This window comes from Bidens hawaiensis, unplaced genomic scaffold (assembly GCF_021521415.1).
Source record: "Bidens hawaiensis isolate Kalapana, Puna unplaced genomic scaffold, B.hawaiensis_p1.1 tig00037138_1, whole genome shotgun sequence".
NCBI lineage: Eukaryota > Viridiplantae > Streptophyta > Magnoliopsida > Asterales > Asteraceae > Bidens > Bidens hawaiensis.
The window spans coordinates 71,467-139,652 of NW_027496468.1; the positions used below are offsets into that span (position 1 = coordinate 71,467).

At 36.3% G+C, this 68,186-nt stretch overlaps 3 protein-coding genes across 4 annotated transcripts; 1 reads left to right on the top strand and 2 right to left on the bottom strand.

Moving 5' to 3' along the window:
* The first annotated feature begins 25,165 nt into the window (after nt 1–25,165).
* Nucleotides 25,166–26,917, top strand: LOC143589003 (putative E3 ubiquitin-protein ligase RHG1A). Its single transcript, XM_077069871.1, has 4 exons — nt 25,166–25,348; nt 25,712–25,807; nt 25,922–26,065; nt 26,765–26,917. The coding sequence occupies exons 1-4, from the start codon at nt 25,223–25,225 to the stop codon at nt 26,900–26,902; spliced, it is 504 nt and encodes a 167-aa protein (XP_076925986.1). The 5' UTR covers nt 25,166–25,222; the 3' UTR covers nt 26,903–26,917.
* A 10,598-nt stretch (nt 26,918–37,515) lies between these two features.
* Nucleotides 37,516–44,615, bottom strand: LOC143588999 (uncharacterized). 2 transcript variants are annotated; one of them, XR_013145197.1, is made up of 9 exons: nt 44,368–44,615; nt 43,919–43,996; nt 41,076–41,388; nt 40,763–40,989; nt 40,577–40,679; nt 39,932–40,032; nt 39,644–39,818; nt 39,189–39,556; nt 37,516–38,216 (listed from the first exon to the last, which is right to left on the bottom strand). XR_013145197.1 is itself a non-coding variant. In XM_077069867.1 (9 exons), exons 1-9 carry the CDS (start codon nt 44,605–44,607, stop codon nt 39,000–39,002), a joined length of 1,698 nt encoding a protein of 565 aa, XP_076925982.1. In that variant the 5' UTR covers nt 44,608–44,615; the 3' UTR covers nt 38,895–38,999. The 2 variants fall into 2 exon arrangements, 1 of the variants encoding a protein (XP_076925982.1); XM_077069867.1 differs by lacking the exon at nt 37,516–38,216 and having other exon boundaries at nt 38,895–39,289; nt 39,386–39,556.
* A 9,279-nt stretch (nt 44,616–53,894) lies between these two features.
* Nucleotides 53,895–57,984, bottom strand: LOC143589002 (uncharacterized). The gene is made up of 7 exons (XM_077069870.1): nt 57,880–57,984; nt 55,225–55,466; nt 55,067–55,163; nt 54,813–54,996; nt 54,174–54,255; nt 54,045–54,093; nt 53,895–53,954 (listed from the first exon to the last, which is right to left on the bottom strand). The coding sequence occupies exons 1-7, from the start codon at nt 57,982–57,984 to the stop codon at nt 53,895–53,897; spliced, it is 819 nt and encodes a 272-aa protein (XP_076925985.1).
* Nucleotides 57,985–68,186: the final 10,202 nt, after the last annotated feature.

Genomic DNA, 68,186 nt, shown 5'->3' on the forward strand with positions numbered 1-68,186 from the left:
TGTCATTAACTACTTACCTTATGAATCATGTGCTAAATAATTCCTAAAGTGATAACGTTTGTGTATCCTTAGAGATAAGATAAATGATTGTTACGAAGATACCAGCACGAGGAGGTCGTACTGACGCTGTGATAAGACACATGTCAACCAGACACCTTTTGAAGAAATATGTGATAGAACGATATACAAAAGCGGTAGGACTTCGACTGTAGAAAGTAATGGAGAAGGATTGCACTTGGAGCTTGTAGTCAAATACACTAGGGAGTTACTCAATGGTCGCTGAAGCATCAAAGGCAACCCAAACTAGGAAATCCAAGTAGAAGCAACATGAAAGAAACGGAAATAAGCCAACTAGAATGTGTCAAGACATATAGTATGCCTGCAATAGTTAACTCCATAAGGGAACTTGCTGGGATCGTGAGTACTGAAGCGAATGATGAGAAAGCAGAGATGAGCTAGAAGGACAGATCATTGCCAAGGTATCCTAATTGAAAAGGCATGAAAATATGAGGCTACATAGTGTAGCAAATATGAAAGGAAGACGTTAAGAATAACGTAGTTGTGTACCCGAGACTTAATGGAAGAGACCACTAGCGATACTTTCGTTAAAGTATGAGAATGATTAAGAATTGTAAGGCAGAGCTAGAGGAACGTGAGTTCTTTGTAACTCTTATTGTTTGACCTTAAGAGAATTCGATATCATTTGGGAATGGATTTGTTGTTGAGTTTGAGGCTCATATGGCATGTAAGATTAAATTGATAAGGTTGAAGTCTTTGGATGGCGGTACATTGATGGCACATGGTATCAAGGAAAGTTCAGGGCTTAACGCCATTTCAACGATAAAAGCTGAGGGAGTAGTGCCTACCTGGTGTATGTTGTCAAAGCTACGACCAAGACGAAAGAAGTGAAAGATGTTCCTGTAGTGTGTGACTATCCAGAAGTGTTCCCAGAGGACCTTCTAGGGTTACCACCGGAACGAGGAGTATAATTCTAGATAGAAGTAATACCAGGAGCACAACCCGTCGTGAAAGCACATTATCGCTTGGCGCCGTCTGAGATGAAAGAGTTAATGTTCCAACTGCAAGAACTCCTCGACAAAGGTGTTTTAATGCCAAGTGTTTCCATGCAAGGTGTACCGATGTATTCGTGAAGAAGAAAGACAGAAGTATGAGAATATGTATATATTACCGCAAATTGGTTAAGCTTATGGAGAAGAATATATATCCATGGCCACATATTAACGATTTATGTAACATCGTGTAAAATTCGAGTTCAAAATATCAAATTTCCAAAGTCTAGGGACCAAACTTGTCAAATTCCAAACCTGAGGGTTTAAACTGAAATTCTGATTTTATGTCTCATTGCGATGCGCGATGGGATAAAAGGACAAGCCATCGCGTATCGCGATGAGCTTGGTCAAAACCTTCTAGAAGGGTCAACGGCGATACGCGATCGCTGGTTGAACCAACGTCATCGCGATACGCGATGACGTGGTCTGACACCATGTTACACGTGTGCCACATGGCAGACGGTGGCACAATAAGTCTCCACGTGTCACCATGTGGCAACACTTCAGCCACGTGTCGCCACACGGCACAACGCCTGCCACGTGTTGCCACGTGGCAGGTCTACGTGGTGACACAGATGGCCTACGTCGCGATACGCGACTGGCTTGGCCAGGAGGCCATCGCGTATCGCGATGGGCTCCGATTTTTGCCTATAAATAGAAGGCCACGGGTTTAAGCTCAACTCACACCAAAACACACATTTAATTCTCTCTCTGGAATATATAAACCATACCCTTGATCTGTCTCAATAAGCGTGCCCGATTTCATCGTTTTCCGTTCCAACGTTTCCTCGAAATTCGTGCCACCCTCCACCCACATACCAAGGAGGCGTTTCTTATAAGATGGCAATGGGACTTGAAAGGCGTGACGACAAGTATTGAAGTTTGGTGTCTATTCGTTTAGCGTGTCGAAAGAAAGGTGACGAGAAGGGAAACTCGATCAAAAAAGCAAAGAAGGTATAGTGGCGTTGGAGTGCTGCTCGAATCATTAGGGTTTCCATAAGCCTTTAAAGGTAAGGCATAATGCCAACGAATATAATAATAAAATATTATAAAGGCCTAAACCTTAAAGTCGACGTTATACTCGATACCTCAAATAAAAGAAAAGAAAAGAAAAACATAACAAACAAAGAATAAAAGATAGAAATGTAAATATGTATATATGTGTGTAAGTATATACGTATATTCTTTATTATGAATATTATTTAAGGAATAAATAACTATTCTTAAATAATAAAATAAAAGAATACGTTTCTTTAAGAAGAAGAAACGTCGGGTTTTTATAAATAAACTAAAGGTTTATAAATTACTTTTATACTAAAGGTTGTCAAGAGATTTGAACTAAAGGTTCATCGAGGTAAAGAATATAAAATAAGACTAAAGGTCTTAAGCCGGATTGTATATCCGACGAACAAATGGTTACACTCGTACTATAGGTGCGAGATAGCAAGGGAAAGACCCTCGGACGGTGTTGAAGCCGATCCCAAAGAGAAAAGGTGAATACGCCCCCAAACTATTACAAACTCATTTTTAAACGAGTCAAACATGTTATATGAAAATTGTTTACAAGGTACTACTTGTTCCTAAAACCGTTATAAATAAGAGTATAAGCCTAGCCCTCAGGCTGTAGTATACATTTGTCTGGATCCTTACATATGTGGTAGTACGCGATGGGCAAATCGCACCACGCCTGGTCGTAGGACGCTTTCCCGCGGGAAGCACGACCATGTGTATACATACGGGTACTTAACTAAGTCGCATGATGCGGTGTTTGCTGAGGTGGCCTAGTGTAGAGACTCGAATTTATAAATGTGTTCTTTTAACTTTGTTATTCCTAAGCCACGATGGGCCGAGGCAGGCGTAGTCTCGAGGGGTAATAAAGTAAAAGAAAATATTTTAGCGTCAGTGTGCTCACCAGCATTCGTTGCTAACGTATTTTATTTACATTTTGCAGGTGACCACGATTAGCGCTTGGAGTGTCGAAGTGCTACTTATATATCCGATGGCTCGGATTTGTTTTGTATAAACTTAATATACTAAAATGGTGGTTTGTAATTAAAACAAGTAATCTTTTAAACTTAAACGGGAATCTTTTATAATCCCGTCTTTTGTAATATTACAACTTTAATCCTCAAGTTATAAAGTCTTCCGCTAATTAAACGTAACTCTGATTTATTTACAATTGTGGTACCAACTATTGTTCGCACTCCTAGGTCTAAGATAGGGGTGTGACAGGTTGGTATCAGAGCCATCGATCTTAGCGAATTTGGTATCATAAAACAATACCCAAGCTTCGATCCAATTATAGGAATCTATTTGTTTATTTGAAATAGGGATAAGATAGGCTGGTAACCTTTTCTTCCCCTCCTCATTCTAAACCACCCAAATGTTAGATGTCATTCAAGGCTTATATGGAGAACTTTGTGCGCAAGGCTAAAGAGGCTGGAATCGCCGAACTTTGTGCGCAAGGCTAAAGAGGCTGGAATCGCTGAACACTTGAGAGAAGTGTTGGAAACGCTGAAGAAAGAGTAAACGTATGATAGGTTTTCAAGGTGTACCATTGATACAGGTCATAAGAGTTCGGATATCTCTTTAAGACGAAAGAACGGAATATGAGACAAGAAGATGGTAGGATGATAAAGGATTATGCTTGTGAAATCATGTATTATCCTAGTGAGGCTAATGTGGTCGCTGACACACTAGGCCGTAAATGTGAAGAGGTTATCTCGACAATGAAGTACCGACGTACCATCCATCGGAGATCCCCACTTACCACCCATCAGAGATACCACAGTACTACCCAACTGGATACCTACCACCAAATCCTCACCCGTCCTATGCGTTCCTTTCCAACTTACCCGTCAAGGAAGAACCGAGATCCCCATCCTCTGACTGGATGCAATGCCACTCTGATCAATGACAATGGCATACTGGAAGTTCCACCGTCAATGAAGTGAGCTCTCAACCCAACAAAGGAGAAGGGCAGTCCCGTAAGCCCAAAATGAGGGTAATGATGTCTTATGAAAGTTTTCGAATGCCTTCGATGGTGAATGAAACTGCTCAACCCATGGAAGAAGAGGAACCAGAAAAGGAGGAGGACCCCGAAGGAGAGGAGGATCCTGAGGAAGAATATGAGGAAGAACCGGAAGAAGAGCATCCCAATAATCCCAATGAGATATCAACATCAATGGATGGATCACTCACTTCCCAAAACCCGAGCTACGGTTCTGTGGATCCATATGTCCAATATCTCGAAACTCTCAAGAACCAAGCATCATCAAGCTTCCCATCATTCCAAGGAGAGATTCCATCAATAGAAGAGCAAGAAAATGATATCCGAGATCAGAACAAAGCTGCTGAAGATTTCTTCTACCTTTTATCCGACATGACTGACATTCCGTATCCAGAACCGATGAATCACTATGAAATGGTGACATTGGGTTACCGCGACCCACCTCCACAATATGGATACCCCAACCGAGGTCCCATAGTTGTATGAAAAACACTTGGACCGCGCACTGCACGAAACAGGCGATTGGAGAAAGAAGATGGCTTATGAAGGAAAGAAAAAGAAGAAGATGGGAGAAAAGCTTCTTCACAAGTGCAACAAGTTGACAAAGGTTGTGAGAAATTTTTTGAAGGATTGAGACGGTGTTGATGAGGGATGTGAAGAAGAAGTCATGTGTACTATAGTCTTGTATGTTATGTGATATATATGTGTGTAACAAGAATGTTGAAACGTTCTTGAAATAAGTGAATGTATGTATTGTGAAACAAATATATATATATATATTCCTTTGTGATATATATATATATGAATGTGTAATAAAATATATGAATAATAAAGGAAACGTTGTTAAAATTTCAGATATACAAAAAGATATATTAAAAGAAAAATGTCTAAACAAAGTAATAACAACGAGAATGCACGAAAAGAAGATGAGATAAGAAAGGGAAAGGGGAAAGACCCCGTAAATAAACAAGATGAACCAATCCCCGATAAATATATGAGCCAAATAAAAAAGATGATTAAGGATGCAGTTAGAGAAGAATCTATGGCTAGGTCTCAATCGAAAAATTCGAAACATTCTCATTCCGTTAATCCATCCCGAAAATCTGTGAAATCCCATCCGAAACCGTCTCATGTTGAGGAAAGTGTTCATGAGTCTAACGCTGATGGTGGGGTTAGGCAAGACTTCAAGAAACTCAAGATTAGTGGGTGTTCGTTCAAAGATTTTAAATACTATGGACCGAAGGTGTTCCATGGTGATAAAGGAGCCATCACAACCGTGAGGTGGCTTGAGGAAATGGAAACAATTGTAATAACAAGCAAGTGTTCCGATGAGGAGAAGATCCAATATGTTGCCCTGATGTTCAAGGGAGAAGCGCTTGAGTGGTGGAATACAATGATTATGAGCAAAGGGAAAGAGGTGATGTACAAGTTGAGTTGGGATGAGTTCAAAGCAATGTTAATGGGAAAATTTTGTCCCATGCATGAAACCGACCAAATCCAAACTAAATTTCTCAATCTTAGGGTCGTAGGGACGAACCTTCGTGAATACAACAACAAGTTTCACGAATATTGTCGTCTGGTTCCCCAGCTGGTAAATCCTGAATCCAGCAAAGTTACCCAATACATTTGGGGACTGCCGAGGGAAATGCGTGACATGGTGAGGTCACACTTACCACAAACGGCCAACTCTGCAATAGAATTGGCTGGTTATTTGATGGGTGGAATGGTCCGCAACAAAGAAGAGGACAGGAAGGTTACAACAACAACCGCTCAAAGGAGGACAGGAGGAGGCACCAACTTCAAACGCAAAGGCGTAAATCAACACCAAAGTCGATTCAACTCCAACACCACGCCATGCAAAACATGCAGAAGATATCAGAAGGGTCGATGTAACTTCGCTCCGCCTCCTAAAGTTTGTGAGTCATGCAATCGTACGGGCCATGCTGCAGCTGATTGTTGGAAGAAAAAGATGACATGCTACAATTGCAAAGAGATGGTCCATCTTAGTTTCGAGTGCCTAAAGAACAAGCCCGCGACTGGTGGTGCGGGTGGAAGTAGCAAAAACAAGAAAGGAAACGCACGAGTCTTTGTACTTGATACCAAGAAAGCCGCTGACATGCCGGAAACCATTACCGGTACGTTTCTAGTCAATGACACCTATGCTAGAGTTTTGTTTGATTCAGGTGCCAATTTAAGTTTTATAGATTATAGCTTTTGTAGTCAATTAAACGAACCTTTAACAAAGTTAAATAAAACTCTAAGCGTCGAGACTGCTAGTGGCGAAATCGTTAAGATCTCCGAAGCCCTTGAAAACGGAAAAATTCATTTAGCTGGTTATATTCTGCCTATCCAACTCTTACTAATGGCACTTGCTGGTTTTGTTATTGTACTTGGTATGGCATGGTTATCTGATAACCATGCTCATATCATCTGTAATAGCAAAACCGTTGAAATTCAAGCCCCCGATAAATGAACCATTCTAATTGAAGGGGATAAAGACGCTGGCCAAGTTAGCATAATTTCCATGATTAGGGCCAACAAATGTTTAAATCAAGGATGCTTAGCATTCATGGCCTACGTCACTAAAGAATCAAAGCCAAAGGAGATAAAGGACGTACCTATAGTCTCCAACTTTTCTGATATCTTTCCTGATGAACTTCCCGGAATCCCTCCCGATCGTGAAGTAGAATTTAGGATCGATCTTATTCCCGGTACCGCTCCGATTGCCAAAGCTCCATATCGCTTAGCGCCAACTGAGATGAAGGAGTTAAAGAAACAACTCGATGAGCTTCTTGAGAAAGGTTTCATCCGACCAAGTTCGTCACCTTGGAGAGCGCCAATCCTATTTGTCAAAAAGAAAGATGGATCCATGCGTATGTGTATCGATTATCGTGCATTGAACAAAGTCATAATCAAAAACCGATATCCACCTCCTCGAATCGATGATCTTTTTGACCAACTTCAAGGTGCTAGCTTCTTTTCTAAAATTGATATTCGTTCCGGCTATCATCAACTCAAATTCCAATCCGAGAATATTCTGAAAACCGCTTTTCGAATAAGGTATGGACATTATGAGTTCACGGTCATGCCGTTTGGACATACTAATGCACCTGCCGCGTTCATGGACATGATGAATCGTATCTGCAAGCCTTACTTGGATAAATTTGTGATCGTGTTCATTGACGACATACTTATTTATTCTAAGTCTAAGGTTGATCATGAAGTCCACCTCCGAACGTTGCTTGAAATTCTTAGAACCGAGAAGTTGTATGCTAAATTCTCAAAATGAGAGTTCTGGTTACATGAGGTACAATTTCTTGGTCACATCATTAACGTCAACGGTATTCAAGTCGATCCCACTAAGATTGAAGCTATCTCTAAGTGAGAGATCCCAAAATCGCCAACCGAGATTCGAAGTTTCTTAGGTTTGGCCAGCTATTACCGTAGGTTCATTGAAAACTTTTCCCGAATCGTTGTTCCCCTAACTTCTTTGAAACGCAAGAATATCAAGTATGAATAGGGAGCGAAACAACAAGAGACGTTCGATATACTTAAACAAAAACTCACCCAAGCACCTATACTGGCCTTGCCATAAGGTACTGAGGATTTTGTTGTCTTTAGTGACGCATCCCATTCTTGTTTGGGATGTGTACTAATGCAACGCAAGAAAGTACTCGCTTACGCCTCTCGTCAACTCAAAGTACACGAAAAGAACTATACGACTCACGATCTAGAGTTAGGCGCCATAATCTTTGCGCTTAAGATATGGAGGCACTATCTCTATGGAGTAAAATTTACCGTGTACACTGATCATAAAAGCTTAAAGTATATCTTTGATCAAAAAGAGCTTAATATGCGCCAACAACGCTGGATGGAAACCCTCAACGACTACGACTGCGAGATAGTCTATCATGAAGGAAAATCCAACATTGTGGTTGATTCCTTAAGTCGTAAAGACCACGAAAATCCAAAAAGAGTCCGAGCGTTGAGGCTAGAACTCCAAGTCGACCTTCTCGGGCAAATCAAATCTGCCCAAACTCAAGCGATCAATGAAAACCAAATCTCCAACGAAAAACGTAACGACACCATTGGCTCAGTAGTCAAGGGTGACATTGGTATCCTCAGACTTGGCAATAGAATTTGGGTACCAGTCGTTGGGGACTTGCGCGAAAAAATTTGAACGAGGCTCACAAATCCAAATATATGATGCATCCCGGAAGCGACAAAATGTATCATAATCTCAAATCTAATTATTGGTGGAATGGGATGAAAAGGGATGTCGCTCCGCATGTTGCGAAATGTCTAACGTGTTTAAAAGTCAAGGCTGAACACCAAAAGCCATCGGGATTGCTCCAGGAACCCGAACTTCCCGTATGGAAGTGGGAGTTAATCACTATGGATTTCATTACCAAACACACTAAAACGACTCGACAACACAATGCAATATGGGTAATTGTGGACCGCTTAACAAAGTTCGCACACTTCATACCCATCAATGAATCATATTCGATGGATAGATTAGGGCGTATTTATGTAAACAACATCGTTGCTTTGCATGGAGTACCACTGTCTATAATCTCTGATCGAGACAGTCATTTTACGTCTCATTTCTGGAAAAACTTCCAACAAGCGTTAGGCACAAAACTCAACCTTAGCACCGCCTATCATCCTCAAACTGATGGGCAAAGCGAGAGGACAATTCAAACATTGGAAGACAAGCTTCGGGCTTGTGTGATTGACTTAGTTGGAAGTTGGGATGACCACTTACCCCAAATGGAATTCTCGTATAATAATAGCTATCACACAAGTATTCAAGCCGCACCATTCGAGGCATTGTATGGTCGAAAATGTAGAACGCCGGTGTGTTGGTCTGAAGCCGGAGACAATCAATTATCTGGACCCGAGATAGTCCAAGAAACCACCGACAAAATTCTTCAAATCCGAGAACGACTTAAGGCAGAACGTGATCGTCAAAAGAGTTACGCCGCTGTCCGTCGTAAGCCGTTAGAGTTTAATGTTGGTGATAAGGTTATTTTGAAAGTCTCGCCTTGGAGAGGCGTTGTACGCTTCGGTAAGAAAGGAAGTTTAAGTCCTCGATTCGTTAGACCTTTCGAAGTACTCCAACGAATCGGCATTATTGCATACCGTTTGCGACTGCCTGAGGAAATGCAAGGGATACACGATGTATTCCACATTTCGAATCTGCGTAAATGTTTAACTGATGAATCTTTAGCTATGCCATGAAAAGACGTTGAAATAAATGAAAACTTAAAATTCGTAGAATGTCCAATTCAAATAGAAGATTCAAAAATAATGAAATTAAAAAGACGAACATTGAAAACTGTGAAAGTGAAATAGGACTCACGAAGAGGGCCCAAGTATACATCGGAAATCGAATTGGAAATGAGAAAGAAATACCCCCACTTGTACTTGTAAATAAATCTCGAGGACGAGATTTGTTTCAAGGTGGGGAGGATGTAACATCGTGTAAAATTCGAGTTCAAATTATCAAATTTCCAAAGTCTAGGGACCAAACTTGTCAAATTCCAAACCTGAGGGTTTAAAATGAAATTATGATTTCTTGTCTCATTGCGATACGCGACGGGACAAAACGAAAAGCCATCGCGTATCGCGATGTGCTTGGTCAAAACCTTCTAGAAGGGTCAACAGCGATACGCGATCGCTGGTTGAACCAACGTCATCGTGTATCGCGATGACGTGGTCTGACACCGTGTTACACGTGTGCCACATGGCAGACGGTGGCACAATATGTCTCCACGTGGCAACACGTTAGCCACGTGTCGCCACATGGCAGGTCTACGTGGTGACACAGATGGCCTACATCGCGATACGCGACTGGCTTGGCCAGGAGGCCATCGCGTATCGCGATGGGCTATGATTTTTGCCTATAAATAGAAGGCTACGGGTTTAAGCTCAAATCACACCAAAACACACATATAATTCCTTCTCAGGAATATATAAACCACACTCTTGATCCGTCTCGATAAGCGTGCATGATTTAATCGTTTTCCGTGCCAACGTTTCCTCGAAGTTCGTGCACCATCCACCCACATACCAAGGAGGCGTTTTTTATAAGATGACAATGGGTCTTGAAAGGCGCGACGACAATTATTGAAGTTTGGTGTCTATTCGTTTAGCGTGTCGAAAGAAGGGTGACAAGAAGGGAAACTCGATCAAGAAAGCAAAGAAGGTATAGCGGCGTTGGAGTGCTGCTCGAATCATTAAGGTTTCCATAAGCCTTTAAAGGTAAGGCATAATGCCAACGAATATAATAATAAATTATTATAAAGGCTTAAACCTTAAAGTCGAGGTTATACTCGATACCTCGAATAAAAAAAAGAAAAGAAAAACATAACAAAGAAAGAATAAAAGATAGAAATGTAAATATGTATATATGTGTGTAAGTATATATGTGTATTCTTTGTTATGAATATTATTTAAGGAATAAATAACTATTCTTAAATAATAAAAGAAAAGAATACGTTTCTTTGAGAAGAAGAAACGTCGGGTTTTTATAAATAAACTAAATGTTTATAAATTACTTTTAAACTAAAGGTTTTCAAGTAAAAGAGATTTGAACTAAAGGTTCATCTAGGTAAAGAATATAAAATAAGACTAAAGGTCTTAAGCCGGATTGTATATCCGACTAACAAATGGTTATACTAGTACTATAGGTGCGAGATAGCAAGGGAAAGACCCTTGGACGGTGTTGAAGCCAATCCCAAAGATAAAAGGTGAATACGCCCCCAAACTTTCACAAACTCATTTTTAAACGAGTTAAACATGTTCTATGAAAATTGTTTACAAGGGACTACGTGTTCCTAAAACCGTTATAAATAAGAGTATAAGCCTAGCCCTCAGGCTGTAGTATATGTTTGTCTGGATCCTTACATATGTGGTAGTACGCGATGGGCACATCACACCACGCCTGGGCGTAGGACGCTTTCCCCCGAGAAGCACGACCATGTGTATACATACGGGTACTTAACTAAGTCGATCGTTGCGGTGTTTGCTGAGGTGACCTAGTGTAGACACTCGAATTTATAAATGTGTTCTTTTAACTTTGTTATTCCTAAGCCACGATGGGCCGAGGCAGGCGTAGTCTCGAGGGGTAATAAAGTAAAAGAAAATATTTTAGCGTCAGCGTGTTCACCAGCATTCGTTGCTGACGTATTTTATTTACATTTTGCAGGTGACCAAGATTAGCGCTTGGAGTGTCGAAGTGCTACTTATATATCTGATGGCTCAGATTTGTTTTGTATAAACTTAATATACTAAAATGGTGGTTTGTAATTAAAACAAGTAATCTTTTAAACTTAAACGGGAATCTTTTATAATCCCGTCTTTTGTAATATTACAACTTTAATCCTCAAGTAATAAAGTCTTCCGCTAATTAAACGTAACTCTTATTTATTTACAATTGTGGTACCAACTATTGGTCGCACTCCTAGGCCTAAGATGGGGATGTGATAGGTTGGTATCAGAGTCATCGATCTTAGCGAATTGGGTATCATAAAACAATACCCAAGCTTCGATCCAAGTATAGGAATCTATTTGTTTATTTGAAATAGGGATAAGATAGGCTGGTAACCTTTTCTTTCCCTCCTCATTCTAAACCACCCAAATGTTAGATGTCATTCAAGGCTTATATGGAGAACTTTGTGCGCAAGGCTAAAGAGGCTGGAATCGCCGAACTTTGTGCGCAAGGCTAAAGAGGCTGGAATCGCTGAACACTTGAGAGAAGTGTTGGAAACGCTGAAGAAAGAGTAAACGTATGATAGGTTTTCAAGGTGTACCATTGATACAGGTCATAAGAGTTCGGATATCTCTTTAAGCAGAAAGAACGGAATATGAGACAAGAAGATGAAAGGATGATAAAGGATTATGCTTGTGAAATCATGTATTATCCTAGTGAGGCTAATGCGGTCGCTGACACACTAGGCCGTAAATGTGAAGAGGTTATCTCGATAATTAAGTCGTATTAAGTAGATAGCACTTCGGATTTCTTAAGAGAGATCCGCGAGGCGCAGTAGGAGTTATAAAGGATCATAGCAAAATGAAAAAGGAATGAATTTTTGGGTTACACCGAGATTTGAATGAGAATACTTATTATTTAAAATTCAGATTTGGTCGCCTGAGGATTTCACGACATGGAGATCTTCGAGACCAATTCCTAGATGATGCTCATAAGTCTAGATACTCGGTTTACATCAAGGTTTTGAAAGGAAAGAAGTTGATTTTAAAGAAGGTAGATACTGATGAAAGTGAAACCATTATATATAAGTCAAACGAAGATGAGCTCATGGTATGTGACAGCCATGGAAAGACATGATATTTCGCCTGGATGGAAAAGAATAAGCGTAAGTGTTACGAAGGTGAAACCGACAGTAACGCTGCAAGAGGATGCAAGAAACCAAGGACAAAAGCTAGAAAGACATGGAAGGAAGGCGTAGAGATGGCTTAGACTTATGTTATTGGAATTAAGTCTTAACACGAATGATTAGTGTGTAAATGATAATCATTTGATCATGGACGGGAAGTCCTCTAGAACGGTAAAGATAGAATGGTATTATAAATTTCCATATGAAGGTCAAGGCATGCCCGGAAATGAGTCGGTTAAGATAAATAGTTATGATATATTAGGCAGCCTGATATACAACAACAAACAACAATGGATTCATAGGACAAGGTGAGACTTGATTAGTCAAGAAAAGGAAGATGTATCATCATGGACTTCATGATTAAGCTACCTTTGATAGCTATAACTCATGAACCCTACGTGTTGATGCAGAGCTGAGAATGAAAGAAGGTTTAAGTGGTAACTTAAGGAGTTCGTAGACAAGTAATGCAATAGATGTGCTCAAGAATTTCAAGAAGTGTTTTAACTTAAGGAGTAGACAAAGGGATTTCAAGAAGTAACCCTTAAGGAGGAACTGGAAAGGTTTCCTTTTTGGAATTAATATGTTTTAAACATATTGCAAATCAGTATAATTGCTAAAAGTTGTAATTAGACAGAAGAGTCATTCAACGCTTAGTGTGGTGACGGTAAGTGCAATATTTCTGTTTGAAAAACAAGAAATAAAAGCATGCTTAAGGAAATGATGGGGACTGGCTAAGTCTAGATAAGGAAGCGTAACATCGAGAACTTCATGGACAAGCTACCGTGGACGGCTAAAACAAATTAACATCACTCGATGATTGTAAGACAAAGGATAAACTGGTAAGCTAGGAAGCTAAAGAAAGGAGGTGAATTCATGAAGTATTCCATTTACAAGGACTAACCAGGTTTCGAGGACGAAACCTCTTTTAAGGAGGGTAGACTTATAACATCCCGATATTTCTAAAAATGATATTTAATATATTATTTAGTTATGATGGAAAAGTTTACTTGAGTTATTAGAGAAATAATAAAATAATAAAGATGGAAGTATAAGTAGACTAATTAGATGGAATTAATTATGGACCAAAAAGGAAAGATAGTCCTAAGGTCCATGGGCTTAAGTGAGTATAAATACCTCTTAAACCCAAATCCTTTCCATTTCCATCAATCTCTACACCATAGCTTACACATTCAAAAACACACACTTCTCTAATTCCCTTTTTTGAGAAAATAGCCCACAAAGACACGATGATTCCCGGAGATCTAACCGTCAGAACGGTCTCAAATTTTATCTGAGTGTTCATGGCATATAAATGAATATTTCTATTGATCAAATCTTCGATCGAAGGTTGGTAAGTCTGGTTTTTATCAGCAAAACCGTAACAGCTAAAAATGGAGTTTTCCGAAAACTGTTTCGGTTTTCAGGCGACTGTAACGGTGGATTACGGTGACGGAAGTGGGCGGAGCTAGAAGAGCTCGACGACCCGGTTGCGTGGCCGCTTGAATCACTCAAATTGGAGTTCGTTTGATATGGTTTTTGGCTTCTCGAGTGATTTCAAACATAAACCTCAAAGGTACGTTTTTGTTAAAAAAAAAAGCTTACTTTTTGTGCATGTATATGCATGAAACTTGGTAGGATGATAGATCGGTTCATGATTATTGATAAAGTAATGAAATTGATAGTAAACGGGTTAGTTGGTTCGTTTCGGGTAAACGAATAGTGTTCGGTTTGTGAAAAGGATGAGTAAACGAAGTTGGTTTTGCATGAAACTTAGTAGGATAGTAAATCAGACCTTATTATTTGAGAAAAATGTAGACTTGAACATAAAAAAGTTGTTTGGAATGAGGCAGGACAAACGAGAGACGTTTGGACTGTGTTAACGCAAGGAAACAAGGTAGTTATAGACCAAGGCTAGTTCCTTATGCAAACGGGTAAGCCGAGTCAAAAGGAAAGGGCTGGAAAGTGATGAAAATATAACCATATTCGAATCAGGTCCTTAGGAGACCTGAATCAAAGGAATGTAATCGAATCGAATGGGTGATTCGATTCGAATAGAAAGTCTATTCGAATAGAATCTACCATTCGAATAGAAAGTCCATTCGAATAGAAAGTCCATTCGAATAGAAAGTCCATTCGAGTAGACACTGTCATTCGAATAGCAAGTCCATCCGAATGGGATCTGCCATTCGAATAGAACTGAGGATTCGATTATAATAGCCCAGACTTAGAAGTTTTTGATGAAACCTTAATGATATGGGTATGGCTAGTTAACTGATACGTGAAATTGATACATAGTTAGCCGTGCACAGCTCAAGAAGGGCATAACCGTGAATTCAGAAAAGAATCGCTTGTAGGTGAGTTTCTAGCCCATTTTTTCTGTTATGTTTTCGGGACTGTGTGCATACTCCTGTGTGTTAGTTAATATTCTTACCTTAAGAGGTAAGTGTATGCTATATGAATGTCTTATGAAAGATATATGAATGATATTGAAATGATGAAAGAATGTAAAAAAGGTTAGGAGTATATATGTAGATGTTTATGAATATATATATATATATATATATATATATATATATATATTTATATAGAAAATGGTTCAAATAAAAAGAAGTTGTTTCCTAGGAATGGTAAGAACCAATAGAATTTTGACATTTGGCATTAAAACCTATTGTGAAAGAATAATTCTAGAAAGCTATGTCGGTTATAATGGTGAAAGAGTAATTCTAGGAAACTATGACGGTTTTTGGTAATTTTAAATCTCAACCATTGATTGATATGATCCAATGGCTATGATTTATTCTTAGTCTTCCTAAGAAACTACTTATTTTTAGTATAACCCTCCCCTATATATATATATATATATATATATATATATATATATATATTATGCATGTATGGCAAAGAATGTATGGTTGTATGAAATGGGAAGCAGGGACCATACCCTAATAATATCTGAGATAGAAAGGACCAGACCCTAATAATATCTGAGACAGAAGGGACCAGACCCTAATAATATCTGAGACATAAGGGACCAGACCCTAATAATATCTGAGATAGAAAATGAATAGATCAGACCCTAATAATATCTGAGATATAAGTGACCAGACTCTACTAATATTTGAGATGGTAAATATGGTTATGCATGTAGTATGAAAGAACGTATGTATGTAAGAAGGAATGTATGTATGTATGTATGTATGTATGTATGTATGTATGTATGTATGTATGTATGTATGTATGAAAGGAAGGTAACCAAGTTAATTATATAATATGTATCTTCGGATGCATATATGTAAGTATGTGTATGAAATGTATGTTGCCTGATTAACTAGAACTCACTCAGCGTAGCTGACTTTTAGTATGCACGCAGACAAATAAGATGAAAGAGCTGGCTTGAGGGAGGCACATGGCATGGATTGAGCTAACTGGAATCAAGTGAAGAAAAGTTATGATGTTTTATGATAAGATAATTTGAAAGTTTAAAACAAGTTTTTAATATTTTGTAATGAATGTTTGATGTTTTTTATATTCCGCGAAAAGCTTTTAATTAACTCTGATATTTAGAACTGTGTTTATGAGTAAATTCAACAACAAAGTAGGGCACCAGGAACGAGGCCTTACATTTAAATGTTACGAAAATTAGTAAACATTGCGAAATATAATTTTAAAATTCTTAAAATTTGCAAAAAAGGTTCGAAAAATTGCAATAAATTGCGAGAATTTAAAAAAAATGCAAAAATGTTCACTTTTTAAAAAAATTGCAAAAAAACCACCACTTTTTATAATATTACAGCCTTTATAAATAATACCAACATAACACAATGTTAGTCACGTAAACTTTAGGTAGAGAAGTGAGACGAGAAAACGGGCGTACTGCTTCTCTATATTGGATATAACTGGAGAAGGATTGCTTCGCGGGTTCCAATATTGTTCCGTAGTGTATGACCCGGACCGAACCGTTTACTGTTTAGATAGAATTTTCAAAACCGGATCCCGGACCGTATATGAAATAAGGGATGGGTTGATGGGTTTGGCGGGACGGGTTCACGCAGGCCCCGCTCTAGGGCAAGCCAACTCAGGCTCTTGCATTGGGCCTCCACATTCCTTAGGCCTCCATTTTCTAAAATTTCTTATACGTACATGGATGTACATCTGGCTCTACTTTGCCAACAGTTTAGCTAATTCCTACAATTTACCTTCTTGTATGTAAACTATACAATAGCTTATTTGACAATATTCATAAGCCACTAACTAACTATATACTTAAGTTATCATTCCAAAAAGCTTTGAAAAATGGGAAATTCTTTAAACAGTTCAATGAACATTCTCAAGTGGAAACTTTTTGAAGTTGGTTGGACAAATTTCTAAACAATATAATGTTATATATTCTTATAATATGCAGATGTTTTTGTTTATGGTTTAGGAGTTTTATTTTACCTGTTGTATTGTTTCTACATCATTATGGCTGAATGCCTGAATATAACAAAACTAGCCATTTTTCATAAAATGGCATGACATGACAGGGGCTAGTTCCTTTTGTCATGATTATAAAAATAAAATTCGGAAAAAGGCCTCGAAATATCATTTCGATTTAGGCCTCCAGAATGGTTGAGCCAGCCCTGGGTTCACGTGTTTGGCTCATGGAATTTTATAGAGCAGTTGGCGTGCACATATTAAGAAGAAAAGATAAGATAAACAAACATGTTGTTTGATGTGTGTTGCGCGTGCTTGTAAAATTATGAAATGATGAATTATTTATCTTTTGCACAAAATCGTGTTTTAAATTTATAAAAGTGATTTCTACTAAGACTAAACACACACAAAATAGGCAAGTGTACCTATCGTATATGTAGAATAGTATTGGTAAGAACCAAGTATCGATCCATGGACACAAATGTTTCTAACAATGAATCATCGTTTTACTTTAATCGGAGGTTTTAATCATATTGGGGTTGATTTTTGAACTTTTTATAAAATATAAATACTTATATATAATATATAGGTGACAAAGACGAGAGATTCTAAACAAGTAGTTCAATTATACGAAGGTTACCATCTAAGATCAAGAATCCACTCCATTGTTCCTTGATGATTATTAAATAAACATGTGATAAACTTGCCGTAATAATATATGATAGAATAGTCCCTCATTTATAAGTGAGCATATCCTATGACATAAAAGAAAGTAGCATGCGCATTTTAAAGTCAACCCTTTCCTAATGTCATGCTACCACGAGAATGTCAATTTGAGTTGGCAAGTAGTTTAGTAAAGTAGAAAGATTAGGATTGACTTCGATTTCTCAAATACCAATTCTAACAACTTAGGGTGGTTATAGTTTAGTCACATGACCTCCCCTTGGTTGATATAAGTAGGTTATAATTGCACATTCCGTTAACATATGATTTATTGAACTAGCATGATAACCTAAGCAATTGTGTTAACGATGTTATTTCAGAATTACCAAAACTAGAGAAATAGATCATAACTTATATCTCATCATTTCTAAGTACAATATAAGGATCCATGTTTCGATAAATTATCAAAGTATTTCTATCTTTCTAGAACATGAATCGATCATGAACGATTGTCAATATAATTGACAATCACCAACTTTGAATTGTTGAATTAAGATGGTGAAACATTTCTCATCAAAAGATAATTGCAAGATAACCATGTACTTTACTAAACTAAATCACATGTTTTATATAATAATCAAGTAAAACAAAGCTTCTTCGTAGATTTAGATGGTAAATGGAGTTTAGCTCATAATGAGCATTGTTATGAACATTAAAAGAGATAATGATAACAAACACATGATTAAGCTAGAACAATCTAACCAAATGTGGATGAATCTCCCTTCTAAATGATGATGATGGATTATGATGATGTTGATGATGTTGATGATGGATGATGATGGTAACCTCCAAGCCTTCAAACTCCTCACAAGATCTTCAATATGAGTGTTAGTGGGTGTTTTTATAAGTGAAAACCATTTAGAACTCTCTTCAAGGCACACTTGATCAATGCAACATGAGCCACTATTTATAGGCAGTTTGGAGGATGAAGCATGGCCCCGTGCTTAGGTAGGCACGCCCCCGTGTCTATGTGTCCCAGTTGCATGTTGTCAGATCATACATGATGACTCACCACGGCCCCGTGCTTCCTAAGGCACGGCCCCGTGCTTTTTAGTGACATGTGCTAATTGTTTTTGTCGTTTGCGAAAGGTGACCACGGCCCCGGGGTCAAGAGGCACGACCCCGTGCTTTTGTTCTCAATGTTTGTCTTTTCTTGCAAATTTTTGTCTTTTCTTGTGTTTAAAATCATGGGGGCGTGTTTCTTGCTTTTCTTGTGTTTTCTTCCGTTTTCTTCGTCTTTTCACTTGCTTCTTCGTTTGGGGCTGGGGTTTACCTGAAATTTTATTTTAATATGATAAGTACCCTTCTGTGCTATGTTATTTGATAGAAGTTGCAGTTTTTAGAGATTATGTGATGCTAAAAAGATGTATAAATTTATGTACATCATTGTTGTTCGATTGGTATTGAAGCCATGTTGTCGTCTTCGTTGGATTCGCCTAGTTCTTTCTGAACACAGTTTGTGGAATCGGGTTCTTGATTTGAAATCAATCTTGATTACAATATGTTCTCGATTTGCAGTAGAGGGTGGATTGAAGAAGAAGAAGGTAGGGCTGATAGGATTACGATATGCTCTTGATTCATAGAGTATTGATTGAAGAAGACAGGGCTGATAGGGTTTTGGAGATGGAAGTTGATATGAATCAACGTTCTATTTTTAAAAGATATATTTATTTTATTATTTAAAAAAAACAAAAAAAAAACTAGATTACCTGCTATCCAGGTAAAATATCTAGGATTGAAACACAAATGAAACTTCAATGACCTTATTGGAACAAAAGTTTTTATCAGTGACCTGATTGGAACAACTTTCAAACTTGGTTAGTATTCTATGGAGTAACCCCCTAGAAAAAATAAATAAATTCATTTAGCAAAAGTTGAGTTGAGTTCATTGCATCTACACCAAACTTATCTTTTTCTCTATTCATAAGACCACCCGTAGTGGTGGCGGTGTGGTGGCGTTTTGGACGAAAACGCCGGGGGCACCCCCCCCCCCCCCCCCCCCCCCCGCGTTTTGGGTTTGAGTTTTTGAGTTGGCGTTTTGTGTACAACGCTTGAATGTCATAAAGTTTTAAAAAAATATCCCATTTTGACCGTTCAACGGTCACAATACCGTTTAAAAATATTATTTTATATATAATCATTTTCATCCTCAATCAAAACTCACCAAATTTATAAACCTTTCTTTCTTAACTCTATATTTCCTCACACCAAATTCTCTATAAACCCTAAATGGATTCTCCCGCTTCTATATATAACCAATTTTTCGGGCCCGATTGACAAGCCGAAGACGACGCAGAAGAAGAGGACGTCACAATTGCGATTGTGCTCGCGACAACTTATATGAATTCTATTAGCTCTGCTTCATCCCTTGTCAAAAAGAACATATATCGAACGGGGTCGTATCGAAGCCAAAGGCCGGTTGATGGCGGATTACTTCAACGAATCGCCGAGATACAAGATCCCGAAGACTTTTAGGTGTCGTTTTCGGATGTCTAAAATTTATTTATGCGCATCACCAATGATTTGGAGCGTGATCTTGATTACTTTAAGAAAAACCAGACGGTCTAGGGACGCTAGAATTCACAGCTATTCAGAAGGTTACATCAGTCATACGCGTGCTCGCCTACGGAAACACGGCTGGCATCAAAACGACGAGTACTTAATGATATTTGATAAAACAACTCGGGACACCTTGTAGTATTTTGGTTACGGTGCATGTCAAATTTTATAAATAATTATATCACTTGTTTACTTCAATTAATTATTTTGTAAGTTGTGTAAAATATAGGAATGTTAAAACTATATGGACCACATTATCTAAGAGAGCCCAACTTGAACGATCTACAACGTCTTTACGAGGCACATGCAAGGGTGCATGGTTTACCCTACATGATCTGGAGTGTAGATTTTATGCATTGGGAATAGGCTAATTGTCCAACTGCATGGCAAGATCAATACACACGAGGTGACCAAAAGGGACCAACGGTCACCCTTCAAGCGATTGCTTCATACGACCTTTGGATTTGGTCGACATTCTTTGGTGTTCCTGGTTCCAACAATGACATAACCGTCTTATAACAGTCACCAGTGTTGAAGAGTTACATATCTCGGACCGTTCCGTCGCTTCTTTTTGGGCTAACGATAACTTCTACCATCATGGGTACTATCTGGGTGATGGAATATATCCAGAGTATGCGATTATCGTGAAAACATTTAGAGACCCGTTGGATGAAAAAAGACAGTATTTTATGAAAGTACAAAAGTCTGCGAGAAAGGATATCGAGAGGTGTTTTGGGGTTCTTCAACAACGCTGGCATTTTGTTAAAAATCCTTGTCGTCTATGGTCTTTAGAAAGAATGAAAAGTGCTATGTGTGCGTGTATCATAATGCATAACATGATCATCGAAGACGAGGGAAGAGCAATATGTCCAACTTTCATACCGGGCTCAGATCCGCCACGAACTCCAGCAAGTATGGAGCATAGACGTGAAAACGCGTATTCCTTGCAATCAAGAGAAATACATAACGCACTTAAGGGGGATTTGGTCCAACATCTTTGGATGAATCGAGATTTGCCAGGTGCAAATGAAAACCAAAACGGGGGCAACGATGAATACGATGCTAAAGACAACGACGAGGGTGACGTTGGAGATGGGTAGTTTTTGTTTTTATTTCAATGTAACATTTATTTAACAAAATATTATTATTATTATTTGTTAACTTTTAATAAAAATTAAAAAAAACAAAAAAAAAATATAAAAGTGTTTGGGCGCCACATGGCGCAAAATGCCCAATGGTGGGGTATTATGACTACATTATCTTTTTGCAAAATTTGGAAAGGCTGACTGGGCACCACATGGCGCAAAATGTCAACATATGAGGCATTATGACTACACATGGTCTAAGCAACATACATCTTTATTGGGTAAAGTTAAAATACAAAGCACAATAAAAATGAGAAGGGTGAGAAGAAATCAAATCTATTGATCGTAGATTTGGATGGTCAATATTAATTTAAAAATAAAAATTGATGAAAATGACATAAAAGTAATAAGTCAAGTATGCTGACTTTCTCTTTCCACATGCAAGACACATGTCAGTTCCTCCATCATTTTAAAACGTCCATAATTTTTTCATACGACATTCTTTTAGAAAATTTTTTTACAATAATAACAAGCGTTTTTTTATCTTTAATATGAATATCATATTGTTATATTAAAATAAAAAAAAGTTGGTGGGTTATTCTATATTGTGTTATTTGGTTGTCTATTGTGTTTTTTAATTGAGTTTTTCTATGCATTATGTTAGAGATTTTGGTCATCGTGTTTTTCAATTGATACTCATATTAAAGATAATGATTTAAAAAAGATTACGTCATTGTGCCTTTCGTTCGTCATTGTATCTTTGTGTCTTTGTGCTCAACATTTGTTTTTATATTTTTCTTTGTGTAATCACTTTGCTAAATATACTCTTAATTTGAGAAAAATAGAATTATTTTCATTGTGTAATACGTTCAAGTCATTGTGTAATATGCAGATTCCATTGTGTTTTACGTTTCAGGTCATTATGTTATATGTATTTACCATTGTGTCTTACGTTTCAGGCAATTTTGTTGTTATATGTATTCATTATTGTGTTTTACGTTGCAGGTTATTGTGGAATATGCATTCATCATTGTGTTTTATGTATTAGATAATTTGTTGGTACTTTTCATTATATTTACATATTATTACACAACGGTGTTATTAGTATCTAAAAAACACAATGATCAGTTGAAAGACACAATAACGAAAAAACATAATAACAAACAAAAAGACACAATGACGAAAAAAGACACAATGGTAAGCAAAAAGACACAATGACGTAAATTATTTTTTATTCTTATATAACATAATCATAATAATATTAAAGATAAAAATGAGCTTGTTATTATGGTGATTTTTATTTAAAAAAAATATCATATGGAAAAGTTATAGACGTTTAAAAATAATGGATGAGTTAACATGTGACTTGCATGTGAAGAGAAAAAATATGTACAATTACTTTTATACTCTTTTTTTCTTTGGTTCCTACTTGACGCATATCAATTAATTATGACTTCTCACACTTTTTATTTTTTTATTTTTGTTGGTCTTTTATATAATAACTCAACCAATTATCTATAATATATATAATACACCAAACAAGGGCAAATTAAGACACCCATTTTTAAGTAATTTACAACACTTAAAGCATGATGTACAATCTATAACAAGGGTAAAAGGTTAATTGACACACTAAATATCACGTGTTATTCAATTTTTCTTAATATATTTACAATTTTTACCCTTTAACTTTGACTGCCTTATGAACATTTTAAAGTTTATACAACATTGTCCCCTCATCTTTAACCCTCAACTTGACAATTCTATTTAATGTTTTATTTTTCTTATATTTTTAATATATTATGCTTAAAAAAAAAGACAAACATACCGTTGCAACGAGCTCAGTTTTTCGACGTTTCGGTATTAAAAACTTTCAAAACCGATGTGATTTTTAAAACGTGCAAGTCAATAAAGCATTAGCGTACAACTCAAATGTGCAACTATAAATAAACCTATAAATTACAAAACAAGTCCTCCCATTTAAACATCACGTGTTATTTAATTTTTCATAATATATTTATAATTTTTACCCATTAACTTTGACTCTCATTTAAACATCACGTGTTATTCAATTTTTCATAATATATTTATAATTTTTACCCATTAACTTTGACTAACTTATGATAATTTTAAAAATTTATACAAGATTGCCCCCTCATCTTTAACCCACAACTTGACAATTCGATTTAATGTTTTAACTTATTTATATTTTTAATATATTATGCTTTAAAATAAAAAAAAACATACCGTTGCGACGAGCTCATTTTTTTGACGTTTCGATATAAAAAGCTTTCAAAATCGATGTGTTTTTTAAAACTTACAAGTCAATAAAGTATTAAGGTAAAACTTCAATATGCAACTAATAAACCTATAAAATGTTCAAATACATAAAATGTATTAATATGTAACCCACCCACATTCTATTGTATGATTACCTGAGTCTATATTCAAACACCCGCACACGCGGACACTCTTCTAATTACAATCACAAAAACTAATTAATTTATCAAACAACATATAAAAAAACAAATTTAAGACTTTAAGATGTTTGAAGTCACAAACCATTCTCTTGTCACTCATATTCCCTAATCCCCACAACCCCTCTTTTTCTACAATCTTTAAATCAAATCTTCACTCGTTCTTCCCAAATTCCAAAAAACCTTTCTCTCTCTCTCTCTCTCTCTCTCTCTCTCTCTCTCACTAACACACAGTATCCAATTCACCACAAATGTCTCAAGAAGAAGAAAAATACAGAAAACCCAGAAACCATACAGATCCAATCCCAAAATCATCATTCATTCCTGACCCATTATTACCCAGCAAGAAGAAAAAGTTTTCAAGATTCCGGGGGCTAGGGTGCTCGGCACCGGCGACGGCGCAGGTGTCGGTGCCGGCGATGATACGGACGTCGGCGAACTGGGAGGGGAAGAAAGCCAGGAAAAAGAAAATCAAAAACAATTTTGGTGAAGACAATAATATTCTGGTGGGGCCGGAGGTGTGGTGTGGGCCCGGAATTGGGTTGTCAACAGACGCTGCTTCGGTGGATTGTGTGGTCGCAAGGAGGCCTTCTGCTGCTGCTGGCAGAGGCAAAGTTGATATTGAAAAGATTAATAATATAAGGGAGGTATGTATGTATGTTTTTTTGTTGGATTTTGTATATGTTTTGGTGTGATTGAAAGATTTGGGATTTGTATCAAGCTTGCAACTTGACAAATGGGTGTTTGGATGCTGGATAGATTAGACTTGACTATTATTATTATTATTATTATTATTATTATTATTATTATTATTATTATTTCTGATTATTTAATTGTTGTCATAATTGGAGTTGGAGAAGTTAGTTAGGAGTTATTTGAGGAAAACATTATGATTTCGATCTTGCAAATAAGTGTAAAATATTTGAAAATTTGGACCATTGGATTATCTAATTCCTGTTTTTGTTCATTAAAGTTTTAATAATCAACACTTTGAAATGCCCAAACACTCCTTACAGAGTTAATAGGATAAAAGAGTTTTTTTTTTTTTCTTTTCTTTTCTTTTTTTCTTGCTATTCCGCATAAGAATAAATTTCTTAAAATTTGGTTTGGGTTTTTTCTTGTTATTCCTCATTAAGAATAAAGCTGGTTAATTATTATTAATCACCCCTATAGGAAGGAATAAAGGGTGCTCCTTATACTTGTTATTCCCGACAAGAATTAGTTTTTATGGATACCATAGTATACTCATATATCCAAACATCCCTTATACTCTTATAGGAATAATGACTGCTCCTTTTGTATTTTTATTTACAATAATTATTAAACTTTTTTGTTTGCATAGTATAGTATAGTATACTCATAACACATCGTGTCAATGATCTTTCTTATTTCAACTTGGGTTTTGTATTTTATTTCATTTAAATTTGTAATTAAAGATATTTTTTAATTATTAATCTAGCGAGGTTCATATGGTGGAAGGAGAATGGTGCATCCCGAAGACCTTCCGTTTTTCAATACCGACTCTGGAATCCCACACCATCGATTAGACGTATTCGGATCTCGACATCATCGCCATCTTAGACACCGTTCTCCCGAAGGGCTTGCCGAGGTTAAAACACAATTTACTATGTAAAACCATAGTTATCAAACACGCTACGTGCATAAACCGCTCCAGAGGCCTAGGCGCAAAAAAAAAAACGAAGGCCTCAGGAAAAAAGCACTAAATAAATAAAAATAAAAATGTATTATGCAATGGAAAAATAAAAAGAACACTTAACAAATAAGTTATAATCGGGTTATTTAAAGGTAAATCTTTTAAATGGGTTAAGTGATAAATAAAAGAACAACAAAAATAAGAAAAATCGAAAAAAAAGGTTAAAAGAAAATAAAAAACCGTTTCAGCTTCCTAGAATTGCGCCTTTAATCTTTACTATAGGTTGGTTAATAATAATAAGTTTGTGGTTTGGTGTAGATTGTTATGCTCCAAGGTAATCTACTAATGGGAGGAAGATTAGATCATGATCGATACAGAGACTGGAGGCTTGATGTCGATCATATGTCTTATGAGGTTCATTTATTATTATTATTATTATTATTATTATTATTATTATTATTATATATATATCCTCACCTTTCAGTTTTTATATTTACTTTTTTTTTTTTTTTTTTTTTGTGGAAATAGCAACTGCTTGAGCTTGGTGACAAAATCGGGTACGTGAGTACCGGTTTAAGAGAAGACGAGATACGCCGTTGTGTTAAGAAAGCAAAGCCACCAATGAACACCTCCTCGTCTTGTGAGAACCACTGGAAGTGCACCATTTGCCAGGTTTTTATTTTTATAAACACTATGCACAAACAGGACTCATTACAAGTTTAATGTTGCTAACCAAAGCAACTCGGCCGGTGTGAGATTTATGCGCTTTGGCGGTATAATGGTTTGCAACTTGGAACCGGCCGTTTTACATTTTTAGTTGATCTTTTGGAATATGAAGCATATGTATTATTTTTTTAACCATCTTTTTTTTTTAAGATTTTTAATACGAACTACCGATTTTGAGAAAAGAAAAAGTAGGAAATAAAAATCTGGTTAAACCCCCAAAGACTAAACCGGCCCTGGACGAATGAACAAGTTTGACTACCAGTCAAATGTGTGTGTGTGTGTGTGTTTTTCTTTCAAAAATGATGATATTGCAATATGAGAATGTGATTTGTAGCAAGTGATTGACTAGTTGTAGATGTCGGTTGGGTAAATTATTTTCTAAGTAACATGCTTAATTTGTTACATAAACTATGCTATTAACTGCCTTATTAAACCAACAATTTTACACTGTATTGGGAGAAATGGTGCAAGTTTAGCTTTGTTAGTTGTGTTTCTTTTTCGTCTTTAATAAAATTTGGTCTTTCAAAAAAAACTTTAAAGAAACATTTAAGAATTTAAAATACATTTTAATTTGACAAATTGTGATTCATCCTTTTATAGAAAAAAAACAAGACATAAGTTAATAAAGTTTTGAAACTGTGACAGGAGGAACATGAAGGAGAGGAAGAGATTGGTAAGTTGGAGTGTGGGCATTTGTACCACATGTATTGTATAAAGGAATGGTTGAGGCAGAAGAAGACATGCCCCATCTGCAAAGCAGCAGCTGTTCACTCTCAACAGTGAGTAGGCTGCTGTGAATCTATCTCCTCATCTGTGCTTAAATAAAACAAAACAAAACAAAATTGAAAAGAATTGTTGGGGTTTTTCTTTTATTTACCTTTTGTGCTTTGCTTAGCATGATGATTTTACTGGGCATTTGTTGGATTTAATGACACTTGTAACAAATGTTTGTTGCTTTCGCTGTCTCGATTTGTGTTTTTTGTTGTTTTAACTTGGTTTGCCGCCTCGTTTTTTCAATCGCTGATGACCTTAATTAATATGTTGGTGTTTCAAATGAAAATATTGTTTTTAACAACGTTTGAAAGCAAAGCCGTGAAGCATGGATCAACTTATAGCCGGGAGATCATGTGCAAATAAGTGAAGAGAAAAAAACACCGTGGCATTTTCGTAACTATTTTAAGAGCATGTTTGGGATTGAGTTTGAAAAATGCTTATTGGTTTTTTTCAAAAAGTCATTTTGAAAGGCCATGATTTAAGGCTTTTAAAAAACTGTTTTTTAACCATTTCAAAAAGTTAAAATAAATAAGATTTTTGATTGTCAAACACACTTTAAATTATTTGCTCATTCCCAAACATGCTCAAAATAGAGTGATTATGTTATAACAAAAATATAGTCATAGTGAATGATTTCAAAACAGCTTTTAAGATTAGCGCAATTATTATTAGAGGTGCACAAAAAATCCCGAATCTGGAACCGGACCCGAAAAAAATTTGGAAACGGTATTTTATACCTGGATTTTAATACCTAAACCCGTATCCAACCCTACTCGTAGGGTATGGATAGGGTATGCATTTTAGTATCAAAACTCGTACCCGAACCGGACCCGATTTGTACCCGGTAACCGGGTTTTTCCAAAAACCCAAAACCAGGTTTTTCAAATACTCTTCTATACCCAAAACTACCCGAAAAATACCTGAAAAATATCCGAAAAATACTCTAAAAAATGCAATTCCTTAAAAAACCCAATCTATACTTGAAAAGTACCCGAAAATAGGGTTTTTCCAATACCCGGAAATAGGGTATTCAAATACCCGGTTTTATACCCGACCTGAACGTGATACACAATGTATGATTTTTAGAGGCAATACCTGGACCCGAACCCAACACGGGTATTGCCAATACCTGATTTTCCAGTACCCGATCATACCCAAACCCGGTTTCATACCCAAAACCGGGTATTTGGAAAACCCGATTTATACACCTCTAATTATTATCATTCTACTTGTATTTTGTTGTAGCTTAAGCACTTTATTCAAAGTAGTTATGAAAATGCAACTCCCTCTATTTTTTCCTTCAATTAGCATGTTTCGTACAATAAACTCATTTGCATATGATTCGAACACTAAAAAATGTTTTATGACAAAATGTTGTGGTCAACAAAAAAAGAAGGTAGCATTTTAAGTAATGTCAGAATTATAGAAGTGTGCATGGTGGGATTCAAATTTGGATCATTTCCTAGGTAGAAGCTTTAATAATTACCCATGAGCCAACTAACCAAGCTTTATTGATGTCTTTATTGTTAAAATATATATCATATATATTCAACAAACAATTTATTAAACATAAATAAACATTAAAATTTGTTATTATTAATTTTTATATGTATATGAATTATATATATATATATATATATATATATATATATATATATATATATATATATATATATTTAAATTATTTATGACGTCATCCGAGTCAAACACCGGTCCGCCCTCCCGGGTCGGTCCGACCTTTGACCCGGTAAGGCGTCCGGGTCGACGCCCGGGCCGGGTTTGAAAACATTGCAAAATACTAAGCTGTCACATAGGAGATGATTGAGCGAGTCCATATTTCGTTAGTGATCTAAATGACTGTTAAAACTAAAAAAAAAACACTGAAAATATGAAACATACACAATGAATGAAGCAGTTGACCTCATTTGGTTTCAGGTGGTTGGTTTGTCGTGTTTGACCGAGAGTGATATTTTGTTGGGCAGCAAATGGTGGGTTTGGTCAGGTGAATGAGTTATTGGGTGGCAATTTAAAGGAAAACAATGAAAAGTCAATCTTGTAGTCAAATTCTACCTCTACAATTCTGTTGCATGCATGCATGCATGCATCCCATGACATATTAGATACATAACGCACCAGGTTTATAATCAGGAATATTTTTACAAAACTTATCTCAATCATATTCGTTTTGATCAGTCACTTTATCATGTCACTAATGTTGTCCACTCTTGTCCAAGCGAGATTGAGATCACCTTTACAATAAAAGCACTCAGTCACTTTCTCTCTCGATAATCTATGTTTGGTAGCCACGCACACAGTAGGTCATACGAATGATTATATTTGACATTTTTGTCATTAACATGGATCTATCACCAAACCCATATGATGCAAAAATCAAATGTTTTATTACTTAACAAGATTGGTTTTGAAAGTCACTCCACCAACATTGTGACTTTAAATGAACCACAACACCCAAAGTTCCTTCCATCTCCGCACCCTCTCAACCAGCTACCGACTACTTGTCGCCTTATAGAAATTGCTTTCTATTGATACCACTTTTTCTCTGAACATTCTCTTCGTTCTTTGTTCTTCACCCATTTTTATATTCTTCTCTCCACGTAGATTAAAACAATATTTCATGAGGTGTTGTGCCAATTCTTTTTTGGGCCACTCGGAATTAAATCACATAAATATATACAAAGGATTTTTATTCATGGGGTGCGGACGACTCCATTAGGTCCACCATAATTCCACCATGATTAGAATGTTATCTTTAAAATAAAATAAACTTTATTGCATACTTTATTGTGATACTTAGGTTGTACAAACTTTATTGTTGCATCATATAAGCATTCTCATTTCTCACTTAATACTGTTCATGGACTTTTTTTTTAGTTGGATGTGGTTTAATGGTGGAGCAATCACTTTACTAGTGAGAGGTATGGGGTTCAAACCTCACTATCACCAATTTATATCGAAGATATGAGGGATGACCCTGGCTTGCCAGGGTTCAAGTCCTGATTTCACCCGACTTTATCGGCTCCACGCTGTCGTGCAGTTTGGCGGACGTGAGGGTCGGGTTTTATCCGGGGAATCCCTCAACAGGTGGACCGCTAGGGTCTCTGTCCGTCCGGACTCGTGGCCGGCTCGGGCTACCTTTAGCTAATGGGGGCCGCGTACAGAATACCCGGCGTTACTTAGTTGGTCGTTCTAAAAAAAATGGAAAAATTGTTTTTGTTAGGGAAATTATTTTAGAATACGGGAATCTTCGGATAGTCTGAGAGTCGCGAATCAGTTCAGATCAAAATTATCTGTAGTTCTCAAATATTTTGACTGGATAAAACTCAGATTGATTAGAGAAAGACTTGAATATGATTTTGTGAGAGAAATTGTGACCTGAAAAATGCTCGTATGATGAAGAAATTGTTTATTAGGGTTAGGGGTCTTGGTAACTGCCTTTGTCAGTTATCAGGTATTTTGAAATTCAAAATACATCACATACGCTCCATTTAGACACCAAAATATCATATATGAAATTTTATGAAATTAAACTAAATTTCGACCCCACCCTTAGACCCCGCCAGATGTTGTCACCTCTTGGCCCTGCTATAAGGGGTGCTGCCCCTCGGACCTCGCCAATGGGGCGTTGCCCACTTGGAACCCCCATGACGTAGAGGCCTCGCTCTGGGCATGTATAGAGGCATCTTTGGGGCGCCGAGGGCGCGGAACACTGCAGTGGGGCGTGGAAAGGGGGGGCACACACACATGCTCCCCGGTCCCGCACCCGCACACATACACAGTCTCTCTCTCACACACACATACACACACACACACATATATATATATAGTAGCCATGTTTCTTACGTGGCGATGTGAAGAAGGGCTTCAAAGCCCCGTTTCTTACGTGGTGATGACGTGGCATTGTGGAGGGGCTTTGATGCCCCCCAAAATAGAGAACAACCTAAGTACCAATAGAATTATAAATTTATAATAATCTATATCTATATTATATATAAAGGAAGAGTGATGGGCACAAGCGTCTTTTCATAATTGCATGCGAAGGATAAAACCGACATGTCATAATAGGGCAAGAAAAGTAATTTGTCAATGTATCCATCAATTCTTACAGCTTTTAGTACAACATTATGAAGCTTCACTTTTTGTGACATTACTCTTCAATCCTTTAGAAAACAAAAGGTTATGGTTTAAATATGTTATTATTATTATGGTGACTATCCACATTCTTAACTCCCATGTTTCATTATATTTCTATTAACTTTGTTAGCCTATATATAGTGGCTTCTTGTGCTTGTATACATACCAATGAATAACAACCTCTCTTTTCTCTACTTATCATGCTCTCTATACATTATTTTTCTAGGTTCGAAAGATGTAATAAGTAAATGTTGACGCGATTTGGGATAAGGAAGAAGATGATATATAATGTCGTATAATGCGTAGCGCATCTTGTTTAAGTATGAACAAAAAACGATGTTTACCTAAAAAACTTAGAAATAAGGAGGCGGCATGTGTATAGGCGAGGATATCTGTCTCCATTTTTTGAAAGCGAATTTCAGTGCTCATAACAACACCACATAAAATGGTAAAGGATCACTACCGAAATTGATAATCAAATCGTCTAGAACTTCCAAATACATTTCATGCAATACATAAGCTTTAAAATTGGCAATCTAATGATTAACGAAACAAAGCACATACGATATATAATGCGATAAAAGATGACAAACCTGAAATATTATGTATTTATCTTCAAAATAAGAAAGCAAACCAACATCCAAACTATGAGACTTTGAACAACATAATATATAACAAATCATTCTACATGTAACTTTTCACTTACCTTAACTGACATACGCTACAACTTCATTTCAACTCCAATCTAAGCTCGCATGCTACAAGAGTTGGTTGTTCTAATTGGATCCATGCCTTAAATTTCCATCTCACTGATCTTGCAAAAGTAGTGTTTCCATGTATGAACATGCAGGCACTAAATATGCATTCCCAAAAATCCTAGCATAACTTTGGTCTTCGGAGTGGAATTCATGAACATCGAGACATCATGTGTGTTGGTTGTCATTGAAAATATAGGTTCATTATTCCTCCTAAATCCAAGAACCGTTGTTATTGATAAATCTGGTGTGTTTATGGTGAATAGCTTTGTAAACGAGTTTGGAACACCATGTTCCATCATCCATACACCAGAAGGACAAAATCGACATTTCATAATAGGGCAAAAAAAGAAATTTGTCAATGTATTCATCAATTCTTAAAGCTTTTAATAAAACATTATGAAGCTTCACTTTTTGTGACATTACTCTTCAATCCTTTAGAAAACAAAAGTTTATGGTTTAAATATGTTATTATTATTATTATGGTAACTATTCACATTATTAACTCCCATGTTTAATTATGTTTCTATTAACTTTGTTAGCCTATATATAGTGGCTTATTTGTTCTTGTATACGTACCAATGAATAACAACCTCCCTTTTCTCTACTTATCATGCTCTGTATACACTATTTCTCTAGGTTCGAAGGATGTAATAAGTAAATGTTGACGCGATTTGGGATAAGGAAGAAGATGCTATATAATGTCTGAATATTGTGAAAGCTTGGACTAAACTAAGCACACTTTTGGTAGTGTTGGAAATTTGTAAAATTCACTGTCTTGGTTTACATCAACTAGCGGCTTGCCCAATAAATACAATATGTATGAAATGCTTTAGTTAGCTTAATGGACCACGTAAGCAAGCCATAAATGGTTTTTGGTTTTATTTCTTTAGTGTCGTTTCCTTTGGGAATACAGATGTTGTTGACTTTAATTTCTTGTGAGAAGTGGACTATTATGTCTTGGGTTTATAAAATAGACTTCTAATCAGCCAAGTCATATTATTAAGGAGAAGTGAAGGACGACCATCGTAATTTCACAATTGCATGATGAGGACAAGATGGTAATTTCATAATTGGATAGAAAAAGTAATTTGTCAATACCTCATTTTGTTTTTAAAGCGTTTGGTACAAGTTCATGAAACGTCATTATTTCTTAAATTACTCTTCAATCCTTTTATGATGCAAAAGGTTTATTTAATTAATGCAAAGGTGTATATGGTAAAAGTTTAACAACACTAAATAATAAAAACCCACTAACTTCACATCTTTATACGTCTATTAATTAAAGACATTTCAATAGTTAGACACACTCAAGCAATAAGTTCCATCCTATTAACTCATACATTAATTTAAAGGAGGTGCAAAAAATGATGAAGCCATTGAGTGGTTCAGATAATTCGTTCTTAAAGCTTTGGGTATAACTTAATGAAGCTTCACATTATTTAAAATTACAATTCAAAAATTTTTTGTAACCAACCTTGAATACATATTGTTATTATTATAATAAAATTATGACAAATTTGATTGACGGGTGAGTGGATAGTGATTTCATCTTCAATGCATCTCCAATCTATCCGAGTTTCAATGCATCTCCAATCTATTCTTATCAAATGTTTGACTTGTAATAAACAATTATTTTTTGAAGACTGTATCCATGGGAAGTTTGTGTATCCATATTTTAATATAGTACACTTTGTTTTATCATAAATTTATCAAGATTTTGGATTTTTTAAAAAATTTGTTATTTGAATGGAGTTAGTTTCATCTGCAATGGAACTTGTACATGTAGGCTTATGCTACATCAACATTTGGTAATTTATGTACTAAATCTATTTACTTATGTTTTATTTAAGGATATTGTTGTTTATACCGGTGAACAAAAGTTTTGACAAATGTCAACAACTTTTGCTCCTTTTGTAGCTTAAACAAATAAAACTAAGAAAATGATATTGAGATGCATATTGAAGCTAAAATCAAACAAAATGATCCTTTTTTTTTGTCGTTTTTGTATGTAATGACTGAAAACAAGAGTAACATTAATTATATTTGAAAACTTTTGAACAAGATAAAAACGAGCTACAAACACAGGAGACATCAGGCTCATCAAAGCCGCAATGTTGGTATGTCTTCACATGACCTCTTTTTTTATTAATCTCAATCTAAATTACCATTTTGCCCTTTTTATTTCTGCATTACTTTAAATGCATTGACTTTGATTGAAATGTTTTCCATATAGTTTTTCATACGATACCAAATAGACGGGCCAAATGGGTTGGTTAACGGGCCGAAACAGTTTGTCATACTGACTGGTGGGCCTGTAAACAATCCGAACTTTTAGTTAATCATTCAGCGAGAAGTTCGTTTATTTAGTAAGCAAACAAACATGACAAAAAAAACGTATCGTTCATTTAGTTTAATAAACACAAATGAACACATGCCATGTTCATTTATTTATGTTTTTAAACGTTCATTTATATTCTTTCGTTTACATTCATTATGTTGATTAGTTTACTTTGTTTTGTCAGTACGTTGGTATATTCATTTTAAAATTTATTAGTCCATTACAATTTAGTATGGTTATATTAATGTTTTGCCTAACATAATTGGTAGGAGTGTTGAACCAACAAATGGTAAATAAAATTGAAAAATTGCTCGGATTAGTGTGAGGTGGAAACAGGCCAGAAGCAGATTTTTTATGGGCGGTAAAATGCATGTGTATGTGTGCAATGAAAATTTGAAGTTTAAAGTTTGGTTCTCTTTTGTATTTTTCCAAGAACATTTTCCAAGTCATTATGCTTCCGCGATAAATGCCCACTACTTCCAACAGTATGCTAATCTGTTAACAAGTGTTCATGGTAACATTTATGATATGTCTATATTCAAACGCAATTAATTGGGTAGTATGAATGAATATATGATGATTATTGATTGTTCCCAGGCACACCCTTATGGTGATAACAGGCCTCCCGATAGGCCCATGTTGTGCAACGCGCGCAGGTCGCGTTAGTGAACTAATCGATCACTTTTAAACTACACCCCGCTTCACACTTGCTTTGAGTTGATGATTTTGAAGATCATCCGGTTAAACGAGTGAAACCCATATATCTTAAGAACAAAGATCTTACTTATTAAAGAGATCAAATTTATGACAATGATGCAGGCAGTGTTGGGTTCAGTTATGAAGACCATACTCGAGGTTTCGCAAAGGGTTTGATGTAGATACAAGCAACTCGTAAAACTCGGGTTTGGCTATGTCTACTACTGATAATTATATTCGCCTTGTAATTATTTTTTAGTATGCTTTTAATATGCTCTATGATGTAAAATTTAATGTCAAAATTATAATAAGTGTCATTGTAGTCCTATGTACAATGTTGGTGTGTTAAGGTGACTATAGTTATTCATTATACGAAACTTGTCACGTCTTTGGTGCTTATATAAAAAACGGTTTTTATTTGTAGTTTACGCAGTATTTTGAAATTATCAAATGTGTTTTTGGTATTTTTAAAAACATTGTATTTTTAGTTTTTTACACCCGTCGCGAGCGTGTTATATTATTAAGCACGGTTATGGGCAATGATGGTAAATTACATGAGGACAAAAAAAAAGACATTTATAATTGGGTAGGGAAAGTAACTTGCCAACACTTAGATCCGTTCTTAAAGTGTTTGGTGTAGCTTGATGAAACTTCATTTATTTACGAAATTACTCGTACGTCCTTTGGCTATTGAATTTAGTGGAAGCCCAAAGATTTACCATTTAGTTAAGGGTTTAACTGATTATTAGTGAGGTTTAAGTAATTATGATTATTATAAGTTGTAAAATGTTTGCAATGATTGAAGTTGAATTTAGCGGAGTCTCCCATGTATTATGACGGAAGTTTGCAATTAGTTATCATCCAAGCTTAACACAGCTAAAATTTTAATTTAATAACTTTGTGTTAATAGAAAGCTTAAAACTAAACAATAAGATTCTCATATAGTTTTATCATGTTTTCACATTGAACCATGAGCCGAACAAAAATTGAAGGACATTAAAGCCTATGAGGTAACATTCTTTGGTGACCATACGAGATGGCAATTAAAACGAGTTTGTTTGAGTTTTTTGTATTTGTAACGGTCCAAATGTGTAAAATCGAGAATGCATAGCTTATAATGAAAAACCCATAAGTAGGATCGTATAAACAAATTCAACATACACAAACGGAACATGTTAGTGATTCATTTTTTTAATTTCAACATAACAAATGGTCGAGCACGAACGATTAAACAACTATGTTTTTTTGTCCGTGCTTGTTTATGTTCTTTCATTATAGTATAAATGAATGTTTCATGAACGTAAACGAACAAACACGAATGAACGAATATAACAGAGCTAAAAGAACGAATTTTACTTATTATACTCATAATTCGTGATCAATTATTTTAAATAATGAGTCAATCAATTATACTAATAATTTTCACATTATTTATTATTCATGTAAGCGGAATCGTTATACTTATACTTGTCACGTCATTTCCCGTTTTCTCACCCTCAAATATGCTACCATTTTGACCCGTTATAGTTTGAAGTCTTAAAAATTTTATATGACAAGATTTTGGTGATCAGAATTTTTAGATCAAACCCATTCCTCCAATCTATACATAAATTTGGGATAAAAATTCAGGTCGATCGGCATAGATGTTAAATATGATATCCGTCATATGGGATAACATCTCAAAGGAAATACACAGTGATCCATCTAAGGTATACAAATGTGATTTTATATCATTTTGTCAGGAAAAATTATTTTTCGGGCATATAGTTAACACATCTTATTGTTTGTTTTGAATGTTTAGGTGAGTGCTTATTATCATCAATCACTTGCTACTAGAATGCGGTGTCTTGAAAAAGATTATACAAACACACAAATATCATGCTCTTACTAACGAAGATGATCAAGTAACTTTTGTGAAAGTAATTTTCCTACTAATGCAATATATATGATTTATTATATGGAAACAAGTTTGAGTTTTCATTTAAAGATTTTGTTTACTCATGTAGACAACATTGGCTGCTGTTGGGAGAAATGCACCCCGGGTTGTAAATCTTGGTCATGTGACACATATTGTGTATAAAATCACAAAGTTAGGAAATAACGAGAGTTTCATTTAGACACATAATTTCCATTTTTGAAGATTGGCATGTTATTTATTATTAGAAAAATAGAAAATGGAATGATTGGCATACTAGAGTTCCATAAGACCGCATCATTGATGAAAAACTGTATTGGTGGCCTTCTGGGTGAGAAATGATGAAGTTGGGTTTTGACATTTTTTATGTTTTAATCAGTATTTATAATTTGTTTGCGTGTTTGTTAAAAATCACAAAACCCGTAAACCTATTTTATTAACAAATATTTCACAAAACACGATGCATCCAATATATATATGCATACGATATTTTAGTGGGCACCCCCGCACAAAAAATCCAACAAACCATTTGCACATGCGGCAGTGCGCTCGCAATTATAACCCGTTACACACTAGACCAAAGACTACAAACCAATACGAAGGGATAACTTGCGTGAACCCGCAGCAACACGTGGACACTTATGCTAGTATTAAATAAGTGTGCACCCATTTATTTAGATTCATATTACTATTAACTTGATCAACAAGTTAATCTCTAATTACACTAAAATCACTACATAGACATAATATATGGCTACGACGATAAGTGTAATCGATTTAAGCATAGACATTTGCGATACATTTTTTGTTTAATCAGTACCTTGAGTTTGATTGAACATTTTGCCACCAGTCGTGCTTTGAAAGCATGTGCAATAACATTCATGCCGATCAACCAAGTCTTATATGTGTACTGATCTTGATGTTCATTGTTTTTTTTGCCACTTGTCAGATTCTAAATCCAAAGCAAATAGATCTACTATAAAATTATTACCAATGGTCCAACATATAACCGTCCGGGTTATGTAGCCGGCCCGGATCTGAAAACATGTGTAAATGGCTATGAAGTTTCCATATACATCACAAAAGTTGTTCAATGAATACAGTGACTATAATCATGGCATGCATGACTACAATAAATACATAATTCAAATACCAATAATAATATTTTGTACTTTTCATTTTTACTCTACTGAGAGTTGGGCATGCATGTAGATCCACCAAACCCATTCTAGATCCACCTTTCGCTGTATAGATACGCTAGAAGCTGATACAGTAGTATATCCTTCAATGTGCATCATTTCAATGGATGCCATTCATTACCCGTGTGTTTACTGAGGTTACTCCTCCAAAGAATGTAGATCTATGCAAATTATCTTTGTATATAATATGGAGTATATAGTGAAATTAGCTTGAGTCGTGAGCTATAAGAAACTCGATTACATATGGATACAACTGTTCTGGTGCCTGCAATTTTAAGGTAGTTAATGACATCACGGGTCGGGTCCAAATTTATAACTAATGTTCTGAGAAGGAAAGAAAGATATGATTTAGGCCACTGTTAATTAATGTGAAGCAAGGAAGTTAGGCCTGGTAAACTGGGCTGGTCAGGGGTGTTCATGTTACGAGTTAGAACGGGTTCTAACTAGAATAAATTTGGGTCAATACGGGCCCATTTAGAAAAAAAGTATCAATTTGGTTTGGGTCAAAACGGGGCTGGCCAAAATGAAATCAGGTTAAAAGGAGTCATACAGAAAAAAAATGTACTCATTTGGAACTTTTTTGAAGTTGCATTTTATAAAAGTTGGTGTGTCTTGACACGATGAGTAATTTAAGGTAACCTAATTTGACCTGTTGACTAACTTAGGGTAACCCAATTTAACCCGCTGACTAATTTAAGGTGACCCATTTGACCCGTTGACTAATTTAAGGTGACCCAAATGAACCCATATATAATTAAGTTTCGCCCAAATTAACCCATTATTTGAACGAGCCATGAGTCATCATCATCATCATCATCGTACTCGGTATATCCCACCAATAGCAAAGCTATAGTAGGGTCTGAGGAGGGTAAGATGTAGACAGCCTTACCTCTACCCCATAGGGATAGACAGGCTGCTTCCGGTGAGACCCTCGGCTCGAGCCATGAGTGCCACATATAAATAAAGTTAATTCAAGTTGTATTTTATAACGGATAAAATGTTGAAAAAATATAGCTAAAAAACATGTGTTGACCATGTTTAGAAATCATTACAATATGGAGTTTACCGAAGCTAATTTTGACTCGTTTAAGCCCTTTAACCCATGTGGCCCGCATATTTTCAACAAAAAATTATTATTCCATAACGTATAACTTGGATCGACCCAACTAGAAGTAAACAGGTCCGAATTGGCATATTTAACAAGTGCTACGAGAAGGAACAGATACGAATGACATACCAAACGACCTCCGACAAGATCATAGTGAGCATAGTGTGGCCCATCTGGCTCACCGAAAACTTTGTACACAGCTAGATGCTTAGGAACTAATTTGATTGTTTCTGTTTCATCAGTCCAATTGACTCAAGTTAACAAAAACTGAAAACAGAAAATAAAAGTTAATAAGTTTATTGGTAATAAAAAGTAATATGATGTACCATATACAGCTTCAGGTGGACTAATGAGATCAAGGTCACCAGCAATGGCTAAGACTGGAACATCAATTTTGTTGATATAATTTTTGTAAAAGAAAGTTCCACTTCTGTCACGTAATCCGCCTTCTTGAAAGGCAGTTGCTAACTGCAAAAGCAGCTCTGCAGGCACCGTACCTGCTCATGGGTTAAACAATAAAAATGGATTGTGTTTAATATTTAACCGGTCAAGTAAACAGATTCAAAGATATTTAAGGAACTCACAGAAGTTGTTCATGACAAACTTCTCCATGAGTTCAGGATGCATCATTTCCTGTGCAGTAATGAGACGATTTAACCACGACATAACGTAAGGAGGACGAGAAGCAAGAGGGTAAGCTGCTGCCAGCAATGCACCTAACGGGACAGCTGGCACATTCAATGCCTGGGCCGGATCTGCCTGAAAGTCACAACAAACACAACTTCTAAAAGTTTTGAGGCTTTGTATCAAAACATTTAAAAAGTTATAAGGGCTTTATGAATATTTGTGTGCATTAAATCTACTGCATTTACCAGAGGTGTTAGCAATTTCAATGATGATTTTGAAGTAGTGTAATCAAGTGAAGCTCCCAAAGTAACGATTGCAGCCAACCGGGATTCTCTTTGCTCATAAGCTTGTAAAAATAAAAATAACCAAATTTCAGTACACAAATATTTTGAACATGTTTTGTTTTTCTCTTTTAACCTTTTAAATATAATGTTTTATAAGATTCCGAATACACCATTTTAACATGCTTATTTTTATCTACGTTTCCGTATAACTTTTGTCAACACTGACCCAAGTACAACCCTTAAAAGCTGCTGTTAATTTCAAATTATAATTACCTTTGCACATTTTGTTTTTCCCTTACATTTTAAAAGATATTGTTTTACAAAATTTCATTTGCAGCATTATGACATGCTTATTTTTATATACGTTTCAAAATTAACTTTTAAACAAAACTGACCTGGGTGACCGGGTCAAATATAATATATTTAATCTTCTTTCCACAACACCATAATGTTTTTTCAAATTCCGAAAATACCATTGCGACACGATTATTTCTACCTACGTTTTAAAATAAACTCTATTTAAAACCAAGCTATAGCAACACACGGGGTGTGTATACGGTTCTCGATTAACACGTCTGATAAATAACAATTTTTTTCATATCATACCGTTCCGGGAAAGCATGGAGTATAGTAAAATACCACCCATTGAATGACCAATTGCAAGCAACTTGTCATCTTTCGGGTTGCATTGTCTTCGTATGTATTCCATCTGTTTTACAGAATAACGCACTAGTTATTAAGAAGAAATATAACTGATTAAAAAAAATTAATATAATTGAGTTGTGACAATACCGCAGCAGGCACGTCCTCTTCCAGATAGTGGTCAAAGTCCCAGTTGTATTTACCAAGTAGGTCAACTTGAGTTTGGAGATTTTCAACCGTAGAAGAAAACCGATCTAGCAGATCAGTAAACGGTGGAGACACTGATCTTTGACTTTCTTCCATGATATCCACAAGCCTTTGACTTAAATCTCTTATTTGTGTAGCTAAAGTTGAATTCTGTAAGGCTTCTGGTGAACCTGAAAGTTATACACAAACATGTTGTGAGTTTCAACATAATTATAACACTTCCATTGCAACATAATTACAAACTATAACTTATGACCTTCCTTGATCAGGTTTGATAATCGCTCAGAAAAACGCTTAAAAGTTTCTGTAAATGTTGTCAATAACTGTGATTGATCAGATTCAAGTTCAGCCGTCTCTTTCTTTTCTTCAGCAGATGAAACTTTACTTTGAGCAGGAGATTCAGAAGTTACAGTTTGTGGATTTATGGAAATTGTGTCCATCAGTTCAGAAGGAAGGTTGACTGGCTGTTTGACTTCTTTGGATGCCACCTCAGCACTTAATCCAGCTCCTCGAAACTCAAGTATCCATGTATCAAATCCATGGCTTGACATGTGGCGTGCAAATGAAGACTGCAAAATTAAAATAAATGTCTAATAACATGTCATATTGAATAGAAACTAAAAGCTTGTTAAGGATGCATCGATATCCTTCCTTTTTTATATTTCTCGTCTTTTCCATCAGGAATTTATACAACAAAACAACTATACTAGAATAGCTATTAAACGAGAATCCCTATGTTAGGCTATCAGAATTATTAACATGTGTACAATATCTCTAACACCATACATTGAATGGGATTTGGGAGGTGATATGTAGACGCCAGTCCTTTGTGAATGATTGTTATGCTATAGCATGTAGTTCTTGTGTACAAATCACCTCCCTAACTAACTTACCATAATCAATCAGATGTATTTTTAAGAAATAATCAACACAAACTCAGCTTTCGACCCGAACAACCCGCTTTACGTAAACATGCGTGCGGCAAATGATCCCAACAATCCGTACTACAACACAAGCACAAACGTAATCATGTACCGACCTCTACCCCTAGCACCAGAACTGAGACCTATATCCATATTCCTACAACCAAGACAAGACTTCAACTACAATGAATCCCTAGATATTATCTCATCTAGAAAGCTAGGATTCTAAGATTGAACGTTTACTCGAGTTTAGAAATGAACAACAAATCAATATCAAATTTGCTTTTCTTGATAAAGACTTATCTCATTTACCACCCGAAGATCGTGCTATATTCGAGCAAGAGAATAACGAAATCCATGCCAAATATCATGCCCACAAGTAGTTTTTTTAATAGTATCTTTCCTCTCTTTTTTATTTCCAGTTCCTGCATTTTTTGTTTTTGTTTTTTTATTTCAAGTATCATTTGTTTTTTCTTCTTATTTTCAAGTACCCTTTTTATTCCTATGTACTTGCAACTTTAACTTTACAAAAATTTTCTAGTATTTTATTATGTGGTTTCATTATTTAAATAATAAAATACAAGTAAATAAAAAATGATTTGAGTAATAATTGCAAATAGTTAAAACCACTACACTTCATTTAAAAGGGGCTTTAGACTATGTGTAGTGGTTTTACCTAAGTCTATGTGTAATGGGCATTATATGGGTGGATAAAGCCCCTACACCATCCCCAGGGGCATTATGGGGCGTTATAAGGGCATGTGCATTTTTACAATAAAGCCCATATGTGTCTTGAAGTGTAATGATTGAAAGGGCATTATTCATTACACATGGTTTTGACTAAAAAAATTGATGACGATGTGGCGGAAAATGCCCCTTAAAGCATTAACCATTACTCATGGCCACCTAGGTGCCATGTAGGAAAAACTGAATTCCCTATAGCCCCTTTCAGCTCAAGTGTAGTGGTTTTAACTAATTACAATAAAAAAAAGAGGAAAGATACTACTAAAAAAACTACTTGTGGGCATGATATTTGGCACGGATTTCGTTCTTCCTTTGCTCGAATGTAGCAGAATCTTCGAGTGGTAAATGAGATAAGATAAGTCTTTATCGAGAAAAGAAAAAGCAATATCAAATTGTTGTTCGTTTCTAAACTCAAGTACACGGTCGATTTTAGAATCCAAGCTTTCCACGTGAGATATAATCTCGAGATTCTTTGTAGTAAAAAAAAAGTCGGGTCTGGGGTTACGGGTATAGGTCTCAGTTGTGGGGCTAGGGATGAAAGTTGGTCTAAGATTTCGTTCGTGCTTGCGTTGAAGTAGTAAGGGTTGTTGGGATCATTCACGACATGTATGTTTACGTAAAGCGGGTTGCTTGGGTCGAAAACGTTCATCGCATGGATGGTTTGGTTGTTGGGTTCATGATTGCAAGAGATGTAAAGAGTATGGAGTTAAGATTTTTGGTGTGGTGAAAATGGTTAAAATAATTGGTTTATATTATGTGAAAATTATAAAAAAAAAAGTAAATTTTGAATTTCCGAAAACAAGTCTAACGGATAGAAGATTTTGGAATTCAATTTGTTCATTTCTTTGTATTTGGAAAAAAAAAATACCCAAGGGATTGTTTTGGCCATGATTTCTTTGGAATTCAAAACTATAATTTTCCTTTTGTAAGCCACCCCGCCAAGAGCATGGCAGACAAATGCTCTAGCAATGATTTGGCAGCCCATTATTGCACCACTACGTCTAGTCTTAGTGAATTCAATTTTTGCCTACATGGCACCTATGAGGCATTTTAACTACAAAATTGGTTAAAATCACTACACAAGTCTAAATGCGAAAATATAACCAATATGGTGAAACTGAATACCAAGTCTTGTGTGAGTTCACTGAAATATGAGTCAATGCCTAACAATGTTACAGGATCTCAGAAAACCCTAACTTAATCAACATACTAGCAGTAATCGCAATAATCCTTACCTAAGATAAAACTTAAACTTATCTACTAATATTACTTATATAGAAAATAAAAGACTATTAATAATTACCCATAGAACTAAAAAGATAAATAAGATCATCAGTATGACACCATGATGATTAAAGCTTAAAAAGACACAGCACTGATCATTAGTAATGTAAACTGTGAAAGTAGGATGGAGAACAAGAAGATAACTCACCCCAGGAGCAAGATCATATCCAATTGCATTTGTTCCAACTCCGCTTATAAGCAATAATGGATGATTCCTTGAAGGTGCCTACATAATGCATAAACAAAGTACAATTGAATTGATCTCTAAACTAACTGATTTTTTTTCCACGTTGTTATCAGTTTTGACATCTTTCTTAGTAGATTCAATATCACATGGTTTTAGACAGTGTTGGCATAAAAGGATCAATATACACTAATCCCAACTATCTGTAACACCTATATTTTCATTATCTCTCAACATCTCCGCTATGATTTTATCTCCAAAAACAGCCATTTTGTAACATATCAGTCCTGACATGCCATGTTAAGATGTCTAAAATAATTCCATAATCATAAATCATGTGCAGACAATTAATAAATCACAAGAATTTGTTGTCATGAGTTGTATAGCCAATCACAAACATTATTCAGACCGACCTGCGGAGGCGGCTTGTAACGCCAGAGAGCGAGGCGCCAGTCGGAATTATGGATGGAAACGTAATGAAGCTCATCGGCCGTACAGATCGGAGGCTTATCGGAGACTGCGTGAATCGGTCTGAGGCGTGACGGCGTACGGATGGAAAGAGGCGGTGGTTCGTAGTGGCGATTGGGTTTGAAATAGCAGTAGGTTGCTGCTATTTGAATGGCGGATCGGAGATCCGACTGAAGCATCAACATCTTTCTTTTCTTTGTTGAATTATTATTATTATTATTATTATTATTATTATTATTATTATTATTATTTATTAAAGGTTCATTCATCAATGTTGAAGAAACCAAGCTTCTTCTTCCATACCCATTTTCTTTTCTTTTCTTTCACAATTACATTTGTTGATAGATGATTAGATGATCATGATGCATCTAGATGTTATTATTCTTTTCTTATTTCAAAAATTATTAATTTTAATGCTACTCAATTTTTATTATTTTTTAAAATAAAATAATTTTATATCCTCAATCAGAAATAATGGTATTTAACGAATAGAATTTCGAATATTTGGTTTAGTCGAATTTTAAAGATGAAATTCGAATTCGAAACATATTGTAAATTTCGATTTCATTTTGTTCGAATTCAAAATTCCATTCGAGAATGAAATTTGAATGGATTAGATTTAAGTTCAAGTAAAATAATTTATTTTAATTTCAATTTCAAAACCATCGTAAATTTGAGCATTTTAACAACATAATACATAAGTCTAGAAAACAAATAAATTATTTAAAGTTGGAACATCTTAAATATTCAAAGTGGTAATGTCCAATCACATAAATTAATAACCAAAATGATAGAAGTTACAATTTTTAGCCATTAGAACTTATGAGACTCTGTATTTTATATTCTTATAAATATGTATATTTATAACAAAAATAAAATATATAATTTGAATTTAAAGTTATAAATTCGTATTCGATTCAAATTTAATTACTAAATTGAATTCAAATGATTGAAAATCAAATTCGAACGTTCAAAAACTGAATGCGAGTCAAATAGAATTTTGAGTTCCTTAAGTTCGATTCGAATACTGAACACCCTTATACTTGACACGTTTTGAATATGTTATAATGAAATTTAAATAGAAAAACCTAAGTCATTAAAACTCATGTAAGAACATTCACATCTTATCCCCATCCCCGATCCCATAATTTTACTAACAGTAAATTGCGGTTTCAGCCACTATGATTTTTCTCAACTAGCTCATTCGATCCAAAATGCAAACTTATTGCGAATTAATCACTAATATGTGACATAGGTTGTAGTTTTAGCTACTTATCCTACTTTTGCTACTTACTCTATAACTTGGTACTGGTACAAGCCATAGAAACATACCAAGTCAAAAAGAGTTGAAACCTAATTTTTTTTAACTTTCTTATTAGTTTAGTCTATGAAATGATTAAACAATAACCAAAATGGTCATGATAACCTAAAAAGAAATGACGAGCCAAAACCAAGCAACTAACCTACAAGATCAAATGTTGTTTACAAGAAAGAATAAAGTGTTTATAATAATAATAAAATGTTGCTCCCATCTTTGATAATTGATAAATAAAAATACTATTGATGAAATAAAACAAAAAACGAATAAGTGTTGCCTATGGCTATATTGTCACTTAGGCCTAATGGCGGTTAACTAGGCCTAGTGATGATAAATAAGGCCTAACGACGATCAACTAGGCTCAATGACGGTCAATTAGGCCCAATGATGGTCAATCGGGCCCAATGATGTTCAGTTAAGCCCAAATGTCAGTAAATTATACCCAATGAGGGTCAAGTAGGCCCAATGATGGTTTGTCAGACCTAATGATGTTCAATTAGGCCCAACAATAGTCAATTGGGCCTAATGATGGTTAGTTAGGCCTAATGACGGTACGTTAGGTTTGATGGTGGTCAATAACGTTTAGTGACAATCACTTATGCACAATGATGGTTAACTAGGCCCAATGACGACCCCTTAGGTCAAATGATGGGCGGTTAAGCCAAGTTAAGTCACATTCTTAATACTGCATAATAAAAACCTTCTAGCTATTCAAAGATGCTCGGTCGTGTTTTGAGTGGACTCATATGGCTACACATGAGTACTTTTAGACTTGGGGACTTGCATGAGAATTAATATGAACTGATAAGCGATAAACACGAGTATTTAATAATTACGTGTATTATGAATTGTTCTAGCATTAATGCATGTACTGAACATGTTGCGACACATGAGTTATTATAAAACTAGCACATTGGTCCAAATATAATCAGCTTTATAATCAAAGTTATAGCTTCTGATACCCCAACATAACCTAAACCCGACATATTACCATCCCTACTTACCTACCGCTAGAGCAATTTTTATTTTACATCGCAATACACACACCACACCCTACACATAATATCACTAGGATTTGATACAAAATAACTATATTATACTTGAGCCTACTTGTGAATAACGGAATTGGTACTTAAACCCAAAATGCTAAAGTGTTAATTGTTGATGATGAAGGATGGAGCATGATTACATCAATCGTTATGAGCAATGGCGTGTTGGGGACCCTGAAATCATGCGAACAGACACAAAAACATATCTTGAGCAATATATGAATGACAAGGAAAAAGAAATAAATGAATACAAAAAATGTAAATATTTAGTTTACCTTATGTGGTGTCTTATAACATAGTTTGGCACGGGATCAAAGATGGTTGTGGAACAGGATCAAAAGACCCAAACGCAAGCCTCTTTGTAGGTTTATACACAAGGCTAGGTGCACCATACGGTCCATGACCATATTATCAACACCTGAAGACGAGCTTACTTCATAATAACTAGCTTAGTGCCCCAGTTTAATTGACGGTTGACCAATGATGAGTAAGGATATCCTTCATTACATTGACCAAATAGCATATGCCTTTCGTTATCCTCGTAATTTCCTAAAAGATCAACTAATCTTCTAGGATTGATCTCTTCTAGAATCTTCTCTTTTGGTAATTCCAAAATCTTACCAAGCTTACCAGCACCTGGACTAAGATTTTTTTTTTGCTTTCAGTGGATCGATTATAGTAATAGCCTTACAACCTAAAATACTTACTATGATGATGTTGGGATGGAAGATGTAATGGTTGAGGAATGCCCCGATCTATATACAAAGAACAACACCGATGAGGGGATTTTTCACTACTGAACACATTGAATGGGCCGAGGAAAGGATTGTAAAAGAGAAGTTGGGGAAGGATAAAAAGTCGTATGTGCCCAAGCCCGAGCCAAGAGGATCTTCTAATGATTTGTTTTATTACAACGCGAAAAGGCTTAACAAGTGGCTGAAAATTGTGAGACGAGCTCAACAACAATATTATCTCCAGTCTCAGGTTAAGCTTTCAAAGAGCCAGATGAAGAAGTTTATAAGTGTAAAAACGGTTAAGGGTGGCATTATATACCGGATGTACGAGCCCGAGTTAAAAGTCGATATTGTCAAGTGGGAGAATAGAACGCAGTATTTTGAAATATTCACTAACATTCTCTCCATGCCTCAGTGGGATGTTCATGCGTTAGCCAGCCGTCCGTTTATTTATCGTGGGAATGTAGAGTTGCTAAGGTGGTTTCATAGCCACTTAGTATATGAAGTTAATCACGAATTCAAGTTTTTTCCAGCCGCATGTCCCTAAGAGATAAATAATTAATGAGATTGATCCGAGAACAGGTTGGAGAACAGCTAGTATTGAAAGCGAAGCTGTCTCATACTTTGAAGAAAATTCCTTTGAAAGTGATATCACAGAACTTTCATAAGGATTTTAATATATGGTATTATGATGACAAGACGGGTGATGCTGTGATTGTGCTGGGTACAGGGGATAATGTGAAGTTTAGGTGTAACATCCCCAAAATTTTGGTCCAAATTTGACAACTTAGTAAAGTTGAAGGATCAATTATTCTCTAATAAGTAAACGAGAAAATTCAAATAAAGAAAATAAAACCATTCTATAAGGAAATATTCCATAAATAAAGTTTATCTTATGTAAAGGATATGGAATAAGAAAATTCCATCCCACATTGAAAGATGGAAGAAAATGGAAGCATTCCACATTGGTATAAATAAGAAAATTAAAACTCATCAAACATGGAAAGTGGTAAAGAAATGGAAGCTCTTTATAAGGAAGAGATTTTCCATAATAATATTCTTATATACCTAGCATGCACCCAGTGGTCCTAGCAGAGAGTGCGAAGCACACCGACGCGCGCACCAGCGCATGGGCTCGGGCTCGGGCGAAGGGCGTTGGGCGATGGGCGCAATATGGCGCTTGATGGCGCACTTTGCACTTTTTGGACAATGGGAGTTAGGCCTAGAAGTGACAAGCTATCAAAGACAAAGGACTAAAAGCGAAAATTTGAGTTCAGGGACCATCGCGCTACGCGATGAGTCCAAGAAGACGGCCATCGCGTACCGCGATGGACCGTGATGACTCAGGGACACGTGTCACACTCAGGTGACACGTGGCAGCAGGGAAGGACACGTGGCAGGCCACGTGGCGCCCATGCAGAAATGGTGGCGTCGCGCTACGTGACGGCCAAGGAAGAGGACCCATCGCATACCGCGATGGGACCCAAAATCAGCCTATAAAGGGGGGGGCTACGGCTCATTCATTTCTCACACATTTTTCACTCTCTTTCTAGAATTACTCTCTCTACCTCGGTTTCCGTATCCCGACCCGACAATCGTCACCTCGTAATCTGTGCCATATACCGACGATACCTCGAAGTGCGTGCCACACAAGAATAACCCGACAATCTATCTCGAAGTACGTGCACGACACAATGAACACCATATGTGGCCTCGTTTTGCATGCCAAGCATCGTAGTGCGTGCCAAGCTCAGCGGTTCCAACAGTCTAAGCTCTAGAACGCGATAGAGAGTGGAAGTACTGCTCGATCAATCTTAGTAATAGAACTTCGAATACCCGTGTAAGGTAGGGGTTCTGCCTAAGTCATTTTTTTATTATTATGGCTTAGACCGCAGTCAGGGATAAATATAGTTTCTTCACGATTAAGAAACATAGCATTCGTATACAAAGATAGTAGTTAAAACATTGTTTCTTCATGTGTAAGAAACATAAGATTTTACATACATAGTCAATGAATGTTTCTTCTTGAAGAAGAAACAGATTATAGATGTTTCTTCATGAAGAAGAAACTCATCATATGATTTGGTAAATAAACAGAAAGACTACGGGTCTAAATATTTTATTCAAACAAATGATCAATCAAGGTTTAAAGCTATTTAAACCAGACTAAAGGTCTATAGCCGGATCAAGAAACGATCCGGATATTTATATACCTATTTTATTATAGGTTAATCAATCAATCAGTCAGTCAATCAATCATTCATTCACAGTCAAGGTTTCAAACGAAATCACCATATCATTCAGAACAGACAATCACAGGTGAATACGTTCAAACCTTTTATAACGTGAATACGTTAACCTTTTTAATCAGTCAAATCATATTTATACTCAATAAGACGAACGGGTGTTTGTCTTAACGAGTCAATCAAATGTCTATATGAGATCGAGTAATCTCTAAAACATTATAATACAAAGTAGAGAATAATATCAACTTAGACCGAATACGCATGTGTCTGGATCCAAACATAACTGTTAAAGCCCAATCAATCAATCAAAGGCAATGAAGCCGCAGGCTGCAACGGTCATGACCAGTTCTCATATCAGGGCCGTTTGGCTCGGGGAATACCGTTGTGTGTGTAGGGCAGTGGTATATATACCGGAAGTAGAAATGTTTCCGCTGAGATTGTCAAGAAAACTACATTTGTATTATAATCGTCATTCAAATGTTTTATAGAGTCATACGTGTTCACCAGCATATAGCTGACGTATTTTTCCCCGCATTTCAGGGAATACAGATTAGTACAGGTAGCAAGACATTCATGGAGTTAGATGCTCGCAAGGTAATGATGGCTCAGTTTTTAATATATTACAAACGGTATTTCCACAAGCTTTATAAATCAAACACCGGGTATTTATTATCCGAGAAGTTTTCAAATAAATTAATATTCTATTCAACCAAAGTCTTCCGCTAAAATAACCCGCAACTCTGATGTATTTACAAAACAGGTACCAACTATTGGTCACACGCCTAGGCCCTGAGCCGGGGTGTGACATTTAGAGTGTTTGATCCTATATGGCTTGTGAACTTGTCTGAAGTTGTTATTCACGTGTTATTCAAGAACCAGATCAGGTGGGCTTATAGCATAAATAATGAGCTCGATGCAGTATTAGAGAGTTGTTAAAACATGTTTTGCCTTTAGGACCAACTGCAAAGCAGACCGGAAGACCAAACGGTTTTTGAAGTGATAAACACAAAGCACGATACGAGGGGGAGTTTTTTGATACATGTTTTGTAGTCTCGGTCTTTGATTAAATGTAATTGGTCTTCTGGTAATAGTCGGGGGTTAATATTGTAATTATGGATAGCCCATTCGTTAAGGTTGTTTAGCATATGGGGTTTTGGGATTAGATAGGTCATACGCTAAGGTTGTTTGGTGTTTGGGCTGTGTTTTGTAGAAGTCCATTTGCAAGCATGTTAGCAAATGGCGTAGCGTATGGAGGTCCATTCGCTATGCTTGTTAGTGAATGGACCAGGAATTGTAAATAGTTTGTAAACTATTGAGAAGTTAACGAATTCAATCATTTATTGAGATCTTTGTGTCCTTATTCTGTCCAAATTCTCTCCGACAACACACACTAGCCCTAATTGATACAAATTGACTATAATCGTAGACTAGATCCAAGTTTAATGAATGAACGACGATGAATCGGATCTTTCTCGTCTTTATATACCTAGCATGTTCGCCTAAATACAAACCTGGCAACTTAGCTGACTTCGCCTACCGCTAGCTTCGCTCCATACAAAACATAACCATAACCAACACAAAACAATGTATTCTTTACAGACTCGATAATAAACGACTAACACATGAACTACTTACACAAAACATGTTCCAACACTCTTCAATGATTTTTGCATCCGAATACATAAATGGACTTTATTGTATTTGATTCAGCTTTATAGAATTGTGCTTTATAATTTCTTAAACATGGAGAAGATGCATTTAGCTGTTTTTTCATACATCATTGAAGCAAAATTACAAGGTAAGACAAATAGGGTTACGAACAACATTGTTCAACAAGAATGAAATGCATGTTTTTAAATGGTCAACTTAACATAGATGGTGAGTTCGCAAGTTTAACCTATATAAATATACACATAAATTCACATTGGTGATGTAGATAAATTAGTCCACAACCAATTCTAACTAGTAAAAATGTCCCGCTATAAATGTTCTATCACAAACAAACCGCCGCTAGATGATTGATGGTTCATAACCAAGTAACTCTGAGTTGACGCGACCAACCATGAACAAGTTTGTCAATCCCCCAGTAATACTACCCATATGATATAATCTAACAGCTCCCAAAGGAGTTAAAAGGTTGTCTTTGCAGGGTATTTGGTACATTTTAGATGATGGTATTTACATGTTAATTATATCTACAGTGCATCGATATTATTAATAAATATTAAGTTGCTTTTGAATATTATAGAACTTATGATATAACAGCTTAAATGATAAACATTAATATATTGTGAATTTATTAAATGGTTAGATTAGTTAAATACTTGTGGTATAACGGTAAAAGGTTTGAGTTTTTCAGTGGAGATCCAAATCCGATCTCCAGTTGTGGCATTTTTGTGGATTAAGGCAATGAAGAATTTGTGCTAGGCATTATGCAAGGTTGTAAGCTCGAATCCCGAATCTACTCGAGTTTTCGTCACACCATGTGTTACGCCAGAGAGATCTACCTTTGTGGTGGCACAACGATTGTAAAGTGGCAGCCGGCGGTATGGTTTCTAACAATAAAGCCGAAGTCAAACTTTGAAGACAGTTTGGCCCGATTAAGACCACATAGTTTGGCCAGAGTGGAGCAACGAGGCTCTCAAATTTGAAAGTTGTGGTGTCCTAAACACAAAAAAATCATTATTCCAAAAAGAAAAAGAAAATAATTTATATTTTGTTTATTATAGGTCCTTTGTTTGATGTTGACACTGTGGCACACGTACATGGACATATAATTTTAAATCTTGGTATCAGTATCTGCATTGAAAATGTTTGGTTCGACACTGGTATAGAAGTTAAAAATTTGAGAAATACCGGTGCAGTACAGATCCCGAAACATCAAAAGGTTAGACAGCAAATTGATACTGACGGTATTGATAGATCATATTAAAACTTCATTTTAACACAACCAAAATATTCTACTCAGTCCTTGGTTAAAAGACAAAAGACAAATTTGCCCTTCTTGTGAGGGGCACGTACAACCCAGTGAGCGGCATCAATGAATGGATTATTTAATAAGGGGTCAAACCGTAACCTAATTTACTAATTCATAATAAGTTCGAATATTTTTGTCAAATGAGCTACATGAGAAGAGCCATAGTGATCGAAACCGTAATTTACTCTTTTAACTAAAAAATCATATTTTCTAATTTGTTTATAATTTTATTATAAAGCTCACACCTCTCATTTCTCATATTTATCTCTATTCAATTAAATGATTTTTTTTATTCTTCTTTTTATTAATTTTTTTTTCTGCTCTTCAACTCAAATCCATCTATATAAGTAATTAAAAACAAAAAAAAAGATGAGAGAGAAATACTTAAAAACAAATTTGCAGGATTGGCTTGTTTTTCCAAAGAAGAATGGGGAATACGGATGAGAAATGGGAGATAGATGTCTTTTCTAGGTTTATATTGGTTTTTTTTTTTTTTTTTTTCATTTTTCTTACATTTGAGAATGAGGAATAAAATCTTATTGCTTTACACTTAAAAGGTAAAATATATGCGTGTTTATATGGTTTTAGTATTTTTCTATTTAAATTGATAACTTGTAACTGCTTTTTTAAAAACTTTTTAAATATAGATTTCAAGAAACAAACCTTTTTTTATTATATTTACCAATGCTCGAGGTAGTCAAATTCAAGGAATTGTTAAACACACATGAGATGTTGTACGTTACTATGAGTATGCCGTTATGTATATCACGCTTAAACAAACGACGAATTATGTTTATGTTTATGTCGATTTTGTCGTTATCTACGTAAAATTGGGTGTAATAAGTTATTATTGTATGATATAACAATTTAACATTTAACTATTTATAACATGGGGTAGTAAGTAGTATTAGTTAGTCCTGGTTTTGGGCAATGTATTAAAACTCAGATCAAGAACCAGACACCACACCTCGTCGGTTAATTCACATGACGCTAGGGAACCAAAATGATACAATTTCTTCAAACGGCTTGTTTTTCCCCCAAAGACCTGAACTCTTTTTGACCTGTTGCAAACGCCTTAACATTATTTCCAAAACATTTTGCATATGGAAATCTAGGTACCTAAGAATACAAAAACCTATGCAAAACGGCTAGTTCAATTTCGAGTTCTCTTTCTCCATGGAAATTATGTGAGCCAGCCTATCATGAACCTGCCATTTTTTTCATAATTTATGTCCTAAAAAAATTGACTTTCTCATTAAAATCTATTTAGTGTGAAATAAATAACAAGCTACACATACCTTAGAAAGAGGGCCTTTGTCTTCAATGCCTTCTTTTAGTGGATCATACCTGTATAACATGCTTAGTTAGCCAACACAAACAAGTAAATACAGTAAACTCTTTTTTTTAATATATATTTACAGAATTACCAATCACGAGGAAGACCAGCTTCTTCACGAGCAGTGTAATTGAATGGCCCTTTAACCTCCACGTTGTACTCTTTCAGTAAATCTGTTGAAATATAAACACAAAGAAATTATCTGTTAACGTTTTCCGTCACATATTGGAAAATAAGCAACTTTGACTATGATTGAACAGTTTATCTTTCTTTGATAGTCACTAAGGACAATTGAGTCATTTATTTTAGACCTTGAACAAAGGACACCTTTCTTAGGATTAGCACTTAAACGAGCCGGGTTGCCCATGAATACCTCAACATCGGCTCGCTTAAAGCTCAATACGAGCCAAACTTAAACGAGTTTGAACGAGCTTGAGTGGGTTCACGAGGCTAAACAAGTCTATTAATTATATAGAACTTATATACAAGTACACATAAATATTATTGTATATATTGTTATGATAAAAATAATTATATACTATATATTTTATTATATCTTATAAGTTATTATAACTATAAACATACATAAAAACTAATATACACATATATGTACTATAAAATAACTAAAACTTGAATATATAATAAACGAGTCGAGCTCAAGCTTGAAAATATTAACCAGCCAAGCTCGAGCTTTAGGTACAGAGCCGAGCTCAAAATGAAGACAAGTTACCTCTAAATGTAGGACAAGGGGCCCGACCCATTTGCTGGCAGACATACACAAACCAGTACACACCAACCGCCACATGTGCGACCTCTTCTTCAGCTATCTTAGCCACAACATTTGATGTTTTCTTGTCTCCAAACCCAATAAGCTTTTGCACGAGTCTGGGCCCGGCATCGACTCCTCTAGCCTCCTATTAATGTAATCATGCATTAATTATATATTAATAGCTTGATATAATAAACAATTAGAAATTAAATCACCTGAACGAGTGGGATCACGGCCAAACGAGCAACAACATCATCCGAAGATTTCTCACACTCGCGCCATAGTAGATTATGGGCAGGCATGTCTCCATAACTAGCATGAATAAAAAGTGTCGTTTAAAATACAAAAAATTCAAAATTTTCAAATAGTTTACCTGAAACCGAGCTCAACCAGTCTCTGAGAACACCAAGCAAAATGGCGGCCCTCATCATCAGCCACGCGAGCAAAATCAGCAAGAAACATCTCTCCAAGAAGCTCACTGTATGGTGAAAACCGAACCACGGTGTCCCATGCTAAATCAATAGCGTTTAGCTCCACATGAGCGAGATTGTGTAGCATATATACGTTTAGAGGTAACCCCGAGTTCTTTGGAGCCTGGATTTCTTTTGGAGATACCTAAACTTACACACTATGCATAACCATACCATTGTTTATCTAAAATCTAAACCTTTACTTAACTCACAAATTCATTTCTTTTTCAATTTATAAACCGAAACAACATTCAAGTTAATGCATACAACTAGCTAGGGATGATATTTTTTTCCCGAATACCCGTACCCGTACGTGTCTATCGGGTACGGGTACCCAAATTTACTGATTATAGGTACGGGTACTTTCGGGTACAAGTATGGGTATTACGGGTACTGATACCTGTTTAGAATATGTAGGGGCTTTTATTAGGTTTCTAACACTCTTAACTTAACTTTCAAGCGGGATTTTCAAAACATAATATATATTAGTTTAATAAGTTCATTCTCAATCTATATGTGTATATTCATATATTGTGTATTCGTATATTTTTATTTCATGTATGTGTAATTGTGTATATCATTAAATAACATGTATTAACTTTCTATCTTGTTTTTATATATAAATTGAGAAAGCAATAAACAAAGAAAAGGAAAAGGGAAAATGGAAAGATGACTAGCAAAGATTAAACGAATGTTGACTTTCTTTGTATAAGTTAATTTTGTCTTAAATATTTTGAATTTTTTTTTTTGATACTATGTATGTTTTGGTATTCATTACTTGATTTTAAATGGATTTTACATTATGGTTGATTTGTTTCATTTACAGTTTTGGTATTATCTTTTGGTTGCGGCATTACGGTTTTGGTTGTGGTATTAGGGTTGTGGTATTATAGATAACTGATTGTCGGTACCGTACCATTACCGATACCTAGTTTAGTGGAGATTAAAAAAAAAAAAAAGAAAGAAAGAACAAAGGGGTACCAAAGCGAGTACCCGTACCATATGATTCGGGTACGGGTACGGGTACCAAGATTTACTGATTTTAGGTACGAGTACATGTACAGGTACGGTCCCGATCTCATCCCTACAACTAGCTATCATAATCAGCAAAAGCATGTTATGGTTCTCTTGAAACAAGTAAATTGTCACCCAAGAACATTCTCCTAGGCCTGTAAACATACAGGACGTTCAGTGAACCGTTCAGCGAGAAGTTTGTTCATTTATTAACAAACTAACATAAACACATGTTCCTTTCGTGATGATTCGTTTATGTTCGTTTGTTATGTACGTCTATTTATATTTGTTCATTCTTTTAAATTTACATTCAAATTTATTCACTGCTAATCTTAATTTGAAATGAATTTAATTTTCATATTTTAAAACTGTTTCACATATATTAGTTTACTTTTGAAATATTTGATGTAATGATGATGACAATTAAACTTGGAATTTGAAAATTAACGATTACTTCTAACGCATCTTAGTTTATGTTTTCAAACCATTTGTATAACATATTAACGGACGAGCACGTTCATTTTCATATGAAACAAGTTTGTTTAAGTTTTTGTGTTCGTTCGGTTAAAGTGATACGAACGAAAACGAACAAGTTTGTTCGTTCGTATTCGTTGGATTGTTTACAAGCCTACATTCTATTGTGCAGTTTGAAAAATTAAAATATTGTGCAGTTTGAAAAATTAAAAACTGATATTAACTAAAACTATGGTTAAGTGAGGTAAATATAAGTAGGGATGAGATTGCAGTAGAGTACCCGTCCTGAAATTATTGACACCGAATTTAAACACAATTGCCCGCTTTGTTTTTCTTTTTCCTAATCTCCATTGACTGTATCAAATTTCATTCATAACCAAGGGTAATCAAAAAACCAAAAATTATAAGAAATTTATTCGTAATCAATAAACCATAATACCAAAACCATAACATACAAAATGTCCCAAAACTGTAAATTTCTATAAAAAAGAAAGAAAGAAAGAAAGAAAGGTACGGGTACCAGTCCCTAATGCTCAAGAACACTGCAATTTTCAATCGGTGCCAACTGCCAAATTCCAAAATACTGAATTTCTGAATTTGAGAAAAGTGGGTACCGCATACCATATTGGGTCGGGTATTTGTGAAAAACATCTCATCCCTAATTAGAAGTATTATTATGTCAATTAGGGTTGTAAACGAAAGGATGAGACCTTGTTCGTGTTCGTCCGTTAAGCTTTTGTCGTGCAAACGGACGGTTCATGAACACTTTACCAAACAAAACTTTGTGTACGTGTTGTTTTGTTAAGGAACTAAGGTTGATCGTGTCCACTAACTGAAATTAAGGAGCACAGATGGACATAAAGGAAACATATATTAATTTGAGAATAATAATCTCAAAATTTGGAAGTCCATCCAAAGAAACTTAACATAGAAATCATAAACATAATTATATCAAAACAGTAATCGTAAAAATAAATAAGTTATAAAAACAGTAACGATTACCGAAGGAAATTGTTTGTTTATGTTGTTTCATGTACTATAACAAAAATAATAATAATGAAAGAAGGAACCAATTGGGGGTTTGGAGGACGAGCAGGTGTATGAGAAACCAGACCATAGAGGATGCTGAGCAGAAGAATAGTTGGAAGATGAAATGGAGGTTCAAACAGAGACATGATGATAGATCTCACAAGTGGAAGTGGGTTTTACACCATTCTTGTCTCTCTCTTCTAACTACAATGTTCCAACACCACAACTAAATACCTTTTTTAACGATTACAAAATCTAACCCCAACTGTGACTCATACCGAGTGAACGATAACTTTTTAAGTTTATACGGACCGTATATATTTTATACAAGCCCTAAAGACTCCATGAGCTCGTATAGGTCCTCTTACTGCATTTGACGTATACGAGTTGTATAGGGTCTATATGACTCGTATAGATAGTGATTCCGAGACAAAAGCAACCTATAATCAAAATTGCGGCTTCAAATAGTCCCAGATATATTATCATTTGTCCTTACCTACAAAGGTTATGGTCTTTTATACAATATAGTGCTTTATTTCTTTTATAAAGTAGAAAAATGATGTATTTGACTGTTATTTAACATCATAATATACGCACTACATTTCATGGACCTAAGCATGTGACCATAGTTTGTACATGTTTTAAAAATACATCAAAAGTATGTGTTGCGTAACGGAAGTCTTTTCTTGATTGAAATATTCATTTATAAAAAACTCGGGAATTAAGCACCCGATATTGTCTTACAAAACGCTAAAGGTGACAACATTAATTTACATCTTTTACGTATTAAAAGAAACTAAGCCATCAGATGCGTATAACGGCTATATCCTCCCTCTTCTACTACATCTTTTTTATTGATTACCTATAAAATAGTTTTATAAAATACGTCAGCGACAATTGTTGGTGAAGACGCTGACACTAAATCATTTATATAAACCCTTAGTTTCACTTGTAACAACTCGGCGGCCCTATGGACCAGCGTACCAAATATATCACATAGTCAAGCCCTAATGGCCCTATAGATGTCACACCCCAACCTAAGGAGGAAATGTCGGGGCACGAACAAATTATTCATAGCTCAAAGACACTAACAATAATAATAATGTCAATATAACTAGTTAATGTATTTCATTCAATTCAAGTCAATGCATCAGTTCAAACAACCCAACGAAACAAATGTCCGATAAAATAAAATAAGACAAAGTCGTTAATTTATCAACATCTAGGTTTCTTCACCCACTGACAATCATCCAGTAAAAAATATAGGTTGTTAATAAACATGTTGACTGAGAAAATCACCAATTTGATATATAATAAGGTCTGCAGAGGGTTAAAGACCAACACCCACTATCCACCACCACCCATCGTTCGCCACCACTACCATCACTCACCACTCACTGTCTGCCAACACCACCACCCACCGACGCCGTCTACCACCATCGTCCACCACCACCACCCACCGTTCGCCACCACCGTCTACCACCATTTTCCACCACCATCCACTACCACTACCACCGTCCAGCACCACCACCAATCCACTACCATCATTCGTACACCCACCAATTTATTTTAGCAGTTTACATACGTTAAAAAAACAAATACTTTTCTTCTTGCAGACTACAGATGTTTGGTCCAACTATTCTTCAACAGATGTCTGCAGATGTGGTCCACAAACTACAGACACTGTACATCTGATAAAAACAAACATCACTTAAGACGACATAAATAACAAATAGAGATGTTGTTTGGCCATTACCTGTCACATTCGTCATTTTCGGTTTAACTTGTATTTTTTTTGTATTGGAAACCCGACCCGTTTTGGTCTTTCGGATCCTTCGTTATTAATAAAATGTTGGGTTTTATGATCATTTATGTTACACAAATGTCGGATCAAGAAAACACCCTTTACGGTGCCTTAAAACACCCTTTTATTATTAAAAAACGACTTAGAACGAACTTCGGGGACCTAAATCGACAAACAACCAAAGCTAAAGGGGTGTTTTAAACTAAAGGATAACCCTTACCTTTTCCACCACCATCCACCTAGTTTGACCATTTTAACCAATGAAATGCAAGTTTACCCTTATGAGTAAACTACACTTTTTCCACTATAAAAACAAGTCTCATGCACTCATTTTGGTTTGCTCCTTCTTCTCCAAACTCTCTCAATCTAAGATCCAGGTATTCCATTCTTCAAGTTCTTGATAGTTTGACTCTTCAAGGTCAAACTAATACTAATATTTGTTTCTAACTAATTCTTGTTAATATAACTTGTCTAAAACATATTCCCCTTGTTTCCTTGGCTTTCCCGTCTCCAGCCATGGTCGGTTTCGGTATTGCTAGGCAAGGCTACATGGATGACTATTATAGTCCTTGATAAACACTTTAATCCATGCTTTAATTTTGTTTAAGCTTATTAATAGTGTTTAGTTCTTAATTACTTTTAGTTTCCAAATAATTTTAATAGTTCAATGGTATTTGGGTATGTGGTAACCATCCTCGGTTTCATCCCGAGTCAAGAACCGAACTAAAACCAAACTTTTGTTTAAATACCTTATTGTTAACATATTATATGTAAAACTTGAGTATTATCATTTCTAAGTTAGTTCTATGGTATTGGGTATATGTTAACCATCCTCGGTCTAATTCCGAGTCAAGGACAATACCAACATCGAACTCTCGTTTAGATGCTGTATATTTAAAATGATTTAATAATATGTTACATGTAAGATTTGTATACTATAAATTCTAAGTTCATTTTAATAAGTTCTATGGTATTGGGTATGTGGTAACCATCCTTGGTCTTATTCCGAGTTAAGGACCAAACCAAGACTGAACTAAACCGAGTTCACTCGCTTAAGGCACATTAGTTGTGTTTTGGGCCACCGAATCCCATATTTTCTCTAAGACTACATCATAAATTAATTTTAATTGTTTTCTCAAAACACTTGGTATGTTGGATCCAACTTGATCTTATAACAAGTTTGGACCGACAAAACCAAACGCTCGCTTAGCGGACGTCGAGTTTCTTCTTAACAGAACTACACACTTGGTTAAGTTTCTTTTGATTTCATTGAGTTTATCTCATAACATTTAATACTTTGGAATCTCGGCTTCGAGCTTGACCAATTATCAAGACTCGAACCTGACAAATCCGAACACTCGTAAAATCTCGTTTTGGTATCTATTTAACAAAGGATCTTGCAATATTACAACCTTACCCATATATTTACTTAACAAAGGTTAAGTAAAACAAATGAATATAATACCGAGACCCGATTTTGAGTAAACTTACTTTCAAAAACCGTTACTAAAATTTCTTCATTTTAGCCATCTATTTATTTTACTTGTCAATTTATTTTACTTTAAAGCTTTTAAAATCATCTACTAAGTCAAGACCCTTTTTAATTTAGGTCTTGCTCGTTGAACTTACCCTTCCCCGTTTTATCACAAACTAATCCTTCAAGTGACTTATTTCATGTGAGTACATTTCATCCCCCGTTTTCATTTTTATACTTTAGGGGTAACATGCATGCTTATTCAAAACAAGAATGATTTATATTACTCGATCCTCAAACCACAAACTCTAGGGTGTATGTTACTCTAGAATACTTGCTCTAATGTGTGTTATATGTTTCATATGCTTTACGTGCACGAGTGTTTATTTTATGTTTTTGTTGAGCAACAATAAGTATGATCATACGCACCCCTAACTACTTTAGCCTTGTGCTAGTAGAATAGGGCCTCATTATCCGAGTATGTCGGTTGTTACCGATTAGAAAGGATCCTCATTTACTTATGATTTATATACCGCAATTGATGCTTTTATTATTAGTCTCATATACGTTTGTGGATTTTGCCTCATATTATATATAAGCAAAACTATGAAATTGTTCACACAACATACGTGTTGACAAATATTATTTTATGCATTGTTACAGGTTTGATCATTGGTTCATTGGAGTTTGAAGATGCTATCTTATTTGAGACCGTTTTATGTAACACCATGAAAATTTTGGATCAAAATTGTTAAGTTTTAAACTCCAAGGACCAAAAAGAAAAATTATGCCATCATTTTCGATCGCGATACGCAACGGCTGAAGACCCAACATCATCGCATATCGCGATGACGAGGTCTGACAGGGTGACACGTGTCCTGCCATGTGTCACCACGTGGCAAAATCCGCAACATGTCACCACGTGGCACCGCCTCCGCCACGTGGCAAGCCTACTGATGATTCATCAGGGCTACGTCGCGATACCCTACGGCCCTTAACTGGACCATCGCGTATCGCGATGGGTCCCCGGGATCAGCCTATAAATATGGTCTCTAGCTATTCAACAAACCAAACCATTCACAGCTCTTTCTCTATCTAAAAACATATTGTCTCACTCTAGAAACCACCTCGTAAAACGTGTCTACCCTACCTAGATTTTCGTGCCCAAAACTGAAGTTATCTCAAATTGTGTGCCACCCACCGACAACATCATATTGAAGGCCGAGCCATCTCGAGACGACCCAACTGTAACAACGTGAAAATTTCGAGTTCAAAGTATCAACTTTCCAAAGTCTAGGGACTAAAATTGCCAAATTCCAAAGCCCAGGGTTTAAATTAAAAATTCTGATTTCCTGACCCATTGCGCTACGCGATGAGTCAGAGGAGATCCCCATCGCGTACCGCGATGGGGTACCTGACACATATTGACACGTGTGCCACGTGGCACTGGTTATCGCCACGTGGAGCGGTGCCTGCCACATGTCGACACATGGCAGGTCTACGCAGTGAGTCAGCAGACCTATATTGCAATACGCGATAGGTCTGCTCAGGGACCCATCGCGTATCGCAATGGGGACCAATTTTATGTCTATAAATAGCAAGGTCCGGGTTTCATTCTTGGCATCCCACAACTCAGCTCTCTTACCTCTCTCTAACATCTCTCTAAGTTTTATAAACCCGACCCTCGATTTGCCTCGATAAGCGTGCCACGATCTCTCGTTTGTGTACAACGTTTCCTTGAAGTTTATACCACCCTCCACCCACACTCAATCAAGAATGTGTTGTGATAATGGTGAGGAGTCTCGAAAGTCGTATCCTCAAGTATTGAAGATTTGGTGTTTCTTGATTTACGTGTCGAGAAAAGTGAAGCGGAGTCGGAGTGCTGCTCGAGTCCCTAGGATTTCTATACGCCATTATTCGCAAGGCCAAGGAAGCCGGTATAGCCGAACCTTACCCCGAGGATAACATGAGCGATGGATATTATGAAGCGTTCTTTGATCAAGACGTGGAACGAGACTTGTCCAAACCCATATATTACCCCGGAAGTAGACATTACCCGATAGACGTACCTGATAGTCCACCAAAGCCAAGTGTTGAACCACCAAGACACTCCAGCTATCATCCACCAACCATACCGATGTATCAACCATCACAAGAACCATAAAACTATCCCACTGGATATTTCCCAAATGCACACCCATCCTTTACCTTCCTTTCAAACCGACCCATAAAGGAAGAACCACGAAGCCCATCCTCCGATTGGATGCAGTGTCATTCCGACCCATGTCGATGGTTTACTGGAAGCTCCATCATGAATGAAGTCAACTCGCAACCCAACAATGACGAAGGGCCGTCCCGCAAGCCCAAAATGAGGGTAATGATGCCCTACGAAAGTTTCAAGATGCCCCAAATGGAGAACGAAACTGCACAACCAATGGAGGAAGATGAACCAGAGGAAGAGGAGGATCCCAATGAAGAAGAAGATCCCAAAGAAGATGAGAATCCTGTGGAGGAGTCCGAGGAAGAAATGGAAGAAGAGCATCCTGAGAACTCTAACGAGATGTCAAGCTCAATGAATGGATCACTCACTTCCCGAAATCCAAGCTACGGTTCCGTCGATCCGTATGTTCAATATCTGGAGCAACTAAGGAACCAAGCTTCGTCAAGCTTCCAGCCATTTCAAGGGAGAATTCCCTCAATTCAAGAGCAAGCCGACGAAATCCGAGAGCAGAACCAAGCTGCCAAGACCTACCTCTACCTTTCATCAGACATGGACTATGTTCCGTATCCGGAGCCGAGAAACCATTATGAGATGGTGACACTGGGATATCGTGACCCACCTCCGCAGTACGGATACCCCAACATAGTCCCACAGTCTTATGAGGAACATCTAGATCGTACATTGCATGAGACCGACGACTGGAGAAGGAAGGTAGATGAGGAAAAGAAGAAGAAAAAGAGCATGAGAGAGAAACTTCTTCATAAATGCAACAAACTCACGAAAGTTGTGAAGAAGTTTATGAAAGACTAAAGACGGTGGTGATGTGATGTGTGTAAAATAGTTTTGTATGCTATGTGTATAAATAAAGAACGTTTGAAACGTTCTTATGTAATGATAGGACCAGCTATATATATATCGTGGGAACGATATATATATATATATATATATGAATGTGTAATAAATAAAAAGTGTGTTTAATAAAAGAAATGTTGCTAACATTTTCAGACTAAATTAATAAAGAAAAAGAAAATGTCTGAACAAAGTAACAATAACGAGAATGCTCGTTAAGAGAGAGAGAGAGAGAGATAAAAGCCAAGGGGAAAGGCCCCGTGAACGAGCAAGAGGAAGAAATTCCCGAGAAATATATGAATAAAATTCAAACGATGATTAAAGATGCTGTTAGGGAAGAATCCGCGTTTAGATCTCAATCTAGACAATCCAGACATTCTCGAACTACTAATCCTTCTGTTCATCCCTCTTGAAAATCCGAAAAATCTCGTCCAAACCCGTCTCGTGTCGAAGAGAGTGTACATGAGTCTAACACCGACGGCGGAGTTAGACGTGAGTTCAAGAAACTCAAGATAAGTGGTTGTTCGTTCAAAGACTTCAGATACTATGGACCAAAAGAGTTTCATGGTGACAAAGGGGCCATCACAACCGTGAGATGGCTCGAGGAGATGGAAACCATTGTTATAACAAGCAAGTGCTCCAAGGAGGAGAAAATTCAATACTCTGCATTAATGTTCAAGGGTGAAGCGCATGAGTGGTGGAATGCGTTACTGATGAGCAAGGGAAGAGACGTAATGTATGGCCTGACATGGGATGAGTTTAAGGCCATGGTGATGGGAAAGTTTTGTCCCATGCACGAAACTGACCAGATCCAAACAAAATTCCTCAATTATAAGGTTGTAGGGACAAATCTTCGGGAATACAACACTAAATTCCTTGAGTACTATCGCCTTGTTCCCCAGCTGGTCAACCCTGAGTCCAGAAAAGTCACAATATACATATGGGGATTGTCACGGGAAATCCGCGACATGGTAAGGTCTCACTTGCCTCAAACTGCTGACTCTGCAATGGAGTTGGCTGGTTATTTGATGGGCGGCATGGTCCGTAATAAAGAAGAGGACAAGAAGGTGCCAACAACAACGGCTGCTCAAGGAAAGACTGGAAGAGGTTCCAACTTTAGAGGAAAGGACGTAAACCGAAACAACTCTACGCCATGCAAGACATGTAGGAGATACCACAAGGGCCGATGCAATTTCGCCCCATCTCCTAAAGTCTGTGAATCCTGTAATCGTATGGGACATGATGCTGATAACTGTTGGAAGAAGAAAATGACTTGCTTCAATTGCAAGGAAATGGGCCATTTAAGTTTCGAGTGCCCAAAGAACAAGCTCGCTGCTGGTGGTGCGGGTGGAAGTGGTCAAAACAAGAAAGGAAACGCTCGAGTCTTCGTACTCGACATAAAAAGGGCCGATGACGTGCCAGAAACCATAACCGGTACGTTTCTAGTCAACGACACCTATCTTAGAGTTTTGTTTGATTCAGGTGCAAATTTGAGTTTTATAGATTATAGTTTCTGTAGTCTATTAAACGAACCATTAACAAAATTAGATAAAACTCTAAGCGTCGAGACTGCTAGCGGTGAAATCGTTAAGATCTCTGAAGCCCTTGAAAATGGAAAAATCCTTCTAGCTGGTTATTTGTTACCTATCTGTTTATTGCCCATGAGTCTGGCTGGTTTTGATATTGTACTTGGTATGGATTGGTTATCCGATAACCATGCCCGTATCATCTGCAATAGCAAAACTGTTGAACTTCAAGCCCCCGATAAACGAACGATTCGAATTGAAGGGGACAAAGACGTTGGCCAAGTTAGCATAATCTCCATGATTGGGGCTAATAAATGTTTAAATCAAGGATGTCTCGCATTCATGGCCTACGCCACTAAAGAGTCTAAGCCAAAAGAAATAAAAGACGTTGCAATGGTTTCTGACTTTTCTGACGTCTTTCCTGATGAACTCCCTGGTATTCCTCCCGATCGCGAAGTAGAATTTAGGACTGATCTGGTTCCCGGTACTGCTCCAATCGCGAAAGCTCCGTATCGCTTAGCGCCAACCGAAATAAAGGAGTTGAAGAAACAACTCGATGAACTTCTTGAAAAAGGTTTCATTCGACCGAGTTCTTCACCTTGGGAAGCACCAATTCTATTCGTCAAGAAGGATGATTCCATGAGAATGTGTATCGACTATTGTGAGTTGAACAAAGTCACAATCAAAAACCGATATCCAATCCCTCGTATTGATGATCTTTTCGACCAACTTCAAGGTGCTAGCTTCTTTTCAAAAATCGATCTTCATTCTGGCTATCACCAACTTAAAGTCCAATCCGAAGACATTCCAAAGACTGCTTTCCGAACAAGGTATGGACATTATGAGTTCACGGTTATGCCGTTTGGACTTACTAATGCTCCGGCCGCATTCATGGATATGATGAACCGTATTTGCAAGCCTTACTTGGATAAATTCGTTATCGTATTCATTGACGACATACTTATTTATTCAAAGTCAAAGGCCGATCATGAAATTCATCTTCGAACGTTATTTGAAATTCTAAGAACCGAGAAGTTGTACGCCAAGTTCTCAAAGTGCGAGTTCTGGTTGCACAAAGTGAAATTTCTTGGTCATATCATCAACGTAAACGGTATTCAAGTGGACCCCGCTAAGATTGAAGCTATCTCTAAGTGGGAAGTTCCGAAGTCGCCAACTGAGATCCGAAGTTTCTTAGGATTGGCCGGCTACTATCGTAGGTTCATCGAAAATTTTTCTCGTATCGCCGTTCCCCTAACTTCACTAACTCGTAAGAATATTAAGTATGAATGGGGAACGGAGCAACAAGAGGCGTTCGATATACTTAAACAGAAACTCACCCAAGCACCTATCTTGGCTTTGCCAGAAGGTACTGAGGATTTTGTGGTATTTAGTGACGCGTCTCATTCGGGTTTGGGATGCGTACTAATGCAACGCAAGAAGGTAATCGCTTACGCATCTCGTCAGCTCAAAGTACACGAAAAGAATTATACGACTCATGATCTAGAATTAGGTGCCATAATCTTTGCGCTTAAGATATAGAGGCACTATCTCTATGGAGCAAGATTTACCGTGTACACCGATCATAAGAGCTTAAAACATATTTTCGATCAAAAAGAGCTCAACATGCGCCAATGGCAATGGATGGAAACGCTCAACGACTATGATTGCGAGATTGTCTATCATGAAGGCAAGGCCAACGTTGTGGCCGATGCCTTAAGTCGTAAAGAGCACGAGAAACCAAAAAGAGTTCGAGCGCTACATCTAGAGCTTCAAATTGACCTTTTCGAACAAATCAAATCTGCTCAAACTCAAGCGATAAAAGAAAACCAAATCTCCGATGAAAAACGCAATGGCACCATTGAATCGTTAGTCAAGGGTGACGACGGTATCCTTAGACTCAGCAACAGGATTTGGGTACCAATCATTGGAGGTTTATGTGAGAGAATCTTGAATGAAGCTCACAAATCGAAATACATGATGCATCCCGGAAGTGATAAAATGTACCACAATCTGAAAGCGAATTATTTGTGGAATGGAATGAAAAGGGATGTCGCTTCGCATGTTGCGAAATGTTTGACTTGTTTGAAAGTCAAGGCTGAACACCAAAGGCTTTCGGGATTGCTATAGCAACCTGAACTTCCCGTATGGAAGTGGGAGTTGATTACTATGGATTTTATTACCAAACTCCCGAAGACGACTCGACAACACAATGCAATATGGGTAATTGTGGATCGATTGACAAAATCCGCACACTTTATACCCATCAATGAGTCGTATTCCATGGATAGATTAGCGCGTATCTATGTAAACACCATTGTTGCTTTGCATGGGGTACCGCTGTCTATAATATCTGATCGAGACAGTCGTTTTACGTCTCATTTCTGGACAAGCTTCCAACAAGCTCTCGGTACAAAGTTAAACCTTAGCACTGCTTATCATCCACAAACCGATGGGCAAAGTGAAAGGACGATTCA

Coding starts and splice junctions, on each gene's coding strand:
- LOC143589003 (XM_077069871.1), top strand. CDS start 25,223: ATGGTGCATCCCGAAGACCTTCCGTTTTTCAATACCGACTCTGGAATC. Junction 25,349..25,711: donor CTCCCGAAGGGCTTGCCGAG/GTTAAAACACAA, acceptor GGTTTGGTGTAG/ATTGTTATGCTCCAAGGTAA. Junction 25,808..25,921: donor TCGATCATATGTCTTATGAG/GTTCATTTATTA, acceptor TTGTGGAAATAG/CAACTGCTTGAGCTTGGTGA.
- LOC143588999 (XM_077069867.1), bottom strand. CDS start 44,607: ATGTTGATGCTTCAGTCGGATCTCCGATCCGCCATTCAAATAGCAGCA. Junction 40,990..41,075: donor ATCAAACCTGATCAAGGAAG/GTCATAAGTTAT, acceptor TATAACTTTCAG/GTTCACCAGAAGCCTTACAG. Junction 40,033..40,576: donor CTCCATGCTTTCCCGGAACG/GTATGATATGAA, acceptor TATTTTTACAAG/CTTATGAGCAAAGAGAATCC.
- LOC143589002 (XM_077069870.1), bottom strand. CDS start 57,984: ATGTCTCTGTTTGAACCTCCATTTCATCTTCCAACTATTCTTCTGCTC. Junction 55,467..57,879: donor GTCCTCCAAACCCCCAATTG/GTTCCTTCTTTC, acceptor GTGTAAGTTTAG/GTATCTCCAAAAGAAATCCA. Junction 54,997..55,066: donor CCGTGATCCCACTCGTTCAG/GTGATTTAATTT, acceptor TTACATTAATAG/GAGGCTAGAGGAGTCGATGC.